General features: G+C 43.2%; 1 protein-coding gene across 1 annotated transcript; it reads right to left on the bottom strand.

Annotated features, from left to right (window-relative positions):
* Positions 1-39096: 39096 nt before the first annotated feature.
* Positions 39097-54468, bottom strand: BARHL2 (BarH like homeobox 2). Its single transcript, XM_060773902.2, has 3 exons — positions 53925-54468; positions 48983-49208; positions 39097-40206 (listed from the first exon to the last, which is right to left on the bottom strand). Exons 1-3 carry the CDS (start codon positions 54466-54468, stop codon positions 39894-39896), a joined length of 1083 nt encoding a protein of 360 aa, XP_060629885.2. The 3' UTR covers positions 39097-39893.
* Between the last annotated feature and the right edge of the window lie 17621 nt (positions 54469-72089).

The following is a 72089-nucleotide window of genomic DNA, read 5'->3' as shown; positions in this document are numbered from 1 at the left end:
ATCATGGACTCGCTATTTTGCATTTTTTTTAAGAAAAAAAAAGAATTTTGCCCTCCTTACCTTCTTCATCCTCCTCCTCTTCACTGCCTGAGGCCTCTTGCTGCCGCTTGGGCCTCATGCAGCGTTGCAGCAAGAGGCCCCAGGCAGCAAAGAGGAGGAGGAGGAGGAAGGTAAGGAGGATGAGAGGGAAAGAAGAGCTGCCCCCTCGTCCCCCTTACCTTCTTCTTCCTCCTCCTCTTTGCCACCTGGGGCCTCTTGTTGCTGCTTGGGCCCCATGCAGCATTGCAGCAAGAGGCCCAGGCAGTGAAGAGGAGGAGGATGAGGAAGGTAAGGAGGGCAAAGGGGGAAGGTGAGGGGGTGTCCCTACATCGTAGAATTTCACTTATCACGGGTGGTTCAGGAACATAACATCCACGATAAGTGAGGGACCACTGTAGTATGCTATGAATGATGAGGTGACAGAGCAATTATTTTGCTCAGATTTTCAGGTGTTTGTTATGTGTATATGTTAAATGGCAATCCAAAACATCAAATCAAATCCCATAAGGTGGTACTAATGTTGAGTAAATGAGGGCTACAAGCATTTGCGTCTACACAGCTATACTCAGAAGGCTATTTAGTTTTCCATGCATGCATTTCATCACTTCAGACTGCAAGTGACCTCAAGTATGTGTTTCTGAGAGTATACATGTTCCTGAATCTGAAAAAAAATTCAACTATAGTTCCTGAAATGCCTCAGCCAGCATGGCCATTCTACTAGGCAAAACTCAAAAGGTTGGCAAGGCGGTGATACTTAGCAAGGAAGAGTAGAGAATGCCTCACAAGGGGCAATATATTAATAGGGTTAGATAGTCTAAGTGACCTGAAGTGTCCTCCATGTATGTCTACCTATCCCAACCCCTCTGTGGTATAAACTGATACTCTTGGGGATGTTTCTCTACCTATTCCCCTTCCCATGAGTTCTCTCTCACCCTTCTAAGAAGTAGCTACTAGATAGCTTAGATAAATACTCAGTGTCCTTCTCCACACAGCTGAATAAAACCCCATATTTTCTGCTCTGAACTGGAATATATGGCAGCTTAGACTCAGATAACCCAGTTCAAAGCACATATTGTGGGATTTTCTGCCTTGATATTCTGGGTTATATGACTGTGTGGAAGGGCCATGAGTCACTATCCTATCTTGGAATTGAGTTCTTACAATAAAGCTAAGGGCCCTTCCACACAGCACTATATCCTATATCCCAGTGGGATTTCCTGCCTTGATATTCTGGGATATAGGGCTCTGTGGAAGGGCCCTGAGTTTCTTTCTCCAAGCCATTGGCATGTTTGCTCCTAACACAAAAAAATAACTTTTCAAAGCTTCAGACAATAAAAGAAGAATTGCTCTAGCTTATTCCTTATTATACTCATTGCTTGGTGTTTTTTTTTTTTAAAGAAAGATGTGGTAAGGAAGTCAGGACATAATTGCTTATGTCTCATTTGCAGTGTTGAATGTCCTCTTGCTTCCCAAAGTCAAAGAAAATAGCCAAGGGACTCCTTAGAATGAAAGCAGAATTCTGGAAAGCAGAACGGAATCAAGAGTGTAAGCTTCTTTGGGCTGAGTCAGGTCATTGGTCCATCTAGTTCAGTATTTCTGACACTGATTAACAACAGAGCTGCAAAGGTTTTTTTTTTTTCTCCAGCCGTACCTGGAGATACAAGGGATTGAAAATCCGTGTGTGGGGCACATGATCTTCCACTGAGCTATCAAGTAACTGTATGATATATACAACAATGTTTTAGATCTCACCACTGTGGTAACATCTAAAATAAGTTATTCTGCATCACATGTGTAGCTTTGAAGACTTCCGTCCTTTTTAGTAGTCATTCCAAGGCTGTGTGATTCCCTTTTTGCTCTCCTTCTACTTACAAACAAATAACCTTTTTATATAAACAGAATTTGATTTATTGCTGTAGACATTGGGTTTTTAAATGCAACATGCTGTACTTTTCATCTGTTCTACACCTATTGTATTTCAAACTCTGTTAAACTCTTTTTAAATTAAAGCTGTTTAAGATAAACTTTGTTGTTGTTGTAGGTTTTTTTGGGGCTGTATGGCCATGTTCTAGAAGCATTATCTCCTGACGTTTTGCCTGCATCTGTGGCAAGCATCCTCAGAGGTTGTGAGGTTGTTGTTGTTGTTGTTGTTGTTGTTTCTTACTGTTACTATTGATTTCTGCTGTGACTATGTGAATCTATGTTGTATGCCTTTCTCCCGTGGTGGGAGAAATTAAATAAATACTGTCTAGAACAAACATGGGCAGACTTCGGCCCCCACAATTTCAACTCCCACAATTTCTAACAATTTCTAACAGTTTCAACTCCCACAATTTCTAATAGTTTCTAGACCAGACATGAACTGGCTTGGATTTCTGGGAGCTGAAGTCCAAAACACCTGGAGGACCAAAGTTTGCTCATGTCTGGTCTAGAAACTATTGTTGGTTGCAAATGTTCTCTACATAACCTAGCATTCCTCTTTCCAGCCCTTATTTCTATTTACCAACCTGTTCTGGAATTCTAGGCTTTTCACCGAACCTAGAGTTTACTCTTCCTTGCCTCGGCTTCATCCTTTCTCACTCATTACACCATATGCTTGGAATTGTTTCCCTGAATTTTTGCAGACTATTCCTTCCCTCATTGTTTATTAATCTGAATTGAATTTTTCCTATGCTTTTGGATTTTGTTTGATGTTGTTTTGTAGTCTTATAAATTTTGATTACATACATTAATGAGTGTGCTTTGCATTTTATCTAGGTAATTGGTTTTGAAATGGTGTTGTACAATTCTGTTGCATTTCACCTTCCCTCTGTTTACATTTCCATGCCTTTGGCAAGGGCACTAATTTTTCTTATTTTGCAGTAAAGTACCATATATATTTGATGGCACTATATAAGTAAACAACAGTAACAACAGCAACAATAATAATTGTTAAGTGGTCCTTGGCAATATATCACAACAGACCTTAAATAGTGGCACCATGCTCCTGGTTCATTTCAAGGTGCAGTTCAAAGTGACAGTTTCATCTTTAAAAACCTGCCAGTTATCAGTTCACCTGATAATATGAACTTAGTATGTTGCACACTTTCAAACCCAAATTTAGATGTCCCTCAAATTCACGTTTATCTGAATTTTGCAGCTGAGTTCGCCAAATCAAAAATAAGTGGTAAAATGTAAAAATCATTGGAAAGAACACATAGGATTGTTCATATTGTGGAAGATAACATTTTAAATAGATTATATTATGAAAATTGCTGGCATAATTTTGTGTACATTAGCAAAACCACTTACAAAAATTGAGGGTTTTGGAGAAATGCACAGAAAACATTTTCGAAAATGTGGGAGAAAGCAATGCTATTTAATCTCCAGTTGTAATCTACAAGCAATTATTTTGCATAGATTCCCATGAAACCATTGAGGTTTGTTGAAAAACACACATGTGTTCCTGCACATTTCCTGTTCATTAGATTGGGGACAGAAAAAAATTGCTGACAGACTTAGCCTTGTGTTGTTGCACATCTCCTGCTCATTTCAAAAGCACTTCTGCTAAAGAACTACCTGGAGTTCTGGTAAACCTATCCTCTATAAAAACATCAGTGACTCACACTGTCCAGGATAATAATTCCATAGGCAGAACTACACTCAACTCCTGCCTCCTCAAACCTGCCATTTAGCCATTGCAGCCCCTTCCACAAAACTTGAGTATCTGTTGGAAGCAGACAGGATTGGAGAGACATCTGACTGTGTTCCTGTAGCTCAGTGGTTCCCATCCTGTGGTCCATGGACCACCAGTGGTCTGCAAGCACTAAAATATGGTCTGCTGTCTCACTCCTACTAAACCATTGCAACAAGAGTGATTGGTCCCATGAAACCCTCTTATAGTGCCAAGGCTTATTAAATATGGCTTTCTGTGGGCAAGCCGATGGCGACTACTGGATGGCATATGCTTAGTATCAGAAACTAGAGCTGATGTGGTCTATCCAATGCAGTTTTCTGAATCAGTGCCCCAAATAACCAAACCAAACCTAAAGTTGACAAAAAACTGATTTGTAACCCTTTTGGTACTAATGTTGGAGCGTGGTCCCTGGTCAAAAAAAGGTTGGGAACCACTGTTGTAGCTAGACACAATGTGATGAACATCTGCTTTCTATCAGATTCCCTTGGAGATCTCGGCAATGTAATAATTCTGTATCTTATGACAGGGACATTGCCAGATGCTTCTCTGATTCTTCTCCCCACTCTCTAGAAGCCACTGAATGATTGTGGAAGAGACACTGCAATGATGGAACAGTGAGGTGGAGAAACTGGTTATTGTAAAGGGTGTAAAGGGTGCCAACCTTGGCAACGACCCTACCCCCTCCAAAAAAAACCCAATATAAACAGGAGTAAAGTGGACTTACACTTGTATAGATCGCTAGCAGGATGCCAAGCTATGAAGCATTACAAACTGTGTGCTAACAAGCCATTTACTGAAGTTCCTACAGAGACCAAGGAGATTTGCTGCAAAGTTGGAGCTTCAATACTCCCTTCATAGGCTCATTTATTTAGCTGCCCTTCTTTTTTTTCCCCTGAAATTGATCTTCTTCCAGATATCACTCAAGCATAAATAAGATGTAAAGGGTCATTTGACAGATATTGTGTGTGATATTTGAATGCCACTCCTGATCAGGAAGAGATTTCTTTAATGCCTTTAAAGATTTACTCCTGTAGTAACTCTCCAATTAACTAGGTTTTAGAAAACAGACAGGATTTGTCTTTACGCAGGAAGAAATAGTGTTCTCATTATACTTTTATTCTCATGTTAGATTTATTACATCTTTCAATTATAATTTATTTTTGCGGCTGAGACTTATCTAATTCTTTATATTTACATCTCTCATCTAACAAAAATAATAATGCATAAATCATACCAGACAAATTTTAGCAGGGTTTTTTTCTATTTGTATGCTTTAGTTCTCCAAATGTCTTGGAGAGAAAGCTTGTTGAACTACAAAGGATATTTTCACGTGATCTCCACAACAACATGAGAAATTATAATTTTACTTTCTTTCTTACTGCCATCCTCGTTCCAGGTTTGCATCATAATAAAAGATGCAAAGGAATCGGCATCAAGCCAGAGATTATTTCCTTACAGCTGGCAAAGGAGCATTTGGGAGCTTTTCTCTCACAATTTTATTCCTGCACTGTGACACAGTCCTCAAAGTGAACATTCTGGCCATTGTGCTCTGGCACTGTATTTCACTGTGCCACTGTGCCCCTTGGCCAGAGATGCTGCAACTGCTCTCTCTTTCTCTCATTTTCTCTCTCTCTTTCCCTCCACCCCTCCACCCTCCCCCCACTCCCTCAGCTCCCTCTTGGGTGCTGTCAGTTCAGCAGATGATCAAGATTTATTGTGATCCATGGTTGGTATGCTCAAATATTCCATAGCCAGTGGTTGACAATCTCAGATCCACAAACCAATACCATTTCTCAAAGCAATCTCCCATTTTCAGCTAAAGCTATGCCCAGTGAAAGTGAAATTAGCTAAGTTCACATTACCAGGTACACTGAATTAATGTCTCTCTCATCCCTATGTGGAAGTAGTTAGTCCTTCAAGTCATCTGACTCCAAGCACCATTGTGGTTTAAAAGGTAAATAGTAACACTTGGAATCACACCTTGAGATGGGCTAAGAGTACACTGTTTTAAGTCTATCATAATAGGCTTCCAATACCCAGGCCCAGGTAAAAATCCATAATCTCAGTGGATAGTAGTTTCCACACCATGGTTGAGATCCATACACAGCCATAATATCATAGCTATGCTTTATCTTCCATCCAATCCTGAAACCCACCTTAAAGTCCAGTCGTCTGGCCTAAGAGATGAGGTTCTGTGGTGCTGTGGAGCACAAGAATGCCTCTTCCTTACAGTGAAGCAGGCTTCCTGTTCTTACCTTGAAAGCTGTTTGCTCAGGAGGCTAAGACTCTGGTCCCTGGTATTATCCACTTGACTCAAGATCTTATCGGGTGACGCAGTGGTTGGAGAGTGGCATTTTACCATGCCCTCTAATAAATTCCTCAGAGCTGCCCGACTGCTTCATCTGAGCATCTTTGGATGCTCACTATCTGGCTTGTAGCTACCTCATGGACTCTCTAATAAGAACCTAATCACATTGATGAGGTCCTCCAGATCAATTTGCCAACCTCCATGGCAAATTGGGGCGGGGGGGGGATGGAGCAATCCCGGCACCCCGTGCACCGCCTTACCGACAGCTGATGCTTCCCCATCACACATGGGGAAGCATCACCACATGCCCCCCCCCCCCCAGCCTTGTTCCTAACAGAAAATGGGTAGGCTCCGTTGTTGGCAGAGTCGTGTTGTTGGATGCCTCTGCCCAGCTGAGCCACGGAGTCTCACCAGAAATGAGGCTACATCGTGTGATGGGTGGCACGGGGCTCTGTGGCTCAACTGGGGCAGAAGCATCCTAGGATGCTGAAATTTCCTCATGTGATAAGGTCACAAACATGTTAACTGACTTTATTGAGTAATCCTGAATTTCTGAGGCATAGCTACTGGGATGAAATGCTTGCCACTGACATAAGATTAGGGATACTCTTGTTGGCTGACAGATCCTGAGATTTGTACTCCAAAGAGTTATCTTTCTATGCTCTTAGTAAGAATGCCCCCATAGCATTTAATGGGTTAGGATTGTATTGTGTCTGTGCCTTCCCTAAGGTTGCTCTGTTCAGTGTTAGGTAGGCAATGTACACCACAGCCTAAATACAAGAACTTAAAGCCAGTTCTGAGTCTTGCATGGGCCCCTGTCTGTCCCCATATAGCTGGAAAAATGTCTTCATTTTTCAGTTCCTTCTTACTTTTATGGAAACCAGTCCTGGGCCTAACATGGTCCGACAGAAGAAAAATGTTGGAAAATTGCTGTGTCTATTTGCTAGAGCATTTGGAAAGCATTTTAAATTTTAATTTAAAATTCAGAGAGTCGAAGTGCAGGGTGGATACTCCGTTCTCCAGAAGGCGAGCAGAAGTAATCTCCCCCAATCTCTGACAACTGTCCACCTGTATTTGATATGCAAGGCTTTCCAAGTTTTGCTAGCTGGAATACATCAGTAGCAAAACATTATGCTGGTAAGAGTTGAGAACTTGTAGGCAGGTGTGAGTGAGTGGAATAAGGAGGACATCATGGTAAATATGTTGGATAGAACAGGAAATAAAGACATCAATAAATGGTCATTCTTTCTGGACCAATAAAAAATCCTGAGACAGAAGAGATTCTGTCCTGGTTGCATCAAGACCAAGATGAATGAGAGACAGAAGGCTTGCAAGTGAATCCATCACTCAATGAGATGAGAGCTTCATTCTTCACATCCTAGCACAGAACTAGTAGTGGTTTCTAGAGCTATACAGTGTGAATAAATTGCAAAACAAAACAAAAGCAACTTGCTTCATTAAATAAGGATTGCCTCATCAGGATATGACCACAAACAATAAAGCATCTGCACTAAAACAAAATACCTTAAGAAAGCACAGACAGATTCCTTACTGTAATTTCAATTAACATTGGCACAATCTCTTGTCCCTGAACATCAAATATTGCAACCAGAGTACAATAGGAAATAAGAATATGTTTTGATATTCTGTACCAGTCTTTCCAATCTGATATCATATAAATATATTTGGACTACAATTCCTGGAAATCCCAACCAACATATCCTGGAGCTGTAATTCAACATAGCCTTTTTATTCTGAAGGCTGTTAAGAAAAGGGCAGATTTCCTGAAAGAAGAACCAGGAAAATGGGATTCTGACTATAAATAGAAGGTCGGCTGCTGTCTTCACCTTGTTGCCTTGTTTTTTACTCGTGTTCTATTTTGAAATGGTCATATGACGGATCAAATAAATAAATATTATATTATATATCTGGAAGGCACCAGTCTTGGGGAAGGTTGATTATATAACTGTTCTATAGCTTCTAGACATGGGCAAGTTCGTTTGTAAGTTACGGATATCAGAACTAATGTCGGAAGTTTCACACTTCCAAACTGGATTCCGAAGTGCACTTGAGAGTCGGAAGTCCCCTGTAATTTCAAATGGTTCAGAAGTCTGTTTGGAAGTATGAAAAGGCTTTTTTGATGAAAGTAAGCCTGCTGGGAGGTGCAGCCTAAGTGCTTGCCTCCCAGCCAATCTGGGCTTATGTTTTGTAAAAGGGAGGGGTTATCCAGCGTCCGGCAGCCATTTCTGCTTATAAACCCAAGCACAAGGCCAGAAGGCTCATTCCAGCCCGGGAAGGGACAAGATCTTTTTTGCTGCTGCTTGGTGGGTGGAAGGGCAGGCAGGCAAAGGCATTGGAGCCAAAGGAAGTTTGGAGAAGGAAGGAAAGGAGAAGGAAGAAAAGATTTTGGGAGAGGGAGGGAAGGAGAGAGGAGAAAGAGAGAGAGAAAGAAGAAAGAAGGAAAAGTTTGGGAGGAAGGGAGGACTGTGTGAAACCTGAGAGAAAGCCTTTCAGTGCTGGATTGTTTTTTGTTTTGTTTTTTGGGACACTTTTATCTCCAAAAACCCCTGTCCTGAACCTCAACTCTCAGGTGCCTTCTCTAAGTCAGGGGAAAGGACACGGTTAACCATTGTTATTTTTTCTTGGGGTTCAACTGCCTCCCTTCTGTTTCAGGTTGTATGTTCAACATTATAACACTATTGCACTATAATATTTCCTAAATCTCCTGGACCCCAACACCCAGGTGTCTTCCGTAAGTCAGGGGAAAGGCACCAAAATTATTCTGGGGGGGGGGGGGGTTCAACTGCCTCCTTTCTGTTTGAAGGAAGAGAGAAGTTTCCTCAGTGTTAGTACTGTTCCCCTATTGCGCATGTGCATCCGCCATTAACAAATAAATTCAGAAGTTTCGGAAGTTTCGGGAAGTTTCAAATTTTTTGGAAAAATTTGGAAGTGACTTAGAATCGAATCCCCAGTGACCCTACTTTTAAACACAGTTTAGAAACTTTTTTTTCTTGGATCACCCAATGTGTAATAGCTTCTGTTAGACATCCAATCAGGAATACTGCCTTAATTCATTCATTTGTCTGATTAGTCAATCTATCATCATGCCCTTACATTGTGCTCCTAGCAGAGAATGGAAAAATGTGTTGGACAACAACTCCTAGAATCCTGCAGTCAACATGGACAGGTTGGGAAAAATTACTGTATTGAACAAAATAGTTGCTAGAATCCTCTAGCCAGCATGGCCAGTAATCTTGTAATCCAAAAAAAGTAGCATTTCCAAGCTCTTGTCCTTAAGGTATTCCTTGAACAATATGAGCACTAAAGGTCAAGGGGCTTCTGCATGTTTTACCAGAATTAAGGGCTGGATGTTCCAAAGGGGAGTCCTATCTAATGGGCATTAAACCACTCACTAAGAAAGGATGCCCGCTCCAGCCCCTTATTTTACACTAACAGAGCCCTTTTTGTGTGTTCAGCCATACAGTGTACATCTAGAGCTGAGAGGTTTCAGAGGTCATCACCATTATTACACCTAGCAGGGGCTCAGCACAAAAGCAGGATCTGCTTCCACATTAGCAGGTGCAAGACCAGGCTTGGCTTTCACCCAAACAATCCTGCTGCTTTTTGTTTTGCTTTATGGGTTTTTCCCCCTTTTAAAAAAACAATTGTATGTTATATATCAGAACTAATTATTCCTGTTGGGCCAACCTCAGGAAATGTCAACAGTACATTGTAAGTGCTAATTGGGGTGCCCAGGCTCTTCAGCAAATTTGGGATCCAGCGCTCTCTGGATTGGTGAGGTTAGGCATGTTACAGGAGACAGCAGTATAATGAGCTTAGTCTCCATGGAAGAAGCAGAGATTTGCTGCTCACACTTTGCATTGCGTTCGCACCAGCGCTCTTGCCAGATACAAAGGAAGCTTCCCAAGTAGGCCAACAGCCCAAGGCAAAAGCAGGCAGGCAGGCGAGCTACAAGGAAATCCAAAGGCAAGAACTCTAGGCTACTGAGAAGAGAGGCAACGTACAAAGATATTTACATGGTGCTCATTTGTTTGTCTGAGTGAGGATAGTTTAGGCAAATATTATCATTGTTCTAAAAAGAACCTTTTGCTGAAATTTTGCAGAGGTTTCTAAAAGAGCTCTGGAGAGGAAAATGGGACATTAATATAAATACTTTGGAAAGACGTCTTCAGAAGACAAACCTGTTCAATATAGGATAAGTGTCCTTCCACCAAGAAACCCTCAAGGAAATAAAAATGGTACAATTTCAGTATCCTTTATATAGAAATCCAAAATACTTCACAATCCAAAATTGTCCACATGGGTGACACAGATAGTAATACATCTGCTTTCTGATAGGTCAACCTTGTTTCATGCACAAAATTATGAAAAATGTTTTGTATAACATTACCTTCGGGCTATGTGTATAAGATGTACATGAAACATAAATGAACTTGATGGTTAGATTTGGGTCTCATCTGCAAGAAACTGCAGTATGTCTAAGCAAAAATCTGAGGGGGAAAAAATTCCAAAATATGGATCACTTCTGGTCCCAAACATTTCAGAAAAAGGACACATAACCTGTAAAACTTAGCCTGAGAAATCATTCCTGGTCTATTGCCATCAACAAAGGAGGAGGATTATTCTTTGACACTACATTCTGAATCCATCACCAGATCTGTACTAGCTATTGCCCACTTATTTCAGAAATTCCCAGGAAAGGAACATGGAAACAAATGATTTGGGTGACTAGGGATCTCTTTACCATTGTCCCAAGGTTATGAGATGGACACTTTGGATTTGTTTTAAGGGAAATACTTATTTGGATTTTCCAATATAACTCCTAAGCATGTCTTAAGGCTGGAAATAGGCACATTTCCATCACTGAAGCCTTAGAAGAGTAATGATCTTCACTATGCATTTTAGACTGTGTGACAACTGCAACTATCATGAGTTCTCACATGTAGTGTTTTGGTATCATATATTAATGCTTCTGCCCCATAGCAAAAGGCTATCAACAGATACATACATCACTTGATAAACACAGTCACTTGTCTGGTTGCATGGATTAACCTTGATGCTGATGAGACGCCATTGATTGCAGTGTTGATCAGATCTTCCCAGCTGAGATTCCATGAATAAAGAACAACAGACTTTAGACATCACATGTAGACATTTTATTATATAGAATACAAAAAGGCATGTAGAGCTCTGCTAAAGTTAATGACTGTATCTATCTGGAAGTTTGATGTCTTAAGTGAAACCTGTGCAATTTGCAGATGTCCTGTAATCATAAGATTAAATGTGAAGTCTATGACATTGTTCTCTGTATCTATATGTATGAAAAAATACACTGAGTTTCCCTTTTGACAGGATTTTTAGTTTAGTGAGACACCAACGCTCTTTCGCAGAGAAGGCTAAAGACCTTATAAAACTAGAACTCCCGTGATTCCATAGCATTGAGCCGTGGCAGTTAAAGTGGTGTCATACTCCCTTAATTCTGCACTGTAAATGCATCCTCTGTTTCCAGTAAGGTGAGAGAAATATATTTTGTGGGGTCGACAATTTTTCCTGCAAAGGCCAAACGGATCTGCTCTTGGATACATTCCAAACTGCAGGCTCCACAAAAGCAAAGCACTATCAGCAGATATGTATGGCTACTCATTTATTCATACTTCATCGCTGTAGCGTTGTTGTGAACACAGGTCAACCACCCCTTTTGCAAACAAAGAGGTCTGTGCCTTTGGCATGCATGCCTAGTGTGTAGGCCCATTTATAATCATAGTCCCAAAGAGCCTAATCCAGCCAAAGGGAAGTCCTTTTAAGTCCCATTGATTCAATGTAAGAGATACAGACACAGGCCTCCCTTTCTCCCCCACTTGGAAATCAATGTGGCTTGAAAGTGTTTCCCTTTGACTGGATCATACCTGCAGCATAAAAAGCCATTACATTTGTTATTGGTGGCTGTTTATCCCCACAACCCTTCTCTCTGTACATGGGGGCAGGGGGTGAGCAGAGATGACTCCACATTTACATCCACAAGCACACAATTATTATCACTTGGATCTTTATTCACAGAAGGAATCCCAATCTAATCGTAACTGCTGGAAGATAGGAAATTATTTTTCACCAACCAACCTCCCCACACACAAAAATCTCCCTGCCATCTCCCATGTTTTTTCAAAAGATCTCCATGGTTTTTGGAGCTCAGCTTGGAAAGCAACCTTTGGGGATGGGGTACTGCAACTCCCAGATTCACTCAACCCGCATAGCCAATGTCCTTCAAAACTTCTTCACAGGAAAATGGCCAAAAATAATTTTAAAAACCTTTTCTCCCAGTTCCCCATTCAGTGGGAGCACCACAAGAGTGGAGTTTCTCTCAGTTAGTCCAAGGAAAAAAGGCACAAGCCAATCCTTCTCAATCCTGACTTCCTCTAAAAATACAGATGTTATCAATTTGAGAGTTTGTCTGCCCTGAATTAAAATGTCTGTGCTTCAATGGCTTAGGCAATCTCAATATCCATAATTTATTAAGCGTCTTGTATAATTTTAAATAAGGGACACCCTCCCATGAAAGACTCCCCCAAGTACCAAGGCAGGATACAGATTTGTCATACAGTTCTTAGCTGTCACATCCTGAGGTTGGTTAGCTGGGGAGTCTTCTTGCTCATGATAAGATCCTAAGGGACTCATTCAATTTCCTTTTCCCTTTTTGTACATATTCATAAAAATCACGGCAGGTTATCTGATTGAATCATAAATGGCGATAAGTAGTATTTCAACATGCCTGTGTGCAAAATAAGTGATAAATGAATGCTAAGCAGTCGATCTGTCCCATATTGTGTGTGTGTTGGGTGTAGAAATGAATGCACACAATGGCCAAAAGAAATTCTGTAGATCAAGATACAATTTGGCTTTTCACATTTACAGATTTAATTTTTGCAGCCTGCCAGAATCTGATTTCTTATCATCACCCAGGGGAGCTTTTCATCAGCTGCCCCAAGACTGTGGCATTATTATTATTATTATTATTATTATTATTATTATTCATGGGTTTAATTAATATGTTCTCTCTGGGAATCTCTAGGTTCTTGAGCACAACTATAGAGATGCTGGAGGATCTAGAGATTCTTATAGACAGCACTTATGTAGACATTTTGAGGTCCTTCAGTGCAATTCTATGGTCTACTTGTGTCAAAGTCAATGCCCATGGACTGAATCCAACCAGCCACATCATTTTATTGAGCCATGTGATGTATAGACACACTGATCCTGGGAAAATGTTAAGTATTTTTAAAAACCTGAATTTGAACTGTGCTTGCATTTTCATTTTGTTTGTTGTTATTTACAGAACATGATCAATGGATGAGTATGGTGTCTTGAGTTATTTAACAATATGTTAAGACATAGTTACATTTATACAGTCTTGCAATTATAAACAGCTTTTTGGAGTGATGTAGCCCTCGGTGAAAATTAATTTGACACCCCTGCCATAGAGTCATGCTAAAAATGGATATCTAGAAAGGTATTCTATCACATTTTTAAAGCATTTTTATCTGCACTTTTTCTACATTCATGGAATTCCTGTTCCTGAAATCCCAATGAATGTGACTACTCTTGAAATTCTATGGATGTATGAGTCCTCCTCAGGAAGATAGGGTGGGTTATAAATGAAGTTATTATTATTATTATTATTATTATTATTATTATTATATAAATATTATTTGTATTATAGTGAAGAATAGAGACATCACACTGGCAACGAAGATCCGCATAGTCAAAGCAATGGTATTCCCCATAGTCACCTATGGATGTGAGAGCTGGACCATAGGGAAGGATGAGCGAAGGAAGATAGATGCTTTTGAACTGTGGTGTTGGAGGAAATTTCTGAGTGTGCCTTGGACCACAAGAAGATCCAACTAGTCCATACTTCAGGAAATAAAGCCCGACTGCTCACTGGAGGGAAGGATATTAGAGGCAAAGATGAAGTACTTTGGCCACATCATAGGAAGGTAGGAAAGCTTGGAGAAGACAATGATGCTGAGGAAAATGGAAGGAAAAAGGAAGAGGGTCCTACCAACGGCAAGATGAATGGATGGGATCCTTGAAGTGACTGGCTTGACTTAGAAGGAATTGGGGATGGTGACGGCCAACAGGGAGCTCTGGCGTGAGCTGGTCAATGAGGTCATGAAGAGTTGGAAGCGACTGAATGAATAAACAACAACAACATTTATATTGCAAGTCACAAATAGGTGCAATAAATGAAAAGATTCCTACTATTTAGGAAGATATTGTGTGGCATTTTGCCCAAATCAGGACAGGTCAATATCAGGGACAGCCTTGTATAGAAGGTGATGGGGTTTATGGGGGATCTTAAAATCATAGAGTTGGAAAAGACTACATGGACCATCCAGTCCAACCCCTGCCATGCAGGAAAAGCACAATCAAAGCACCCCAACAGATGGCCATTAAGCCTCATTTAAAAGCCTTCAAAGAAGGAGCCTATGCAAGTAAGAAATCAGAATAGTTCAATATTGTTGGGGATGTCAAGGTACCCTAACAAAGAGATGAACTGAGGTTGCAGTGCTCCACACATACTTACATGTACAGAGCTGTACAGATCATTGAGAGACCTAACTTCTTAGTAGATGTTTGTTGGCTTGTGTGGTTAATAATCAAATCCTCAGTGACTCTTCTGACAAAGGAGGCAGCCTAGTGCATCTCTGCATGATTTGGTGCTCCAGTCTCACCTCCTTTGGTTCCCTCTCTGTGGGAGAGCAGGTCATCCTGATTCTCATACACTCCCAAAGTGCACCATTAGAGGTGTAAAAAAAAAAAGAAACAAAGTGTGACTCAATTTTTTATTCAAAAACAAGTGAGAAGGTGTGTTATCAAAAATTGGGGGAACATTATGCCAGACAGACAAAGGTAATAGACAGAGATGGATTCCTCTCCTCTTTTTGAGTTTTGAAATAGCCGTAAATTGCCATGGAAATGAAAGGCTAACCAAACATTTAATCTGCGGTTGCTCACCACTTTGTTTCCAGCATTCCCACTACTGATTTACCTGAAGTTCCTCTTCAATGACAGCCACCTTCATTAAAGAACAAAAGTAATAAGTCATTTCACACCCTGTCTGACCATTCTGCGATAATAGCAAGATTTCATGCAAAGGTACAACATTATGCCTATCTGCAATCACGGTCGCTTTGCAAAAATCTTAATTCACACTTCACATGCAGCTAACCTTGTTACCATCCCTTCGTAGATCCATCAGCGTTGCAGCTGCACGTCTTCACAGCCCAACATCTTAAAATTCATCACTTTGGCACCTTTGCATTACTACAGGTCGAAGGAAGGAAGCCGAGCACAAATAATTAAGGGTATCCAGATGTTTAGGTTTGCTCTGTTCGAATGTTTCTGGGATTTGATGTGGTCTTTCTCTCTTTTGTGTTTTTAAGTCTCCTTCTTCAGATTGGAAAGATATACACAATTAGATTAAGGGGGAGGTGAGACCAAAACCAAGTTTCAAACTGCTGTCCCTCCCACCCCTTTCTGGTTCCTCCCCCACCCCTTACAAGTATAGCTTTTTGTAACTGGAATTTGAACAAGAAGCGTGATAATGAGTAGGTTGAGGGAAAGAAAGGTGTTATCTCATTAAGGTAATTACTAAGACATCCCTACCATTATATCGGTTTGAAAATGTGGCAATTAAAGAGCCCTACATGGGCTCCTGGAGACAAGGGAACAAGACAATTCTCTTGGAACTCCTATGTTGCGGTTAATGTGTGTCATGTAAATGAAAAAGCAGAAGATTGCTTGCAAAATGCCTTTCTCTCTCTACCCGGTGCACTCACACATGCACACACCAGCAGAAGAGGAGGCCAGGCTTTGAAACTAAGCCGTCCTTGCATTCATGCATAAGTAGCAAGTGTCATCTCTGCCTTTGTGGAAATACTCCAACACTTTCTGTTTATGCCTCACCCCACCCCAAATGTCAAGCAAAAACCAAGGGACACTGCTAGCAGTTGCTGTGAAGTTTACACCACCAAAAACTGATCACAGAGCTTTGGATGCAGCTCTCCTACCAGCTTCCAGCTAAAAAGCTGTCTACGTGACATCAGAGTAGCTTAGCCAATAGCAACCCTAGGGGCTGTGACTTTTCCAATATATGGATATTCATTGTGATAATTGCATTAAGTGAGCATTAAGAGAAGTTTGAGAAGATTCTGGGAAACCTGATCAGGCCAAAATGATCAACGTATTCCAGTGACAGAGTCAACCGTCCATGCCCCATATTTCATGGAAGATTGGTTGAGTTGTGATGTGTTACCACGGAGATCATCTACCCTATGCATATGCTCTTGTATTATCCAAGGATAATGTGCTGATTACTTCATCATCAGTTGTGTGTAAAATTATGAACACTGTGTTTCTGGACCTCCCTTTTCATTGTCATCATGAACTTGGAAGCAAAATATCAAGCAAAACTCCCATCACATATAAAGCTGTTCCCTATCAATGGGACTAGTAGCTTCCCTGTCAGGGATGCAGTGAATACACTTTAACTTTTATTCTTGACTTTAAAGGAGTTCTTCTTTATGTGGAATCCTATCCTCCACATACATTTTGCACTTTGTCTAGCTCAGCGTTTCTCACCTTGGGGGTTGGGACCCCTGTGGGGGGTCACCACAGGGTTTCATAGGGATTGTCAAAGGCTGTCAGAAAGCATATATTTCTGATGGTCATAGGAACCCCTTTGGCAGAAAAGGCTGAATATCTCTCCACCTGTCCTTCTCTTCTTTTTGGAACCAGATGACAAATTCTCTCACCAAAAAGTCCTCCTCTGCTATGATTGGCCAGCCCCTCAGCTGGCCTCTCAGCCAAGGGGAAGGCTGTTTCTGAGACTCCAGGTGGGGAAGGGAGAGCAGACGTGCTTGGTGCATGGCAGCGTGGTGTGCATGTGTATGCAAGGGAGAGCATGTGAGGCTGGAAGGAGGCTCATGCCAGCAAGTCCCTTCAAGGCACGCGGGTTCTGTGTGGGAATTTTGGCCCAATCCTATCATTAGTGGGATTCAGAATACTCTTTGAACTATAAATCCCAACAACTACAACTACCAAATGTCAAGATCTATTTTCCCCAAACTCCACCAATGTTCACATTTGGGCATATCGAGTATTCATGCCAAGATTGATCCAGATTTATCATTGTTTGAGTTCACAGTGCTCTCTGGATGTAGGTGAACTACAACTCCAAAACTCAAGGTCAATGCCCATCAAGCCCTTTCAGTATTTTCTATTAGTCATGGGAATTATGTGTGCCAAGTTTGGTTCAATAACATCATCGGTGGAGTTCAGACTGCTCTTTGATTGTAAGTGAACTATACATCCCAGTAACTATAACTCCCAAATAACAAAATCAATCCCCCCAACCCCACCAGTATTCAAATTTGGGCCTATCGGGTACTTGTGCCAAATTTGGCCCAGTGAATGAAAATACATTTTGCATATCAGATATTTACATTAAAATTCATAACAGTAGCAAAATTACAGTTATGAAGTAGCAATGAAACAAGTTTTATGGTTGGGGGTCACCACAACATGAGGAACTGTATTAAGGGGTTGTAGCATTAGGAAGGTTGAGAAATACTATTCCAGATCACCACAACATGAGGAACTGTATTAAGGGGTTGCGACATTAGGAAGGTTGAAAAACACTGGTCTACCTGCACCTAGAGAAGATTCATCACACTCTTAGTGTGGAAACCACTCGCTACCACTATTCTCTACTGTGTTTATGAAAGAGCTTCTAAAAATTGGGTGCTCACTGAAGGAGTCTTAATCCCCCAAATTAAGATTTCCAAGCTGTTAATGACACTTGAGCTATGTATTCTCAGACCATGGTCTAATATACTGGCCACACTGCCAGGTCTGATAACGGTGTTAGTAAATGAGCATCTGGAAAAGTGTAAACAAGCTCCCTGAATTCTCAATCATATTTCCCAGCCAAAACACATATAAATTCCCTTTTGTAGACTTTCCACCCTTTGTATGAAAATCTAGGATAGAGCTAGGGGTGACAGCAATATGTTGGCGTGAGGATGGAATGAAGCCACATGCTCTACACACATATTCTCACAATGCATGAAGAATAACTTCAGAATATGGCTGTAGTCAGTTTTATGCCATCATAAGATACTTTTTCCAGCAGTCTTTTAGATTAATAAATCTACCATGTGGACATGTGGGTGAAGCCTGGCTTACAACATGAAACATTCCTGGAAATAAGAGCATATTTACCAAGGAAGCCATATATAATTCAAGAGAATTTTCAAGAAAATATTCCTGGTAAAAATGTTTTTGCTCAAAAATGTTCCACTCATCGGATTTAGCATTCTGAATCATACCTCCTGTTGGATTTCGAAGTGCATTTTTAAAAAGATGTTCATATACTGCATTCAGCAAGTTGGAGCTTAAGATCTTTGCTGTGAAAATATGAACATGCAATGTTTTCATTTTTATTAGTTTCTCTAAAAACTAAGCCGTGAAAGGAAACATTGAGGATATAAAAATGCAATACTCAGATTTTTAATGTTTGTTTCCATTAAAATTGTAAATGTTCACTTGTACCTGGTGGCAAAATGGGTTAAACCCTTTTGCCAGCAGGACGACTGACTGAAAGGTCGGTGAGCTCCCATCTGTCAGCTCAAGCTTCTCCTATGGGGACATGAGAAAAGCTTCCCATGGGATGGTAAAGCATCTGGGCAGCTTTACCATCCCATGGGATGGTAAAGCATCTTGCAGACAGCCAATTCTCTCACACCAGAAGTGACTTGCAGTTTCTCTAGTCACTCCTGACACATACACACACAAAAAAACTTAGAACTATTCATAATAGTTCCATCACATAGAACTGTTCATGTAAATCTGCCTTCTACCTTAATGAGGACCAATGTGCATATATATGAAATAACATCAAAACAAAAATGTTTCGTTCTGTCATTAAGATTTCCTGTGTTTGACAGAAAAAGTACCTGCTGATCACCCCTGTGTATTCCATTGTTAGAGAACATTTTGCGTGATCTTCCTCTGATAAAAGGTAGCATGTTTCTGGTTGTCATGTTGTTGGAGCATGCAAGGAATCAGACAGTGTGTGGGGGTAAACTGTAAAATAATATGCATGAAGCTGATTGGTCGGGCAATGCCCGGGGATCAGGCTGAACCTGGGACTTTTGGTTACTGTTACATTTTAGTTCAGGCTTGAGCTATGACATGCAGAGAGAGACAGTTTGAAAAGAAAAGCAGAGAGAGACAGAATTTGGAGTCTGCACTTGCTTCATGAGCTGTTGAAGGAGTTTATTCACATGGACAAAGAAAGATCATTTAAATCTCTCATAAAAGGACATTATATGAGTTGATACAGCTGATCACATTGTACATATATATGTTGTTCTGAATTAAGAAGAGGAAACTACTTGTTCTTTATTGTTCACCTGCGTGGCATATTTCCTTTCTCTGGCAAGGCAGTGTGTGGGCTGAACAAACATTAACTACATGCGGTTTATTTTACATTACGCCACACATGTGACTTCAAGTCACAGTGTTTCCTTGGCAAGATTTGCTGTTGCCTCCCTCTAAAGCTGAAGCTTTGGAGGGAGGCAACACTCTCTGGGCTTTCATGGCCAAGTGGGAATTTGAACCACTGAACTCCTGAGTAGTAGTCCAACACTCAAACCAGTATGTCATGCTTGATCTATAAGACCAAAATAAGTACTAGCCTTATTAGAGATTTATCACTTAAGCTTGTTTACAGTAAGACCCCATATCTGCTGTTTACAGACAGATCATGGTTTCGGGACACCATAGATAATTCAAAACAACATTAAAATAAACAAATTCCAGTCTCAGTGAATCATAGGGTTGCAATGAAGGTTCTAGAGGTTCCTAGAGAGGAATCCTCTTTAGGCAGTTGATAGGTCCTCTAGTGTGATTCTATGGTAATGTTTGGGGAAAGCATACCGTAAAATCATGCTGGAGGACCTAGTAAATAACTAAAAATACCATATTTCCCAAGGTGCAAGTAAGTGATGCTGTGGACATGAGTTCTGAAGTTACAGGAGTCTTACTGTTTTTCTGATTTAGATGTTTTCAGATGTCTTATAAGGAAATTATGATATCATCTCAGTCCCTCCCCCCTTCCATATGCATACATACATACGTACACACATACACAAACATATATCAAAGAGACGGGGGAAAGAGAGAATATATTTCCAATACAATTCATTATTTGCATTGTGGGCACAGGAAATCCAATCTAATGATTCAAATCTGGATTGACCATTTCCCTATTAACAAGTCAGAATTTTTAAAAATATCATTTGCAAATGTATCTTTGCCATACATTTACTTTAAGACTTATTTAACATGCCAAAGGTATGTTAAACATTGCTTATTATTAGCCACACATCTTTTATAGTGTGATGTAAATTATGTAAAACAAAAGAAAGCTATACAATATTCAGGTGTTATTCAGATTTGTAATTCCAAAGAAGGCACTTCTGAATACAAAAAGCCACTCAGTGAATATATAAATACATTTTCCAAATTTCAGTGTCTGTTTTAGGGGCAGAGCATTATATTTTAAAGGCATCTATCCCTTGTTCCATTCAAAACAAAAACAAAACACCCAATCTCATTAATCGTAAGTATGTATGTACAATCTCTGTTCACTGCAAATTTGATGTTCCTATTTTGAATTTATATTAACAAATAAATTAGGCCATCCCTTGTGACTGTCAGCCAAACCTCAGTTATTCCTAGAATCTTACTGATATTTGCTAACATTTCTACTCCACTTTTTTATGACATATGCTAAATTCACATAACTACGAATACAGAATTACTGTCTTTCTCGGATAAGTGTTTCTCAAGTGGGGGGCAGGACCCTTGGGGGGTTGCAAGGGATTTCAGAGGGGTCACCAATGACCATCAGAAAACATATATTTCTAATGGTCTTAGGAACACCTTTGGCAGAGAAGGCTGAAGGGCTATCTGCCCATCTGTATTTTCCTTTTTGGAAACAGATGGCGAATCCTCCCACCAAAAGCCCTCCTCCGCTGTGATTGGCCAGCCTCTCAGCTGGCCTGTCAGCCAACAAGAGGAATGTTTCTGAGACTCCAAGCAGGGAGGGGAGAGTGGGCATGATCGGCGCATGGCAGCGTGGTGCACATGTGCAGGTGAGGGAGAGGGCGCAAGGCTGGAAGGAGGCTTGCACCAGCGAGTCCCTTCAAGGCATGGGGGTTCTGTGTGGGAAGTTCAGACCAATCCAATGTTGGTGGGCTTCAGAATGCTTGTTGACTGTAGGTGAACTATAAATCCCATCAACTACAACTCCCAAATGTCAAGGTCTATTTTCCCCAAACTCCACCAGTGTTCACATTTGGGCATATCGAGTATTCATGCCAAGTTTGGTCCAGATTTATCATTGTTTGAGTCCAGTGCTCTCTGGATGTAGTTGAACTACAACTCCAAAACTCAAGGTCAATGCCCATCAAACCCTTTCAGTATTTTCTGTTAGTCATGGGAGTTCTGTGTGCCAAGTTTGGTTCAATTCGATCACTGATGGAGTTCAGAATGCTCTTTGATTGTAGGTGAACTATAATTCCCAGCAACTACAACTCCCAAATGACAAAATCAACCCCCCACCCCACCCCATCCATATTCAAATTTGGGCATATTGAGTATTTGTGCCAAATTTGGTCCAGTGAATGAAAATACATCCCGCATATCAGATATTTACATTACAATTCATAACAGTAGCATAATTACAGTTATTTATTTATTTCGAGGTTTTATTTCGTTATGAAGTAGCAATGAAAATAATTTTATGGTTGGGGGTCACCACAACATGAGGAACTGTATTAAGGGGTTGTGGCATTAGGAAGGTTGAGAAATACTATTCCAGATTATATAGGACTGCACATGCTATTATCCCATGCTTGCTAGGCATTCCAAGAACACATTGATGTTCCTCACCCTTGCCTTCAGTTAAATGTTCACCCATATTCCAGTTATCTATCTTTGGAATCCCCAAACAAATAGAAAAAGTCAATCCATACCAACAGGAACAGAGTAAAGCTTTGCTCCATGGTTACGTGCAAAAGGGCCTTCCAGTCCAACCTACTGTCGAGCAGAAATGAACAAAGGAAGCACCCCCAATAGATGGGCATCCCATGTCCTTTTAAAAAATACCCAGAGAAGGAAACTCCATCATACTTTGAGACAAGGTATTTCACTGGCGAACAGCTCTTACCATCAGGAAGTTTTTCCGAATGTTTAGGTGGGATCTCTTTTCCTGTAATTTGAATCCATTGCTCAATGTCTTAGTCTTTGGAGTACCAGAAAACAAGATTTCTCCCTCTTAACCTTTTCTTCTCCAGGCTAAACATACCTAGCTCCCTAAGTTGCTCCTCATAGGCTTCCAAACCTTTTACCATTTTGGTCACCTTTCTCTGAACACGTGCTGGATTATGTCAATGCATTCTGTTATTAACATAATAATTCTTTATCAAGTGCACTCAGTTAATAAGCTGATGCTGAACCTTAATTACTTTTCACATACAATTATATCTTTAGATCGAATATGGTTGCTCCTTTAACATAACAAGATGCCTCTGAGAGAATTGTGGAAATGTTTTTTGGTTTAAAAAAAAACGTCTGGAAATAGTTTGCATGCCCTCCTTTGACAAGGTAAAAAAAGCTCAGACTTAGAGGTCCCATGGTGAAGGAGAAGAAGACAAATCTCCAGTTGGGATTGATTTTAGTTTAAACTCAGCAGCTGGTCACTAATAGGGCTGCTCATAATCATCACTGTAATGTTAGGGGATGCAATTAGTATCTCAGCCACTTCTGTGTGTCTCTTTGAAATCACTCCTAATTTGGGGAGGATGTGCTGGAAAGTTTCCATTAACAGGCAGGCTTGTGGGAAAATGGGGCATATTAATTTGAAAATCAATGGGACTGGTTTGTGATAAAAGTTGCCAGCTGGTAATTGGAGCCAAGATAATACACCAGCCCAGGCTCGAACAAACCGATCAAACACCAGGCTGTCTTGTCAGAAAGCAGAATGCCTCCAAGAGAGGTTCAAAGTTCAGTAACCTCTTAAAAAGGATTGGTAATAGCACACCAGAAGACCGATGTTACCTTCATAGCACAGCTTAGGAATGTTTCTTCTCATCTGGACTGCAACTCCTGGAATCCTACAGCCAGCAAAGTCATTGTGATCACATTTGAAGAAATGAAGCCAAGATGAAGTCCAGAGTTGGATCCATTTTAAGCCACATATCTCAAGATCTGTCTCTGCTACCAACATAGTTTCTGGGATCCTATTTGAAAATATTTGTCAGGGGTGATTTGAATGCAATATTCCTGCTTCTTGGCAGGGGGTTGGACTGGATGGCCCATGAGGTCTCTTCCAACTCTTTGATTCTATGATTCTATGATTTGTTTGTTTGTTTGTTTATGGTATTTCTACCCAGTCACTTCTCTACCCTTGAAGGAAGACTCAGGATGGCTTAACAATAGAGCTTAACAAGTAGTACTCAGGCCCAATCTTTCATGCCCACTGTTGAACCAAAGATGAAAGAAGAGGAAGAAGGTCTGACAGGGTGGCCACTTTAGAGGAGAAACATGGAGTCTTTGGTCCATACATACATTTTTGTTTTTTATTCATTCAGTTTCTTCTTACTCTTTGTAACCTCATTGACCAGCGCACACCAGAAGTCCCTGTCCTTCAAGGGACCCCGGGCTCCTTCAAGATCAAGCCAGTCACTTGAAGGATAACATCCATCCATCTTGCCCTTGGTTGGCCCCTCTCTTCCTTTTTTCCTTCCATATACATACCCTCTTCTTAAAGGGAGCTCATTAAAAAGCAACAACTATGGCATGGTCCACCTCTTACTAAGGTGGAGAACTTACATCCACTCAAGGAAAGGGACAGGAAGGTAGAGTAGAAGTGGACAACTGAAGTCCACCAGAAGTTATCAACCTTCAGATCCTACCAGCAGTAGCCAGAATAGACACAAGATGGTGGATTACACCAAAATTGGAGGGGGGGGGTCTGTTCCTGGTTTGAAAGTGTTATTTTCTGTTTAAATGTGTAGTATTTACTTTGAAAGTAGTTGTTATGCTCCAGAAACTTCATTTTCGTAGCTGCCACAAACTATGTTGAATTCGTTGAGACTGGAGGAAATACTCATTAAAAAACAATAGCAAAATGTGCTAGAGGATGTCCCACAAAAACAAAGCTTTTGGAGTTTAATAAACTTTTTCCATGCTTTTTGACAGAACCAATTAGAAAAGAACATATATAACCCAGGAACAAAAATCATCTTACATAGTGTTATGAGAGCTGAATCCAATACAGTTTAGAGGGATCTGTTGTAAGGGCCCACCAGAAAACAAAGATCATAAAATAGAAATATTGACCTTTAAAAATCAATTTGTAATTTAAATTAAAGTTGGAAAACAGACACTATCTTAAACAGTACTGACTACACTATCTGGCAACATTTTCCCAGAGTTTTGGAAATAAAACATTCCCAGCCTTTTTCTGCCCAAGATTTCACCTAGGACCTGCTGCATACAAAACACATGTCCTGCCATAAAGTCATTTTGTCTACTTCCAAGGAAATTGACTTTGCTTTCCCCTGCATGCACCCAGCACCAGTTAGTTGAGCTGTTTTCACTATTCCCAGAAGACACCTTGGAGGGAAAGGACTGCAGTCCTTTTGTCTGAACACGCCAGAAGGTTTTCCCCAAAGATGAGAATGGAGAAGCTGGGCTGATCTAGCCTTGGTGGTAGTAAACATGTCACCCAGATCATTAACTCCTCGCTTATAGGTTCTTGCTTTCAGAAACCCATCATTAGTGCAAGGGAGGAAACCTACAAGACTATAGAAGGTGTACTGTACATGGGGAAAACAAGGGGAGAGAAAGGGACAGGAGAAACACATAATCTAATAATATAATATAATACCATATAAACACATAATAAAAGTGAAAATATGTATGTGTGTGTGTGTGGCTGGATGCCCACTTACACAAACAGGCTCCTGCCTTTACAAACAGCTATAGCTCTCACTACTCAGGAGACACCAATGGCCTTTCCTCCAATGACATTTCAGGTTACAGTGAGTGCCATGAACATGTACAAGAACCCTCCCAATGTCCTTCTATACAGGGATAATTTCATCCTAAATTTTCTGTGTTTCCTCCACCACAGACATCCCAGTGTTTCTTATTCGCTCCATTGGTGTGGAATTTGCATGACCCCACCCACTGTCTCTCGGTTAACCCTTTCCTATTATTTTCTATGGCACACAGCAAACAGAGGACTCGATCAGCAATTGAACATACTATAGAGGTTTGAGGAGAATTCACCATGATTTATAGGAGTTGTAGGTACTGGGATGTATAGTTCATTGGCAATCTAAGAACTGCAGTCTGAACTCCACCAATGATAGAACTGGAACTAACTTGGCACACAGAACCCTCATGACAAACAAAAAAATACTGGAGGTCTTTGGAGTGATTTATAGGAGTTGTAGTTCACCTACATCCAGAGCACACTATGAACCCAAATAAGGATGGATCTGGACCACACTTGACATGCATACCCAATATGTCCAAATTTGAATACTGGTGGGTTTTGAGGGGAATTGGCCTGGACATTTTGGAGTTGTAGGTAATGGGATTAATAGTTCACCTGCAATCAATGAGCACTCTAAACTCAACCAAAGATAGAATTGGACCAAACTTGGCACACAAAGCCTGCATGACCAGCAAAAAATATTTTCAGTCTTTGGGGAAAATTCACCTTAATTTGAGGAAGTTGTAGTTCATCTACATCCAGAGAGCACTGTGAACCCAAACACTGATGGCTCTGAACCAAACTTGGCACACATATCTGATATGCCGAAATTTGATTACTGGATTGGTTTGGGGGGAACTGACCTTCCTTTCTGGGAGTTGTAGTTCATCCACAACCAGAGAGCGGTCACCCATGATGGATCTGAACCAAACTTGGCACACAGAACCCTCATGACCAACTGAACCTACTGGAGGGATTTGAGGGGGTTGACTCACCATAGTGGGAGTTATAGTTTACCCTACAGCCAAAGAGCACACAGAACCCCACCGATGAGGCATCTACAGCATACTTGCCCAATATAACAAACTTAAAGTACTATTGGAGTTTCTCAGGGTTTATTTGCCTTATTTATTTACCTTATTTATACCCCACAAGGTGGCTTAGGCCATGTAAAACATACATATATAGTAGAATAAACATATATATTTCTCGGGGTTAACCTGGCATGATGTGAGTTGTAGTTCATCCATAACCTTATGCATTTTGTACAATTAAAAATGACTTTTTGTCAATAACCCGGGCTACAACGGGTCCACAAGGTAGTAAAGGTAAAGGTAAAGGTAGTCCCCTGACATTAAGTCCAGTCATGTCTGACTCTGGGGTGTGGTGCTCATCTCCATTTCTAAGCCGAAGAGCCAGCGTTGTCCGTAGACACCTCCAAGGTCATGTGGCCGGCATGACTGCATGGAGCGCCCTTACCTTCCCGCCGGAGCGGTACCTATTGATCTACTCACATTTGCATGTTTTCGAACTGCTAGGTTGGCAGAAGCTAGGGCTGACAGCGGAAGCTCACGCCGCTCCCCGGAATCGAACCTGCGACCTTTTGATCAACAAGCTCAGCAGCTCAGTGCTTTAACCCACTGCGCCACCGGGGGCTCCTCCACAAGGTAGTATATACATATAAATGATGTATTTGGACCAAAAACAAATGCACAAGAGTTACTGGGAATTTTCTTCGGACAATATAAGGCGATTCAAGGCAAAGCAGGAGGAAAGTGAGTGTGGAGTATTAGACAAATGATGCCAAGCTAGGATCGATCAAGATTGGATGCCCGGTTTCTTCTAGAGTTTACCTCTCTTCTGCTGCTTTCTACGGGCCTTAATCCGGAGTGACTCCCTCAGCGACAACGAAGATGAGTTTCGAGTCTCCACCTGCGCTGCTCAGCTTCTGCAATGTATGCCTTTTTAAGACATAAAAAGGTGTTAATCGAATTGTAGGCAAAACGTGCTTGAGATGGATACCATCAACCCAATCCTTTCCTAGGACCTCATCACACTAGAGAATGCATCCACTTCAAATCCGGTTTCTTTCTCCTGCAGAATTCTGGGGTTTGTAGTTTAGGGAGAAGCCTTTAACAGCCTCACTTAACTACGAACCCCAGAATTCTGCAGGAGTCAGAAACCGGATTTAAAGTGGATGCATTCTCTAGTGTGATGAAATAGCAAAACTGGAGAAATGTCCGAATCTAAATCCGATCTGACATGCGCTTTAATGCTCCGTACTAAGGATACGAATCCTGCTTCCAAAAAAGGAAAAAGCAGCATTTGGGACAACCTTCAGGACGTGAAGGTAATAATGGCTTCCCCCTGTTTGTACCAGTCTTCTGGTAAAAGGGGTATATACTCGCCCTAAAGGTGGGCGTTTCATTTCTGGTTCAACTGAGGCGGCTATTGGGGAAAAAGCAAAGATCAAAATGAAGTGGCTCTCCTTCTCATCTCCCTCTTTTGTGGGTGGCTTCTTGGAAGCCCGGATGCTTTAAAGACAATGAATAGCCTGGACTTTGGTGAGTTTTCGGGTGAGGAGCGAACTTGGCGTAGTGCCTTCAAGGTTGGACTATGACTTTGAGGATCCCTCTCAGCTATGGAAACCCAGTGGATGGTCTTCACCAAAAGTCGTGCTCTCTCAACCACAGAGGGAGGCAAAGGCAATCCCGCTCTGGACAAAACTTACCAAGAAAACCCTGTGATCGGGCCGCCATAACTTGCAAGGCACACAACAACAGTTCTTCTCTCTCGACGCCCCCAATCCGGGCCTCATCACACTTGAGAAAAACTCTACTTAAGATCCGGTTTCTGCCTCCTGCAGAATTCTGGGGGTTTGTAGTTTGGGGAGGAGCCTTTAACAGCCTCACTAAACTACAAATCCCAGAATTCTGCAGGAGGCAGAAACTGGAATTTAAGTGGATTTTTTCTCTAGTGTCCTTTTCGCATTGAACCGGTTTAGGACTCCGCCTCAACCGAGCAGCAAAGGAAACAACTCCGAAGAAGGAAGGAAGGAAGGAAGGAAGGAAGGAAGGAAGGAAGGAAGGAAGGAAGGGAAGGAAGGGAAGACGGACGGAAGGAGGAAGGAAGGAAGGAAGGAAGGAAGGAAGGAAGGAAGGAAGGAAGGAGGGAGGGAGGGAGGGAGGGAGGGAGGGAGGGAGGGAGGGAAGGAAGGAAGGAAGGAAGGAAGGAAGGAAGGAAGGAAGGAAAGACAGAAGGAGGGAGGGAAGGAAGGAAGGAAAGAAGGGCGGAAGGGCGGAAGGAGGGAAGAAAGGAAGGAGGGAAGGAAGGAAGAAAGGAAGCGGCGTGAGACAAAAAGGCAAAAAACCCGAAGCTACAGATAATAATATCTCCTTTCGAAATGAACGGGAATCCTTCCTTTGGGTCGCTCCTCTCCCCGGCTCCGGGAGCTGTCCAGGGTGCTGCAGAGAGAAAGGCATTTTCCTCAGACCTTCTGCTTTGTGAGAGGTCTTTGGCATGACAACTCACATACACACATACCTCTAAACCGACCAGACTCATATCCCGTGTTAACCGAGTCAAGGAAAGAAGAGATCAATGTTAACCAAGCTGTTGACCAATGCGTGTCTGGAATCTGGATGGATACCTGTAGAGGGGATCTCAGAAATACATTCTTCTCTGGGCTGGTATTGCTGATCGAATAAAGTTCCTAATGGAGGCGGTGGGGTATAGATACTGGTAGGGTGTGTTAAGCTAAAGTTGCGTTGTGCCAACCCATCCTACAGAAAGTCGGCTTGCAAAGTAGGGCCGTGCTTCACAGACATATAACCCAGAATAACAAGGCAGAAAATCCCACAATATCTGCTTTGAACTGGGTTATTTGAGTCCACGCTGCCATATATTCCAGTTCAAAGCAGAAAATGTGAGATTTTATTTTAGCTGTGTGGAAGGGGCCCGCAGTCTTCATGGGTCTTCATGCGGGATTCCCGCCCTCCAGAAAGGAATTGGGGTACAGAGGCAGTGAAGACAGTTCTGTTGAGGCATCTCCGAAGAGAGATGGTTGGTGGCTCTCAAAGAGAGTTTCTCATTCCAAACTCTGAAGGATATCTTAGGATATTGCCGCCCTATATTCAATATATGATACCCCAAAGTCGCCAGATCCTGCCTGGTCTTGAAACCGAAGCAGGGTCAATCCTGATTAAGATCTGAAAGTGAGGTTGTCAATGGTGCTGTGTGGGATATCATTCAGAGGAAGGCCCTGGTAAAGCCACTTCTGAGTCTTCCTTGGCTAAGAAGGCCCAATAACTGGGTGTTGTAGGTTTTTCCTTCGACAATACAAGGCCCAGTAATAATAATAATAATAATAATAATAATAATACTTTTTTGTAATCTGCCTTATCTCCCCCTGGGAAATCAGGGCGGTTTACAACACAACAGGTAAACATTCAGTGCCTATATAAAACTATTCATGAGATCCTTGGGGTCCCCCAGAAATCAACAGATACATATAGAGAAAAAGAGAGATTGAAAAATAGAGAAACACATACACAAGTTTACCTTGTGGGTATCTTGGCCATTTCCCTCTTTCCCTCAAAGCCCTTGGATGTTTGTGGTGACGATTTTCCTGACTTGCATTCTGTCTACCTATCCAAGGATCGGCATTTTGAAAGAACTGGAAGAGTCCTCAGGAGGTGAAAGCAAGCTGAATTTCTTTCTTGGGACCTCCAAGAGACAATGAGACATGGCTGGAAGAAGACCTGGTTGGCAGAGAAGAGTACTCCATAGTTAGGACTACCCCTGGTTGGCTCAGAAGACCACCCCATGGCCATGGCTAGTTGGGTGGGAAACGGAAAGGAGACCTGGCTGGAAGAAGACCTGGCTGGCACAGAAGACCACCCCATGGCCATGGCTAGTTAGGTAGGTAGGAAGCAGTAAGGAGACCTGGCTGGAAGAAGACCTGGTTGACACAGAAGACCACCCCATGGCCATGGCTAGTTGGGTAGGAAGCAGTAAGGAGACCTGGCTGGAAGAAGACCTGGCTGCCACAGAAGACCACCCCATGGCAACAGCTAGTTGGGTGAGAAGCAGAAAAGAGACCTGGCTGGAAGACCTGGTTGGTATAGCAGACCACCCCATGGCCATGGCTAGTTGGGTGAGAAGCAGAAAGGAGACATGGCTGGAAGAAGATCTGGTTGACACAGAAGACCACCCCATGGCCATGGCTAGTTGGGTAGGAAGCAGAAAGGAGACCTGGCTGGAAGAAGACCTGGTTAGTGCAGAAGAGCACCCTGTGGCCATGGCTAGTTGGGTGGGAAGCAGAAAGGAGACCTGGCTGGAAGAATGCCTGTTTGGCACAGAAGAGGACCCCATGGCCATGGCTAGTTGGGTGGGAAGCAGAAAGGACAGACGACTGGGGTGGTAAAAATGTGACGTTGTGGAGGCATTAAGAGAAGTTGTGAAGGGCAAAGAAGTATGAATGTGAAAGACAGGGTTTCCGAAGAAAACGATGACCAAGGAAGACCATAGGTAATGTCTTGGGGTGTTTTCCTTAAGAGTGAAAATAAAGAGAGATCCCTTCTGGTGGTGGGATTGTTCTGGGAAGCCCTTTGAGATAGAAGAGAAGGAGAGAATGAGAATAGATGGAGGTGTTTTGGGTCTTGCTGAAACTGCCTTAAATGTAGCTTTTGAAGCGTCGTCCTGGGCCCTTCCTTGGGAGAAAAGCCACTTCTAATTAGCTTTACATGCCGACAAAGGCTTCTAATGAAGTCGGCTTGTTTTGCTTGTTCATAATTTAAGTCTGAAGCTCTCTCCAAATTGTTGATCCGAGATGTGAAGAGTTCAGGTTTCACCTCGGGGCGCAGAAAAGCTAAAGGGAGGGAAGGAGGGAGGAAGGAAACCATGTGGGTTTGCCCAGAAAACTCTCCCCCCCCCCTTAAAAGACCCTGATTTTTGGTAAGGTGAGGTTGGGGAAAAATACATATTTAGCAAACAGCTCGTCTCACTAAAACTAATGCTAGGATGGGGGAGAGGGTGCAATCCTATGTCTGAAGTCTCATTTCAAATGGACCTCTGGGATCTTACTCTAATTTTTGAAATGCTCCTTCAAATGTAAATGTGCTTGGTCTGAAAGGAATAGGGTGTGGAAGAAAGTTCGGTATTCCCCCAAAACAATATGTTAAATTGGGACTGAAACGCCTCACATTTTGTGCCTCAAATATTAGCCCTGTTTCTGCTGATTCCAAACCTGCTGATTCCAAACCTGGCATTATTTTCCTCCATCAGTAACAAATGCCATCTACCAGTTGTAATCTCCTGGTCCATAGAAAATCATGGACACCATTCGAAAAAAACTAGAGCTGATGCAGTCTATCCAATGCACTTTTTCTAAACCAGCACCCAAGTAACCTCAGGAACAGGCCTAAAAATCAAGACACCAAGAAAAAATATTTTGGGGTGTGTGCTGGATTATCCATTTATAAAATGGATAATAATGTTCAGCCCTTAAATTGGAAAGGAGGGGAGAAAACAAACTCTAAGGGCCCTTACAGACAGGCCCTATATCCCAGGATCTGATCCCAAGGTTTCTGCTTTACACTGGATTGTGTGACGCACTGCCAGATGATCTGGGATAAACAGAAAGCCTTGGATGGGATTCTGGGATATAGGACCTGTCTGGAAAGGCCCTCGAGGAAAAGAAGAACTTTCCTAATACAGGTTGAGCATCCCTTACCTGGAAATTCTAAATACCACAAAAAAATCTGAAATTGTCTGAGAAACTGCAAGTCGCTTCTGGTGTGAGAGAATTGGCTGTCTGCAAGGATGTTCCCCAGGGGGACCCCCAGATGTCTTACCATGCTATGGGAGGCCTCTCTCATGCCTCTGCATGAGAAGCTGGAGCTGACATACAGGAGCTCACCCTGCTCCAATCACAGCACTTTAACTTTCTGATAGTTAGGTGTACACAAACTTGATCTCATGCACAAACTTGTTCAAAATATTGGTCCTATTAGCTTCCAGCTAGGTGTATAAAGTGCGACTGAAACATCAATGCATTTGTGTCTTTAGGCTTCAAGCCACCTCATTATGCACATAGATGCAAATAGGGCTATTCCAAAATTCCAAACATTTCTGGCCTCCAGGGGAATGCTCAACCTGTACTTTTGCATTTAATGTGCCAGTCCTTCCTTTCTCATTGAAATTGCAGCATCTTTAAAAAGAAAATTTAAACATTTCAGGATGGCTTCCAGACACAACCCAGCAGACTAAAAAGCTCACCCACGGGAAGAAATAAGGAGAGACTTCGATCTTCCTCCCCCATTGAAATCGGTGGGGATTGCAGAAGCCTGTCTCCTTTGGTCTAACCAGGGCAGTTTCTGGAGAGCTGCTGGGCCCATTTCCTTGCTTGATGGGAAGGCTTGGAAAAGTAAAACTATCTGCACCCAAGACTGGGGAGAGGGAGAGAAGGAGGGATGTGAGAAGGGGGCTGATCCAGAATAGTTTGTTATGTATTCTTAAGAGAGTGGGGGAGGGGGGGAGTGATTGAGGCTAGATCTACACTGCCATATAATCCACTTCAAAGCAGATAACACTTCCCAACAAAGGATCCCCCAGGCAGGAAGCAGCCAGGCTTTGAAGTTGCAAGGCCATTCAATGCTAATCAAGGTGGCCAATTGCAACATTCACACTCGCCTCAAACAGAAAAGAGGCCTTCCTCCCATCCTGGACATTCCACAGATATATAAACCCCACTTGCCTAGTTTCCAACAGACCTCAGAACCTCTGAGAATACCTGCCATAGATGTGGGTGAGAATTCTGGAACATGGCCCTACAGCCCAGAAAACTCACAGCAACCCAGATAATCTGGCTTTCATATGGCAGTATACATCCAGTCTGAGAGTCCTGAGGCTTCATGGAGATGTGAAACTCTCCAGACCCAGGACTGAAGGAGGCCAAGAGAAGAAATTCTGCTTAGTTAAAAAGGGGGTGTCCATAATACTTTACTGTTATTTATTATTAAACTCCAATTAACATGGAAAGTTCAAGTGTATGTGGATGAACTTCTTGAAAAGATGAAAAAAAGGAAGATGCATGACTGGCTAGGTCTGATTCAGAAGGGTTTGGTATTATTTATTCTATAAACCTGTTAAACTTTGAATATCATGGGGAGGGCCTTCTCTCTGTCCCACCAACCGCTCAAGTATCTTTGGTGGGAATAAGGGAAAAGGCCTTTTCAGTGGTTATTCCCAGACCTTGTGTTGGGTTTCATCCCTGGACTGCACAAGTCTCTTGTGTCATCAAGTTTCGAGTCCTCAATGAGTAGCTAGAGCAAAGCTGAGGGGCACCTTTCCACCACTTTCCCATGCAAGTTTCTGAAAAGGGCTTTGTCTCTCCTCCTGCTGCTAGCCACTATCTCCCACCCACCCATTGATGATACAGGAATGGAAATCTATGAGGGAACTTCCCCTTTAAGTTTCATTGCCCTGGGTTGACCAGGTGGTCTCCACTATTCTCTTCTGCCTTTCTTCCTTACAGTGAGGAAGCATTTTTCCTCTCTCTAGGCAAAATGTAGCTGCATGGACTTTTTACCCTTTAACATCTTTAGAAGATGAGTTTTAGAAAGCTAGTTCGCTCCAAGACCTTTTCTATCAAGAATATTTTTCTTTTGCTCAAATAAATATTTTTGAACCTACATTTCTGACTGCAATCCTGCGCTATCCTATGGTGTAAAAGCTTATCCTAGCTCACCACACATAAGTTTCTGCTGGTTATGAAGTTTACTTCTGGTACTCTGCTATATTTATGGTGGATTCACCCCAATTGAGACTAACAGCTCACTTTGGATCTCCCTCCCAAAGGAAACCAGCTTGGGCCCATCCCTGCTTGCCTTTCAAAAGCAAGTAAAGACATCTCTTTCCTATCAGGCATTGAGAGATGAAAAGCACTCTGCTGGGAAGGTTATGGATAGAATTTAGGGGTAGGGGTGAGATTTTTTAATGTAATTTTAATTATGTTTCTTATATTTCTAACCTCTATCCCCACAGTAATGTTTAATTATATTTTTAATTACATTTATTTTCTTTTAATTTTTGATTAGATGGTGTGGTCTGTTAGCCGCCTTGAGTCCCAACAGGGAGAAAAACAACAACAATAATAAATAATATTAATGATTAATCGTATTAATAATTATTAATATTAATAATAATAAATATTAGTAGTAATTATTATTAATAATAATCTTAAGAAAGCTAGCTAGCTCCAATACCTTTTCTATCAAGAATGTATTTCTGTTACTTCAATAAATATTTTTGAACCTAAATTTCTGACTCTGCAATCCTGCACTATCCTATGGTGTAAAAACTTATCCTAGCTCACCACGCATAAGTTTCTGCTGGTTATGAAGTTTACTTCTAGTACTCTGCTATATTTATGGTGGAATCACCCCAATTGAGCCTAACAGCTCACTTTGGAACGCCCTCCCAAAGGAAACCAGCTTGGGCCCATCCCTGCTTGCCTTTCAAAAGCAAGTAAAGACATCTCTTTACCATCAGGCATTGAGAGAAGATGGAAAGCACTCTGCTGGGAAAGTTATGGATAGAATTTAGGGGGCAGGGGTGAGATTTTTTAAATGTAATTTTAATTGGGGTTTTTTTTGGTATTTCTAATATCTATTCCTGCAGTAATGTTTAATTATAACTGTTTTTGTTAATTACATTTATTTTCTTTTAATTTTTGATTAGATGGTGTGGCCAGTTAGCCGCCTTGAGTCCCAACAGGGAGAATAATAATAATAATAATAATAAATATTAATTATTAATAGTATTAATAATTATTCATATTAATAATAATAAATATTAATAGTAATAATTATTAATAATAATCTTAAACTTCAAACTCAGTTAATACTATAATAAAATAGTAATGATAATAACGATGATGATAATAATAATAATAACTTTATTTCTAGACCTCCCTCTCTACATTTCAAAAGGTGGAAATGTATGTGGGTTGGGGAGACTGGGGTGGAGGAGAGAGATGGAAGGATGCAAGTGGGAAGGAATTAACCCAGAATGGTGTGTTATTATTTATTCCTGAACCCCAATTAATACGAAAGGGGGAAAGAGAGAGAGAGGAGGGGAGGAGGGAGGGTGGGAGGGAGGCCAGGCTTCTCTCGCTCTCTCTCTCTCCCTCTCTCTCTCTCCCTCTGGAGACCCTCTTGGCCCACAGCTCGGTGGCGGCAAGAGCCGAAAATGAGGTGGGCGTTTCCGGACCCTTTTGTGCCCAGGCGGCCAAGGTCAAGATGGTTTTTAACGCGCATTTATTAGCGAAAGGGTGGGGAAAGGAGGCAAGGCGAGAAGCAGCAAAGCAGTCTCTAATTAGCAAAGCCCCAATAAAAGGTGCCCGCAGGCTTTCTGAGCTTCCCCCTCCTCCTCTTTCTCAATCTCTCTCTCTCTTTTTCTCCCCCTCCTCAACTATCACCCCTCACATTCGCCCTCCTCCAGCGTCAAAAAAACCCCCAACAACAACAAGCCCAGCGAGCCAAACCACAAACCTCAAGAGGAAGGGATAATGTGGGACTGGCGTGATGAATGTTTTATAGGTAATTGCTGTATATCTTTCTAATTTTAAAAGGAGAGGAGAAGAGAAAAGAAAAGGGGGGAGGCAATAAGAAAAGGAGAAGAGGAGGCTGAGACGTTGGAGGGAAGGGGGAGAGAATGGGATTAGGGGTTTTCTTCTTCTTCTTCTCCTTCCAATGTTTAGGGTTTTGGGCTGAGTTTTCGACTGGCTGGGCAGGCTGATCCGGATTGGCAGAAGAGGATGGGGGTGGGCAGCCCTCCAAGCCAGAGGGAGAGGGGGAAAGAGAGCTTGGAGGAGGGAGAAAGGAGGGAATGAATAAGAGAATGAGAGGGCTGCCTACTTGCCTCCTTTTCACCCAAATGCAGACACACTCGAGCTCCATCTTAAAGTCCTCTACAACATGCCCCCCCCCCAAAAAAAGACTAGACATGGAGGCTTTATTTCTCTCCCCTTCTTCTGAACTCAGAAGCCTGCCCCAATTTAAAAAAAAACTAAACTAAATGAGAGTTCAATAAAGAATAAAATGAAATAAAACAAATATTATATTATATTATATATTTATTTAATTATATATAATATCTAAATGTCTATATTATATAGAATATTATATTATATATTTTAGATTATATTATAAACAACAAATATAATTTTATTTTATTCTGTATAATACTATAATAAATTTTAATAATCCATTTAAATGATATATTATATTTTAGATGGCTTATTACATAGAATATATAACAAATATAATTTAATTTTATTCTATATAATAGTATAATATATTGTAGTTTAATAATCTATCTAAATAATATAATATATTTTAGATGGATTATTATATAATAATATAATATACATTATATACAACAAATATCATTTTATTTTATTCTATATAATAATATAATCGAATATAATATATTTTAATAATCCATCTAAATAATATAATATATTATATTTTAGATGAATTATTACATAATAATATAATATATAACAAATATGATTTTATTCTGTTCTATATAATAATATATTATATTATAGTTTAATAATCCATCTATATAATATAATATATTATAACATAATAATCCATCTAAATATATTATACTTATTTAGATGGATTATTAAACTATAATATATTATTATATAGAACAGAATAAAATAATATATATTATATATATTATATACAAAATATAATTTTATTTTATTCTATATAATAATATAATCGAATATAATATATTTAATAATCTATCTAAATAATATAATATATTCTATTTTAGATGGATTATTACATAATAATATAATATACAACAAATATAATTTTATTTTATTCTATATAAATATTATATTATATTATATTATACTATATTATACTATATTATCACTGGCACAAGAAGCAGGGTCTTGGGGCGGGAAGAGACCTAAGGGGAGAAGAGAGGGGTAGGAAAGATCAAAGATTTCCCAAGTCCCCCCCCCCCGCCCCCCAATATCCCCGAGGGTCTGGATTTGGTCCTGCCCCGCCGGGGGTTTCTCTTCCTAATTGCCCCCCCCCCCCTCCAGCGCCTCCCGCTCCCAGGCTGTCCGCCCCGGCTTTTCTCTCCTCGCCCTCCCTCCTTCCCTCCCTCTTTCCCCGGTTGGCTTCTGTGGCCTCGGAACAGCTGCCAGGCTGGGCGACCACATTTCGGTTTCCCAGACGTCCGGCCACCTTGAGCCAAGTATCCGCCGCCCGCCTCTCCCCACCCCTTTGCCGAGCTGCTCCTCTGACGCCCAGCAGCAAAGGAAGGAGGAGAGAGAGAGAGAGAGAAAGGAGGAGAGAAAGAGGCCCAACGGATGGCCAAATGGAAAGGGGGAGAGGAAAGGAAGGAAAGGGAGAAGGAAAGAAGAGCAAAAGGAGGAAAAGGGAGGGGCGGGGAAAGAAAACATAAGGAGGACACGAGGTGTAAGGAAAAGAAGAGCAAAGCAAAGGGGGAAAGGAAAGGAAAGGAAAGGAAAGGGAAAAGGAAAAGGAAAGGAAGGGAGGGGAAGGGAAGGGAAGGGAAAGGAAAGGAAGGGAAAGGAAGGGAAGGAGGGGAGGGGAAGGGAAGGGAAGCGAAAAGGAGGGGAGGGAGGGAAGGGAAGGGGAGGGAAGAGAGGGGAGGTAAGAAAAGGGAAGGAGAAAGAGAAACAGAAAAGGGAAAAGGGAAAAGAAAGGGAAGGGAAGGGAAGGAGAAAGAGAAACAGAAAAGGGGAAAGGGAAAGGGAAGGGAAGGAGAAAGAGAAACAGAAAAGGGAAAGGGAAGGAAGGGAAGAGAAGTGGAAAGGGAAAGTGGAAAAAGGAAGGGAAAGGAAAGGGAAAGGAAGGGGGGAAAGGGAAAGAAAAGGAGAGCAAAGCAAACCAGGAAAGAAGTGGACTAGAAAAGAAACCTATTTGGGGGAGATTCCTTATGTCTATCTAAAAATTCTATTGGACAATATATTTTTAGTGGTCAAAAATCCAGGAAAAGGAAATGAGAGAGGAGGGAAAGAAGGGAAGAGGAAAGAAAATAAAGGAGGAAAGGGAAAGAGGAAAGGAGTGGAAAGAAGGAAAGGTATGGGAAGAAGGGAAGAAGAAGTGAGGGAGGAGGAGAAACAAGGGAAGGAATGGTGAGCAAAGCCAAGGAGGAGAGAAGAGGAGAAGTAAGAAGGGAAGGGAGGGAATGGGAAGAAGTGAGGGAGGGGGACTGGGAAAGGAAGGGGGAAAGGAGAGCAAACCAAAGGAGGAAAGAGAAAGGAGAGCAAAGCAAAAGGGGAAAGGAGAGGAAAGAAGGGAAGGGAGAAAGGAAAGGAGGAAAAAGAGGAAAGGAAAAGGGGGAAAGAGCAGAGTAGAGCAGAGCAAAGTAGAAAAGGAGATGAGAAGAGGAAAGGGCTGGGAGAAAAGAAAGAAAGGAAAGGGGGAAAGGAAGTGAAGAAGAAACGGAAAGAAAACAGGGCAAGACAGCAAAGCAAAGCAGAGCATCCTTCTTTTTCTCCATTCTTTCCTTCCACACGCTGAACAAAGGCACCAATACATTGAGAACAGAAAACCAACCCACCCAACTCATTCTCAGGTGTATTTCTTCTTCTTCTGAATGTTTAACTTGCAAAAGTGAAGGTCTTTCCTCAACTTCCAGAAAGGCCGAAGGGGCCTAAAGGTGAAAGTCCGCCCCCCCTTTGCCGCTGCAAAACACACACCCAGCTCCCGACTAGTTGGCATTATGTCAGCTCCAAAACACCCACCAACACACACACACACACACACACACACGTTTTCTCCCTTTCCACACACCCCCCCCCCGCCCCGCCCCCAAGTGCAGGCAACTCGGGGGGGAAATTACTTTGCTTCTCTCCGCGCGTTTGTTTACAAAAAGATAAAAGTTTATTTATTTTTTTCACTTCGTTTTGCCATTTTCAGCCATCAAAAAAATCTATATATATATAATTATTCATAATTTTTTTCGCTGCCACCTAAGCCTTTACTGAAATCCCCAAAAAAAAGAGCATGAAAAAAGGAGAGGGGAGGGGGGAAAGAGATCTTTTTGTGTGTCTTTCTTTCTTTTTTTTGCCTTTGCTGCAGTGTCTTTCTGTTGTCCTTCGAACTAAAGCGTATCAGTGATTCGGGGTTGTTTTACCCCCTTTTTCTGTTTTCGGACGACATAGAATAAATAAGATATATCACTTCGCACACCAGCCTGTTCAAAATGTACATATCCATATATATATATTTATACTTCTATATAGATATAGATATATATCTATTTATAGAACACGGAGCAGAGCATGCCACTTTTTCGGGAGGTAAAGAAAAAGCGGGAGGAGGGAGTCGTGAGAAATCAGTGCAAACTTCTCCGTCATCTTCTTCGGGGGAGAGAAAGGAAGACAGAAAGAAAGGGGGCACCTCTTCTCTCTTTGTGTCACTCAAGAGTCTTTGGCTCTTTCTCTCCTCCTCTTCCACCCCACGTCGCTTTTTCTGGGACACTTTTGAACCCCCAAAAGTATCATTTTTCAAGAAGAAGGAGAGTCGGGCGGGGGGGGGGGGCGTTTTTGAGTTCCCAAAGTTGGCTCCTCGCTTTCTCGGGAGGTTTTTCAAGGGAGGGAAGTGGACTTGGAGAGGGTAAACAGTGGGTGCGTGGGGGTGTTTCCCGCGTTGGCCTCACCGCGGGTGCGGGGTCCCCGGGAGGGGGTTGGCCAAGGGGTTGAGGGCGGGCTGCCCGCCGGGCCCCAGGCCGTGGATGAGGACGCGGGGCACCAAGGGGCGCTGGAGCTGCGGGTGAGGCGCTGGCGGAGTCCGGTACATGCTGCTGTACATGGCCGCCGCCGCCGCGGCCGCCGTGGTGCTGTCCATGCTGCCCAACAGGCTCGGGTGGTAGAAGTAGGGCGACGGGAACATCCGCTGCAGGGCCGAGTAGTTGCCCGCTTCGGCCAGCAGCTCCAGGCCCACGGCCGTCTGCCGCTTCCACTTGGTCCTGCAACGAGAGGCAAAGCACACGCCGGTAGGACCCCAAACACCGGCCTCGGCTTGGTTGCTTTTTTTGGGGGGGGGGGGCGGAGGGAGAGAATGAGACCTGCCCTACTCTTATCCAAGGTGGGTAGGTCCACAGGCGTGGGGCATATCCACACTGACTACCACTAAACCAGTTCTGACGTGCAGACAAAAGATATGCCCAATAATGCCCAATGCGTCCACACTGGCTGTATAACGCAATTCAAATAGCATTCTTTGGTAGCCCAAGACATCCCATCCTATCATTCGCAGACTGAGGACACTTCTACACAGTCCTATAACTCAGACTATTAAAGCGGAAAATCCTACAGTACCTACTTTGAACTGGGTTATTTTAGGACCCTTCCACACAGCCCTATAACCCAGAATATCAAGACAGAAAATCTTACAGTATCTACTTTGAACTGGGTTATCTTAGGGCCCTTGCACACAGCCATATAACCCAGAATATCAAGGCAGAAAATCCCACATTATCTGCTTTGAACTGGTTTATCTTAGGGCCCTTCTACGCAGCCATATAACCCAGAATATTAAGGCAGAATATCCCACAATATTTGCTTTGAACGGGGTTATTTTAGGGCCCTTGCACACAGCCCTATAACCCAGAATATCAAGACAGAAAATCCCACAATATCTGTTTTGAACTGGGTTATCTTAGGGCCCTTGCACACAGCCCTATAACCCAGAATATCAAGACAGAAAATCTTACAGTATCTACTTTGAACTGGGTTATCTTAGGGCCCTTGCACACAGCCATATAACCCAGAATATCAAGGCAGAAAATCCCACATTATCTGCTTTGAACTGGTTTATCTTAGGGCCCTTCTACGCAGCCATATAACCCAGAATATTAAGGCAGAATATCCCACAATATTTGCTTTGAACGGGGTTATTTTAGGGCCCTTGCACACAGCCCTATAACCCAGAATATCAAGACAGAAAATCCCACAATATCTGTTTTGAACTGGGTTATCTTAGGGCCCTTGCACACAGCCCTATAACCCAGAATATCAAGACAGAAAATCCCACAATATCTGTTTTGAACTGGGTTATCTTAGGGCCCTTGCACACAGCCCTATAACCCAGAATAGCAAGGCAGAAAATCCCACAATATCTGTTTTGAACTGGGTTATCTTAGGGCCCTTGCACACAGCCCTATAACCCAGAATAGCAAGGCAGAAAATCCCACAATATCTGTTTTGAACTGGGTTATTTTAGGGCCCTTGCACACAGCCATATAACCCAGAATATCAAGGCAGAAAATCCCACATTATCTGCTTTGAACTGGTTTACCTTAGGGCCCTTCCACACAACCCTATAACCCAGAATATTAAGGCAGAAAATCCCACAGTATCTGTTTTGAACTGGGATATCTTGGGGCCCTTGCACACAGCCCTATAACCCACAATATCAAGACAGAAAATCCTGCGATATCTTACAACAGCAAAACAACAGAGAGGAAACAATCAAGGACATCTAATCACCTCTCAACAAAAGATTGCCCCAGGCACTGCCAGGCCATCAAATCCTAATCAAGGTGGTCAGTTGAAACATTCACATCTAGCTCTAACAGACAAGAGTTCTTTCTCTCACCCTAGTCATTCCACAGATACATAAACCCTTTTTCCTAGTTCCAACAGACCTCACTACCTCTGAGGATGCTTGCCATAGATGGAGGCGAAACGTCAGGTGAGAATGCCTCTAGAACATGGCCATATAGCCCGAAAAAACCTACAACAATCCTACAATATCTGCTTTGAACTGGGTTATCTGAGTCCACACTGCCAAATATTTCATTTCAAAGCAGATAGTGGGATTTTTATTCAGCTGTGTAGAAAGGGCCTGAGTGGCGTATAAGCAATTCATGCGGTATTATATGCCAGTGTGTACATCCAGCCCAGAACTGCTTCCTCCTCAGACTGAACGGCGTTCTATCTTGGAGAGGGTCGGTCCAAACCATATAATGCATTATATGGCATTGTACATCCAGCCCAAGACTTCCCATCCCATCATCCGCAGACTGAGCTGCATTATATGGGTCTATATACCCTAACCATATAATACATGTCAAGCTGCATTACTGGGCACTATACATCCAACCCAAGACTTACCATTTTACCATCCGCAATCTGAACTGCATTACATGGCTCTACACTGACCATATACTAATGCGGATCAAACGGCGCGATTTGGCAATGTATATCCAGCCCAAGACTTCCAATCTCATCATCCTCAGACTGAACTGCATTATATGGGTCTATACTAACCATAGAATGCATTTTAGGTAGTGTACATCCAGCCCAAGTCTTCCTGTCTCACCATCCGCAGACTGAACTGCATCCTATGACCATCTAACACAATTCAAATGGCCTGATATGGCAATGTTCATCCAACCCAAGACTTCCTATCTGCTTATCCGAGTTGGATAATATGGCTCTACATTGACCATATAATGCAGATCAAACGGAATGATATGCCAACGTAGATCCAACCAAAGACTTCCCATCTCACCATCCGCAGACTGAACTACATTCTATGGGTCTACACTGACGATATAACACAATTCAAATGGCATTATATGGCAGTGTACTTCCAGGATGGTGATTATAAACAAGCAGAGGCTGGCTCCCAACCAGTTCCTGTTACCAGCATGTACAGGATGGGCCCAAAGTCACAAAGGGTGTTCAATATTAATAATTAATAAGAATAAAATAAGAATAAAAATAAAATAAGAAGAATTAAATAATAAAATAATAAAATAAAATAATAATGATGAAAAAGAAAAGTGGGATATTATTATTAATAATAATATTAATATTATTAATAATAATAATAACATCCCACTTTTTCTCTCCCAAAGGAGAGAGATATTTAAGAACTAATTTACAATACCATATCATCATATGCCGTATATGTAGAAAATAAATTTACATTACTAGTGAAAAATCAGCTCTCGACAATGGCGTCCAAGACCATAGCAATGCATCCTAGGCAGTGTCTATATAGGACCCCTTTGTGACTTTTGGCCCACTCTGTAGTATCCGGGACTTACATCCAGTCCCTTTAAGGGGGTTTACACCTTAGGGCATTCTGGTGCGCAAGGACAACTCTATAGCTAACAAACTCCCAGGAAACCTCAAGGAAACTCTTAATGTGTATCCGCACTCTGTGGTTTGTGTAGTCACAGTCAGTCACCATCTGGGCCTCAAACTGCTTCTAGGATTCAGTTCTTGTGGGTTTTTTCGGGCTATATGGCCATGTTCTAGAGGCATTTCTCCTGACGTTTCGCCTGCATCTATGGCAAGCATCCTCAGAGGTGACCTCTGAGGATGCTTGCCATAGATGCAGGCGAAACGTCAGGAGAAATGCCTCTAGAACATGGCCATATAGCCCGAAAAAACCCACAAGAACTGAGTGATTCCGGCCATGAAAGCCTTCGACAATACATTGCTTCTAGGATTTTCTATCTGCACAGCGGAAACCAAGTGGTCGATGTAGATGTGCCCTTAGGCACGCTGATGCGCATTAAGGGCTCTGTTTCGGAGTATGCCTCAGCTTTGGTCATCCGCATAGGCTCACTGCGCGGCATCTAAACACTGACTGTCAAGCTGCCTTCAAACTGCATTAAGTGGTTAGTGTAGACGTGCTCAGAGCCCAGAGTAAGGATCTGCAATTGGCGAGAAGGGATCCTTGCGCTTTCAAAGCACACCAAGCATCTGCTCTAAAGCAAACCATGCCTCGAAATATCCCATCCGTTGGGTTGTTGTAGGTTTTTCGGGCTATATGGCCATGTTTTAGAAGCATTCTCTCCTGACGTTTCGCCTGCATCTATGGCCTCCCAACCTCTGAGGATGCTTGCCATAGATGCATAGATGCAGAAGAAACACCAGGAGAGAATGCTTCTAAACATAGTCCGAAAAACCTACAACCCAGTGATTCCAGCCACGAAAGCCTTCGACAATGCATCCCTTCTTTTGCACGCCGAGCTGCCTTCAACCCACGTTCAATGCTTAGTCTAGAGAGATATATCCCTCAAACCTCTTGCCTTCTGTCGCTTTCACGTTCTCTTTCTGGGGAAGCTTTCCCAAACAATACGAAAGCTTAGTAAACATCCCGCCTTAGTCTCACTCCAAACGCAGGACTAAAAAACCAGCAACCAATCGCCTCATTGGATCCCTATTTCTTCCCTTTTCCACCTTCGGGATTGTCTCTCTTCCTTTGCTTTGACCTCTTTCTCTTGGTCTAATTTCAATCTTTTTAGAAGGCAAAGCCAAACTTCAGCAAATATAAACCTGAACCCAGTCCGAAACGCACAAAGAGAACAAGAAAAGGCTCCCGATCGACCCTCGTGGCCGAGGACGAGGGAGAAAGGGGGAAACTCCCAAAATGACCCTTTTCCCCACCAGCTTCCAGATTCATTCCCTTTATTTACAAAGCTCCATCTCGCCCCCAAAACAGCCACAAACGTGAGGCTTTGTTTAGACTTCCTTATCAAAACTAGGAAAGTTCCACTCAGGCTGGTTCATAGTGTATCCTCCAGTTGGGAAGATCGAGTCTATATACTGAGGAAAGGGCGACTTTTGGGGGTATGTTTACTCCGAAGGGTAAATGGAGAAGAAGGAGATTAATTTGGGCGGAATCCAAGTTTATCCACAACCAAAACAAACCCTTGTAAACCAGGAAAACCCACTGAAGTACCCCCAAAACAATTCCGTTCAATGGGACCTCTATAGCAATGGCTAGAGCCCCTTTCTTCGGCCTAAAAAGGCAAGAAAACTCACAAAGTGGGGAGAAATATTGCCATGTATATCCTTCTCAGCCATACATGCAGTACAATCAACTGAACATACACAACAAGTCAATGTCCCGAGTGTGTTTTTCTATGGAGAGACCCTCTGATATGTTGGGCCATCTATTAGAGATATCACTCACAAAATCATATTATTAATTATTCAAATAATAATAATAATAATAATAATAATAATAATACTTTATTTATATTCCGCTCTATCTCCCCGAAAGGACTCATAATAATAATAATTACTATTATTAATAATAATAATTAATTAATAATAATAGTAATAAATTAATACTCTTTTCTCTCTTACAGGAGACTCCAAACACACAGATCTCACGCACACAAACATATTATTATTAATGAGTATTAATTAATTAATAATATTAATAGTAATGAATACCCCACTTTCTTCTCTTATAAGGGACTCCACACACATAGAGATCTCACGCACACAAACATATTATTATTATTTATTATTATTATTTATTAATAATAGTAATAGTAATAAATTAATACCCCGCTTTCCTGCCTTACAGGAGACTCCAAACACACAGACACACATAGAGATCTCAGGCTCACAAACATATTATTATTAATTATGATTAATAATTAATTAATTCTAGTAATAGTAATAAATTAATACCACGCTTTCCTCTCTTAAAAGAAACAAACACACACATAGAGATCTCGCGCACACAAGCATATTACTAATTATGATTAATAATTAATTAATTCTAGTAATGGTAATAAATTAATACCACGCTTTCCTCTCTTAAAGGAGACTTCAAACACACACACACACACACACACAGAGATCTCATGCACAGAAACATATCATTATTATTATTATTATTAATTGTTGTTAATTAATAATAGTAATAGGAACACATTAATACCCAGCTTCCCTCTCTTACAGGAGACTCCAAACACACGCGCGCGCGCGCACACACACACACACAGAGCCACGCTCGCCCAGAGCCACGATCACGGCCCCAGCAATTGCAGCCCAATTAATAAACATGGCGCTGGCCTTGAGATTGGCGGGAAATGACACTAATGTTTTCCGACAGAATTAGGGTGGCTGCAACCGTATGTAATGAGACAGAAAATTATGGCAAGGATGACAACTGGACGCGGCTTTGCAACCCGGCTGCGAGAAAATCCGCCATCGCTTTCCCCTCGCGCGGCGCCCAGGTCCCCCCACCCCCACCCCACCCCCGCTTTGTTGACGACGCTTTCTCTTCTTTTTAAATGATCCGAATCATAAGAATATATTTTTCGCCTCGGTTCCCCTCCTTTGCACCAGGCGGGAGCCCCCAAATGCCCAGATGGGGAGGGGAAGGCTGAAGGGAAAAGAAGCAGACCCCAATTCCAAGCCGTCGGAGGATCCCTCTTAACCCTGACCCTAACCCCGGACCCAGAAAGTGACCCCAGCCAGCGGCAAAGGTGTCCCATCATCTTAACAGTGGGACCCGTTTCTTGGCCATGCGCGCTTTCTTTTGTCGCGGCCTTTTGTCCCAGCGTTTTTGCCCTTTGGCCCCTTTCGCCAGGGGCTGCCTTTCCTCGCCCTTCCTTTTCCCAGGAAGCCATTGCGATGATTGACAGGTGAACTCTCTGCCCTTTTTGCGGGGAGAAGGGGGGGCGGGCACAAACTCACTACCTGGCCTGTTTGGGGTCCCTTCCTCCCTTCCTCCTCGGATTCTTCCCCTTTCTCGTGAGAAGGGGCAAACCAGGGTCTCCCTTTAAATTGAGGTCCAGGAGAAGAGATCTAGACCCAGACACAGGCAAGCCTTTCTTCCAGGTTCACCTTCTGCCCTTCCTTGAAAGTAGAAAACATTCCTGGATGGAGAGCTGTGTCTCTTTTACTTTTACTTCTCATTTCTGTCTGGGAGAATAAAGACTTCCTAGACTGAGGTCCATCTATGTTTATTTTCCTTCTCTTTCTTTGGGGGGAATAAAAATCTCCTCTACTGAGGGCCATCTATTTTATTCTTCTTCCTCCTGGGGCATAAAAGGGTTCCTAGACAGAGAGGTGTGTTTTTGTTTTCCTTCTCTTCTCTAGCTGGAGAAATGAAAAGTTATTCTATTATGTTATTTGTCCTTCTCGAATAGTTCTGGAAAGATAGTTTCTAGGCTGAGGCCCACCTACATTCAATGCTAAACAAGGTGGCCAATTGCAACATTCACACTTGCCTCAAACAGACAAGAATTCTTTCTTCCGCCCTGGACTTATATAAACCTTGCTTGCTTGTTTTCCATTTTGATTAGCATTGAATGGCCTTGCAGCTTCAAAGCTTGGGTGGTTGCTGCCTGGGGATCCTTTGTTGGGAGGTGTTAGCAAATAAGAGTTCTTTCTCTCCCCCCCCCCCCCGACATACCAGAGATATATAAACCCAAGTTTCCAACAGACCTCACAACCTTTGAGGATGCCTGCCATAGATGTGGGTGAAACGTCAGGAGAGAATGCTTCTGGTACATGGCCACACAGCCCGGAAAACTCACAGCAACCTATATTTTCCTTCTCCGTTTTAATTAACTTTGGCCGGAGGAAAGAAAAGGTGTCCCTAGGTTGAGGTCTGTCTCTTTTACATCCCCTTTCCTCTCCTAGCTGGAAGGATCAAGGGTTCCTAGACTGGGGACCATCTATTTTACTTTTCCTTCTTCCTTAAATGGGGGAATCAAATAAAACCTGTTTGATTAAAGGCATAATCCAGAAAGGTTCTGGTTTCAGGAAGCCAACAGGGTTGACTTCAAGGTAGACAGACAAGCTTGCTATTTCTCACTACCCACCCGATGGGAATAAAGTCTCCTCTACTAAGGACCATCTATTTTACTTTTCCTCCACTTGGAGCATAAAAGGGTTCCTAGACAGAGGGATGTGCGACTTCGGAGTAGATATCCTAAAGGTACCAAATCCTGTCAGATCTTGGAAGCTAAGTAGGGTCAGTTCTAGTTAGTGTTTGAATGGGAAATTACTACTAAATATATCGTTGAAGTCTTTCATGGCCGGAATCACTGGGTTGTTGTGAGTTTTCTAAGCTGTATGGCCATGTTTCAGAAGCATTCTCTCCTGACGTTTCGCCTGCATTTATGGCAGGCATAATGGCAGCATTCTCTCCTGACGCTTTGCCCACATCTATGGCATTTATGGCAGTATTCTGTCCTGATGCTTTGCTCACTTCTATGGCAGGCATCCTCAGAGGTTGTCAGGTTTGTTGAAAACTAGGAAAATTGGGTTTATATATCTGTAGAATGTCCAGAGTAGGAGAAATAACTGTCTGTTTGAGGTAGGAGTGAACGTTTCAATTGGCTACTTTGATTAGAATTTAATAATAAATACATGCTAGGTGATGTAATACTAGAGTTGCTTCAGCTTTCCTCACTATTGAACCCTTTTTTGACAGAGAAATTTTTATGTGACCTTATGTATACAGGTATATGAAATAGGTATAAAAATCAAGCATTTACTGATAGTCAATCAGCATTTGCCAGTTGCTAAACAGGTTGTTTTTCCCTTTTGTGGAGTACAGCCGGAGCATTTTCTGCAGAGTCCACTGCAATGTTGTTGGCTAACAGCTTTCTGTAAATGGGAGGTGTTTTAGAAGCTTTCTGTAAATGGGAGGTGTTTAGAAACCTTTTCCTGTTGCCATTTTTATTTTCGTGGCCTCAATGACCCCAACATTGAGCTAAGAGGACCCCAGTTTAAGAAGCAGTTCTGTGGACTGTGTCTTTGAAGGGAGTACTTGGCAGAACCACCTCTGAATCTTCCTGGCCTAAGAAAACCCTATGGAAATGCATGGGAGGGGGCTTGGGCCCGGGCTTGTTGTGGGGTTAGATAGGGGTTAGATATAAGAATCGGGTGGGTGATTGGGTTGGTGGATAGGTGTCCTCCTTTTCTCTCCCGCTCGCCCAAACCCCGGAGATGTCTGAGAAGGCCTACCTGCGGTTCTGGTACCAGGTTTTGACCTGGGTGTCGGTGAGGTTGAGGGCGGCGGCCAGGTCCATGCGGTCTTGGACGCTCAGGTACTTCTGCCGCTCGAAGCTCCTCTCCAGCTGGTTGAGCTGGTGGTCGGAGAAGGCGGTGCGGGCTTTGCGGGGCTTCTTGGCTCTCACTGGGGGGCTGTCCCGGCTGCTGGAAATCTCCCGGTCGCCTTCTTCTTTCGCCCCTAAACACAAGGCACAAACTCGGGTTCAGAGAGGAACAAGGGACAGAGGGGGACAGGTGATCCCTTGGGCCAAAATGAGCCAGCCATAGATCAACGAATGGGCCTTTCCTCCAGCAGGTTTCAAATAGCTCACCCCGGAATCCACTGAGGTTGGATTCCAAAGAGCCCCACCACGGAGACATAGCGGTTGCCTGCTTGTATTTCCCTTCCTTCAGACTAGGAAAACCAACCCAACTCTTGTGAATTCAGCATTCAAGGGAACTGTAGTGAAGTTCCCTCAAACATGGGTTCCCCGAGAAGGAATGGTTTCTCATTCGCACACCCAACTTCACTTCCAAATGTATTTTCTCTCTTCCTTTCTCTTCTTTTCCCTTTCTTTTATTCTTTCTAATTTCCTCCCTCGCTTCCTCGTTCCTTGTCCTAATCTACAATTCATTTTCTCCTTTCTTTCCCTCCTTTCTTCCTTCGTTTCTCCCCTTCTCTTCCTTTTCTCTAATCTACACTCTCCTTTCCTTTCTTCCCCTCTCTTTCTTCCTCCCTCCCCCTCTTCCGAGTCCCTTCCGAGTCCTCCCTCCCTCTCTTTCGAGTCCCTAATCTTCCTTCTTCCCTTCCTTCCTATCTCTCTCCCTTCCTTCCTTTCTCCCTCCCTCTCTCTTCCTTGTCCCTTGCCCTAATCTACATTCTCTTTCCTTCCTTACTCCCTTCCTTCCTCTCTCCTTTCTTTTCTTTCTTCCTTCCTTCCTCTCTTTCTTTCTCCCTCTTTCTTCCTCGTCCCTTGCCTCATTCTACTCTCCTTCCTCTCTTCCTTCCTTCCTAACTTCCTTCCTCTTTTCTTTCTTTCTTTCTTTCTTTCTTTCCTTCTTTCTTCCTCTCTCTTTCTCGTCCCTTGCCTCATTCTACTCTCCTTCCTTCCTCCCTTCCTCCCTTCCTCTCTTCCTCTCTCTGTTCCTCGTCCCTTACCCTAATCCTTCCTTCCTCCTTTCCTTCCTCTCTCCTTTCCTCCCTTCCTCCCTCCCTCCCTCCCTCTTTCTTTCTTCTTCTCTCTTCCTCATCTCTTACCTCATTCTACTTTCCTTCCTTCCTCTCTTCCTTGTCCCTTGCTACATTCTCCTTCCTTCCTCCTTTCCTTCCTCTCTCCTTTCCTTCCTCCCTCCCTTCCTCTTCCTTATTCTACTCTCCTTCCCCTCTCCCCCTCTTTCTTTCTTTCTTTCTTTCTTCCTCTCTCTCTTCCTCCTCCCTTGTTCTAATCCACACTCTCTTTTCCAATTGCACTTGGAAAATTTTGCTTGCCCTACAAGGCGCCATTCAGGTCCTTTCTCAAAACACAAACAGTCTCTTGGCACAGTAGAGGCGACCACAAACAGAAGCCAAAGATCCGGAGCCTGTTTCAGATTTTGGGGGTTTGTTGCAGGGGAAGAAGGGGCTTCGCGTTGGAAATGTTAGGAAATCGATACGTCAAATCCATCTGCGTTTGCAGGAGAGAGTCCTCCCCCCTTTCCTTTCCTTTCCCTTCTCTCTCTCTCTCTTTCTCGGCGTCCCTTGATCTTCGCTGCAGGAAGAACAATAATCTCTCTAATTGACCCACTGGGGAGGTTGGTGCACCAAGGAACCAAAAAAAAATTGCTAGACGAGGCTGTACATCTGTTTTTCTGGACCACTCTTATGCTAATGCGGGAAATGGCAAAATGAAGAGCAGACCGGAGCGCCCCTTCTATTAGCCGCTGCTAAATATCTGAAGGCTGCAAAATGAGCCCAATGTGTCCGCTCTTACCTCCGCCATTTCAAAGGCAATTTTCCAATTCGGGGCCATTCCCTTGCCATTAGGGATTGAGGGTCTTGGGTGCGCCCCCCCCCCCTTTATTTCTTTCTTCCTTCCAGCGATCGGCAGAATGTGACTCACACACCCTCCTGATCGTGTTTACATTGACAAACCCGCAAATTGATTGCACGCTCCTTAAGATAACATAGCTATCAGCAGTGTCAAGTCAACCGTTTCCTGGTACCAATTCACAAAAGGTGGACTCTTAAAAGAAGGTCCTCGTCTAACCAACCATTTTCCCCCAAAACTTTTAATATATATATATATAGAGAGAGAGATGGGTGGGCAAAATATTCGGGGTGTGTGTGTTTGTGTGTGTATATATACACACACATATACATACACCTGTATTTTATTAGTCAATTATGTGTGTGTGTATACATAATATATAATATAATGCACACACACACATATAATTGAGTAATAAAATATTCAGTGTATGTATATGTGTGTGTATATATATACATATGTGTATATATACATACATACACACATATATGTGTGTATATATATATATGCATATATATGCTTGACTAATAAAATATTCGGTGTATGTGTGTGTATGTGTATGTGTATGCATGTATATATATAGTTTTAGAAAAAATGGTTGGTTGGATGAGGACTTTTTAACGTGTAATACATGCACACCAAATATTTTATTACTACACATGATTGCTAACTCTCCCCGAAAACATAGTTTAAAATTCTCCAAACCTGTGTCCCGTCTAACATTTCAAAAATCTCATAAAATTTAAGGGACATTTTGGTTTCCTTGAAGAAGACACCTCTAAATTCATTATTGCCCTGCCGTCCACGTTCTTTTGTTTTCTTTTTGAAATTGTCCTCTTCTCTATATATAAATGACATATTTATATATTAATTTTTTGCCTCTCTATATATATGTGTGGGGGGGGGGGGAGGCAATACATTTAAATATTTCTCAAAACGTATGGCTTTTATTTTAGTTTTTTTTTTCATTTAAAGAAAAGTTTCGGGATGCCCAACCAACAGAAATATACATTTAGGTTTTGGATTTTTGGTGTTACCTTAGGCCCCTTCCACACAGCCATATAACCCAGAATATCAAGGCAGGAAATCCCACAAGATCTGCTTTGAACTGGGTTATCAGGGTCCACACTGCCATACAATCCAGGTCAAAGCAGACAATGTGGGATTTTATTCAGCTGTGTGGAAGGAGGCCTTCTGATGAGATTTCCCCTAGGTTCTGAAATGGCACATGGTGTATGGATTTTAATGTGATATTTTAAAAATCCTATAACTTTTGTTTTGTTTTGTAGGGTGCTCAACAGGCAAAAGACATTGAGATTTCGGTGTTGATTTGGATGAGTTTTTTTCCTCTGGGGTTAGGAAAAGACTCCTTGTTGATTTTTGCCTCCCAAGGCCTTTCCACACAGCCATATAACCCAGAATATCAGGGCAGAAAACCCCACAATATCTGCTTTGAACTGGAATATCTAATTCACACTGACATATTCAAGTGCAAAGCAGATAATGTGAGATTTTATTCAGCTGTGTGAAAGGGGTCTCAGAGGGTCTTTCCACACAGCCCTATAACCCAGAATATCAAGGCAGAAAACCCCACAATAACTGCTTTGAACTGGAATATAGGACAGTGTGGACTAAGGGCCCTTCCACACAGCCCTATATCCCAAAATATCAAGGCAGAAAATCTCACAATATCTGCTTTGAACTGGGTTATCTGAGTACACACTGCCATATATTCCAGTTTAAAGCGGATATTCTGGGATTTTCTGCCTTGATATTCTGGCATATAGGGCTGTGTGGAAGGACCCTCAGATAACCCACTTCAAAGCAGATAATGTAGAATTTCCTGCTTTGATATTCTGGGTGATATGGCTGTGTGGAAAGGCCCTTAGAATGCCTTTTCTTGGGGCCCTTCCACACAGCCCTATATCCCAGAATATCAAAGCAGAAAATCCTACATGATCTGAGTGTTCTCAGATAACCCAGTTCAAAGAAGATATTGTGGGATTTTCTGCCTTGATATTCTGGGCTGTGTGGAAGGGCCTTGGGTTATCTGAGTCCACACGGCCATATATTTCAATACAAAGCAGAAAATGTGGGGATTTTATTCAGATGTGGAAGAGGCCTCAGAGCCCTTCCGCACAGCCTTATATCCCAGAATATCAAGGCAGAAAATCCCACATGATCTGAGTGCGGACTCAGATAACGTAATTCAAAGCATTTATTGTGGGATTTCCTGCCTTGATATTCTGGCATATAGGGCTGTGTGGAAAGGAACTCACACAACCCACTTCAAAGCAGATCTTGTGATATTCTGGGTGATATGGCTGCGTGGAAGGGCCCTTAGAATGCGTTTTCTAGGAGCACTTGCACACAGCCCTATATCCGAAAATATCAAGGCAGAAAATCCCACATGATCTGAGTGTGGACTCAGATAATTTAATTCAAAGCAGATATTGTGGGATTTCATGCATTGATATTCTGGGATACAGGGTTGTGCGGAAGAGTTCAATATATGCTTTGAACTGGAATATATGGCAGTGTGGACTCAAACAATCCAGTTCAAAGCAGATATTGTGGGATTTTCTTCCTTGATATTCTGAGATACAGGGCTGTGTGGAAGGGTTCAATATATGCTTTGAACAGGAATATATGGCAGTGTGGACTCAGATAACCTAATTCAAAGCAGATATTGTGGGATTTTCTGCCTTGATATTCTGGGACATAGGGCTGTGTGGAAGGGCCCTTAAACTCCAAGCGAAACCTTGGAGGAGGCGTTTGACTGGCGGCGGAAACGGATGGAACGTTCGGGAGGTAAACAATGGCGCGTCGAGGGCGTTCGGGGGCCTGATCTCCACGTTTCGGGGGCCGGCGTGGGGAGGGAGACTCACCGTGGCACTTGAGCTCGCTCTGGGCCTCGTCCCGCTTGTCCAGCTTGCCGCCCTTGCCGTCGTCCTGCTCGAGCTTGGGCCGGAATCCCTCTCCGGCCGCGTGGCCCTCGGCTTTGGGGGTGTGGTGCGGGGACGGGACGCTGGTGGTGTAAGGCGCGCAGGCCGCCAAGGGCTTGCTGTCTCCCAGAATGTCTTTGATGAGGAAGGAAGAGGTGGAAGTCCTGGGCGCCGAGCCCCCGCCCGGCCCTAAGGGCTGCTGCTGCTGTTGAGGCGAGGGCTGCGGGAGGTGGAGCGGGTGCTGGGGCGTCGGGAGGGCGTCGGGCTGCGGTTGCTGCGGCTCGGGAGGCTCCGCCGTCACCGAGATGGGCGAGGAAGGCGCCGTGCCCACTGTGTCTATTTCCGAACAAGGCGAGGAAGGGAAATCTCCGCCGAGGGCGCCTCTAAAGTCGCCGCCGCCACCGTTGTTCATCCCTCCGGGGCTGCCGGACCTGGGGTTGGACAAGATCGTGTCGATCCCGAAGCTGGAGCCGCTAGATCCTTCCATGTCGGGCCGTTCAAAGAGGCGCCTTCATCCCCTGAAGCCTCGCTCCAGTCCACGGAGCCGAGGGCAGTCTCCGAGGTCGAGGGGTTTCGAAGCAAACCTTCTCCCCTTTCCCCCCAAAATATCCCCGATGGAGGAAGAAAGAAGGACAGAAGGAAGGAAGGAAGGAAGGAAGGAAGGAAGGAAGGAAAAGGAAGCGGGGAGGAAGCAAGCCAAGGGAGAAGGAAGGGAGGAAAGGGACACGAAACAAAACACTCCAGAGAAATCAGGGAGGGGGAAAGGCAAGCTAGGCAACCGCGAAAGGGGTTTCCTTTTCTCTCTACATGCACACGTTCGGCACAGACACGTGTCGGGGGTCTTGTTCAAGGGACGGCATCGTCGCTGGAGGAAAAAAGAGGATTCAAAAGCAAGGGAAGGAGGAAGAGGAGGAAGAAGCAGAGGATGCGCAGCTGGAGGCGATGCGCTGGAAGGAGAAGAAGAACTCACAGCGACAGTTTTGTCTTCCTTCTTTCTTTCTTTCTCTCTCTCTGCCTGGTTCCCTCTCTCTCTCTCTTTCTCTCTTCCGCCCGGAGTTGGGGAACTTTCTTGGAAAGTTGAGGCGTGGCGGAGAAAGAGGAGGAGGAGGAGGAAAGGAGGAAGAGGAGGCGACGCCAAGGCTGCCCCTGCTGCCTGATGCCGCTTTGCCTCCCGACCGCCGGATCCGCTCCCTCTCGGGCGCTCCGGAGCGACTCCCCCCGTGACGTCACCCACACCCCCCTCCCTCCTCGACAGCCGCCGCCACAACCGCCGCCTGGCTCCGAAGGGGGCTCCTCCGCGCTTTTCTGTATTGATTTCCTGGTTCCGCCGCCGGAGCCCCCTCCATTGGCGCCCCCCTCGATGCCGAACCTGACGCAGCCAATGGGAGGCCGCGGAGGGGCGAGGGGGCGGGGCGAGGTGGAGGAGGGAGAGTGAGCGACTCCTAGACCCTGGTGGGACTGTTCATTTTGGGGGAGTTGGGGGGGGGGGCTAGGATCCATCCCATCCTCGCCTTGTTTGGTCTCCCAAAATAACAGGGCTGGCTGTTGGAACCACAGAAGCCTCCATAGGACCCATTGAGAGTGGCAGAATTTGGAAGAAAGGAAGGAAGAGGAAGAAGGGAAAGGAAAAGAGAGACAGGAGGGAAGGAAGGATGAAGGCAAAAGGAAGGAAAGGGAAAGAAAAAAGAAAAGAAGGAAGGAAAAGAGAACGAGGGAAGGAAGGAAAAGGAAAGGAAAGGAAAGAAAGAAAGAAAGAAAGAAGGAAGGAAGGAAGGAAGGAAGAAATAAGGAAAAGATGAGGAATAGGGAAAGGAAATGAAAGGGAAAGAAAGAGGAAGAAAAGAAGGAAAGAAAGAAAAAGAAAAGAAGACGAGGGATGGAGGGGAAATGAAAGGGATGGGAAGGGAAATAAAGAATGAAGGAAAGAAAGAAAAGAAAAGAAAAAAGAGGGAAGGAAAGAAAGGGAAAGAGAAGGAAAAGAAGAAGGAAGGAAGGAAGGAAGGAAGGAAGGAAGGAAGGAAGGAAGGAGAGAAAGAGAAAAGACGAGGAAGCAGGAAGGAAAGAAAGAAAGAAAAGAAAAGACGACGAGGGAAGGAAGGAAAGAAAGAAGAAAGAAAGAAAGAAAGGGAAGAAGAAGGAAAGAAGGAACGAACAAACGTGTGAATCAATGAAAGAAATAAAAGGATACGGTGGGCCCTGGATATCAGTTCTAGGATTCCTTTGGACACCAAAATCAGTAGACAGAATGGCCAAAATAACAACGTGCTTTTCGGATGATGGGACCCACCAATGCAGAGGGCGGACATCATAATCATCTTTATTATTATTATTATTATTATTATTATTATTATTATTATTATTACCATGAACCCGCTTTCCTTGCTCTCCTTCCTTATCTTTAGAGGGGGGGGGGGGGTCCAGGGCATCCCGGGTGTGATGCCCAAAAGGGGATAGATTTCTAGCCAAAGGGGGGTCCGGCCTGAAACCCACTTTCCAGGGCTCGTTCCGCCTCCCCACTTTCCCCCAAACTCCAGCACAGGCTCGTTGTCTTCCTTTGGGGCGGAAGGAGGTGAGTTGTAGGCCACATTCCTGGAGAGTAGAAGCCGCGCTCCGGTCTCTTTGCCTTCCCTTCCTCGACGCCTCAACGGGGCGGGGGGGGGGGGGTTCGGTTCGGAGCCAAGTGCTTTCGCGGGAGAGAGAGAGAGAGAGAAAAGGAAGCGCTGCTGGCTCGGAGCATCCAAAGGGCAAGAGATGGAAAGGGAAGAGATCCCCGGTCCACGCCGCCTGGATCTTAACCTGGAGGGAGACCGAGAGCGGGCCCTTCGTAGGCAGGAAGCGCAGGCTTGTGCCGCGTTGCTTCGCGGGTCTCTTTCTGTTTCTGGTGGAGCCTCCCTTCCCCTTCTTCCTCTGGGTTCCTTCTTATCCTCTGCTTTTCCAGCTTGGAATCGAGAAGGACGAGACTCGAACCTGCTTCTTGTTGAACGTTAGAGTAAATGGGAACTGCCAGCGACAAGGCAACGCGTTGCTCCTGTCGCCTCGGCTTCATTAGCGGCGTGATTATCAGGTGCTAATGAAAGGTTCCACGTTGGGAGGGTTCTAGTTCCCCCTTGGAATTAGGAAGGAGGAAGGGAGGAGGAAGGAAGGGGGAGGAAAATGAAGAAAAGGGAGGGAGGAAGTAAGAAAGAAGGAAAGGAAGGAGAGAAGGAAAGGAGGAAGAAAGGAAGGAAAGAAGGAAGGAAGAAAAGGGATGAAGGAAGGAAGGAGAGAAGGAAAGGAGGAGGAAGAAAAGTGAGGGAGGGAGGGAGGAAAGAGAAAAGGAAGGAAAGTAGGAGAGAAAGCGAGAAGGAAAGAAGGAGGAAGACAGGAAGGAAAGAAGGAAGGGAGAAAAGGAAGGAAAGGAAGGAGAGAAGGAAAGAAGGAGGAAGAAAGGAAGGAGAGAAGGAAGGAGAGAAGGAGAGAAGGAAAGAAGGGGGGAGGAAGGAAGGAAGGAAGGAAGGAAGGAAAGAAGGAAGGAAGGAAGGAAGGAAGGAAGAAAATGGAGGGAGGGAGGGAAGGAAGGAGGGAAGAAGAAAAGGAAGGAAAGTAGGAGAGAAGGCGAGAAGGAATGAAAGATAGAAAGAAGGAAGGAAGGAAGGAAAAATAAAAGAAAGAAGGCGAGAAGGAGGAAGAAAGGAAGGAAAGAAGAAAAGGGAGGAAGAAAAGAAGGAAGGAGGAAAAGGGAGGAAGTAAGGGAAAGAAAGAAGGAGGAAGAAAGAAAGAGTTGGTAGAAGAGCCCAAGAAAACGATGGGAAAGAAGACCTGCCCTACATCTCTATTATTAACTCCACATGTCACAGAAATGAGAAAAAAGCTCCGTAAATCGCTAGTTCTTCTAACCTTTCAGAAGGAAGGACAATAATCATTCCCATATCAATAAGGAGAGGGGGATGATAATATTATCCATGATTCCCCCTTCTCTCTATATATATAATATTTGGAGAGGATATATGTCCAGAACTGGGAGTCTCTCCGGAAATGGGACTCCAAAGAGGGCCAGGAAATATATAGCGATATATTGAGATATCTTTGGAGGGGGAGGGATTATAGCAAGCGATCGATCCTTATCCGGGCACCGCGGGCCAGTTTCAACAGCCGGGGGGCTCAAAGCCAAGGAGCCAAGTGGAAATAATGAGAGGTTTGAAGCCAAAAGGGAAAACCCAAGGAAGAATTCAAAATACCTGCCGTAGGAGGTCGGGACAGGTGTCGGCAGAGAAGGTGGCCAAGGACAGATGGCAAGAGGAAAACCGGGGGGGGGGAGAGAGAGAATACCCCACTTTCATGTTATTGGGGAACCCCCATCCCTTCAAAAAAAAACAACCCTTTCCCCCCTCATTCCCAGGTCAAGCTCGGAGCCATCCTTCTCGATGGAGGCAGAAAATCAGCCTCGGAGACCGGGCGCTCGCGTTCAGTTCCTTTGCATCTAGATTTCTTCCTTCCCGCCGCATCTTTTTCTTGTTTCTTCTTCTTCTGTGTGTGAATGAAATGGCCGTGTCTGTATGTGGATAGGAAAAAGGGAGAAGAGGCGAGGGAGAGAAGAAGTGACTGCTCCAAACCCAAAGCGAGAGCAGCATGAAATTGAGAAAGGCTGGAATAGACGCTCCTCTAGCATACACTTTGAACTCCACTATATGGTCGGCGTGGACCCATATTATTGTAGACTTCCAACTGTACTATATGGGTCTACACTCAGGGCCCTTCCACACAGCCATATAACCCAGAATATCAAAGCAGAAATCTCACAAGATCTGCTTTGAACTGGGTTATCTGAGTCCACACTGCCATCTATCCCAGTTCAAAGCAGAAAAGGTGGGATTTTATTCAGCTGTGTGGAAGGGGCCGGGGTCCCGAAATCACTTCCCCCGGTTTTACCGCACTATAAAAAGTTTGGGGGTCCCTTATGAACACCAGGTGGAGGGGAACCTCTCGCGCCCTCTTTTTGAGGGGAAATGAAGAAAATACCCCCCAAAGAGGTTGTTTCTCCTTTTTCGACTTCTCTCCCTCGCGAATTAATTCATGATTTGAGTCGTAATCTGGATTGATAACGAGATATGTGGTTTGAAGGGGAGGGCTTCAAAAGGGAGGCTTGAATCTCGGAAGGGGAAAAAGTAGAGTCACTCAGAGCCTCGGTCTTTCTCAAAAGCGGAGGGAGAGAAGAAAAGTTTGGAAATTTGAAGGAGAAATTGGTCTGGTTGGTTATCAGCGGCAACAATTGGGGAATGAAATGTAGCATATTTGAGAGGAAGGAGTCCTTTCAGAAAGGTATCGTGAAGCGCCGAACTGGAGAGTTGGAACCGCTTTCCAAAGCCTTGGGAATGGAGCTAAAAGCATAAACACGAATTAGTTATATCCACATTTTTTTTTCCTCGGAAGTAGGAGCTGCCTGGAGATAAGTAAAGTGGGGAGAAGAAGGCGAAAATGCCACGAGTTTCATTCCCAGATTATGGAAATTGAATTTTGTGTTTAAACAGGAGCGGATTGCCCCTTCCTTCCCTCCTTGCTTTCTTCCTTTCCTTCCTTCCTTCCTTCCTTCCTTCCTTCTTTTCTTCTTTCTTCCCTTCTTCCTTTCCTTCCTTCTCTCCTTCTTTCCTTCTTTCCTTCTTTGCTTCCTTCCTTCCTTCTTTCTTTCCTTCCTTCCTTCCTTCCTTCTTTCCTTCTGTCCTTCCTTCCTCCTTTCTTCCCTCCCTTCCTTCTTTTCTTTCTTCTTTCTTCCCTTCCTTCCTTCCTTTCCTTCCTTCTCTCCTTCTTTCCTTCTTTCCTTCTTGCTTCCTTCCTTCTTTCTTTCCTTCCTTCTTTCCCTTCATTCTTTCTTTCCTCCTTCCTTTCCTTCCTTCCTTTTCTGTCCTTCCTTCCTTCTTTCTTCCCTCCTCCCTTCATTTCCTTCCCTCCCTCCCTTCTTTCCTTCCTTCTTTCTTTCCTCCCTCCTTCCATTCTTTCCTTCCTTCTTTCCTTTTCCTTCCTTCCCCCTTACTTCTTTACTTCTTTTTTCCCTTCCTTCTTCCCTCCCTCCATCCCTCCTTCATTTCCTTTCCTTTTTCTATTTCTTTTGTTTCTTTTCTCTTTGGCTTGCCATTTCCCCTGCCCTTTATTCCTTGTAGTTATTTTTCACAACAATCGTTTCTGAAGGAGATTTTCAGCCTTGGAAGGAGGAACATAGTCACTTTCCTCGTGAGATATAGCTGGCAAAGCCACCCTCCTTCCCCAAAACAAGTGAATTGGACGCTAGAACCATTCTATAAGAAGAAAATCAGGTTTTATTTCTGCTACATTTGCGTCTTTCCCAGAGCCCAAGAGTGACGATTTCATAGAATCATAGAATCCATTAATTGGAAGAGACCTCGTGGGCCATCCAATCCAAACCCCTGCCAAGAAGCAGGAAATTGCATTCAAAGCACTACCGACAGATGGCCATCAGCCTCTCTTTAAAAGCCTCCAAAGAAGGAGCCTCCAACATATGCCTCCACCTTGGTAGCAAGCTATATCATCCATATTTATTTATCCTACTTAAAGATTCCTTTCTGCTCTTTTCCAAGCTCTTTTTAAAAAATAAAATGCGTTGAAAAGATACTTGTAAGGAATATGTACCTTCTTTTTATCTCTCCCTTTCCATGTGTTCACTGACTTTCTCGACAATCCTTCTCCATGAACTTCTAAATGTAGGCGACAGTGCCTTATGGGTGTGAAAGGTTCTCTGAAGCGATGATTTCTTAACAGTTAGCAAACAAAGATTTAAAATTTCGGGGCAAGATGGTGAAAGGAGATGTGGAAATTCAAGGTCTTTCCTAGGACACGGTCCTCAGTCTGGATCACCTTGTTTTGAAACAAAGTTTTGAAAAAGTCCCTGTCCAAATCCTGGAGAGCTGCGATACTCGAGCTGGCCACTAGGCGGCGACAAGAGAGGCCTCTATTGTTTCCCCGGAACTCTCGGTTTTGACTATTAGGTTCGGGGGGGGGGGGGGGGGGGGGGGGGGGGGGGGTGGGGGGGGGAGGCGATGGAAAAGGGAACTTTGTGATGCTCTTTTGGTAATGTTTGGCGGCAAAGACACAAGGGCCATTCTATACAGCCATATAACACAGAATATCAAGGCAGAAAAATCCACAATATCTGCTTTGAACTGGGTTATCTGAGTCTACACTGCCATATATTCCAGTTCAATCAGATAATGTGGGATTTTATTCAGCTATATGGAAGGGGCCACAGTATAACTTTTAATCGGTCTTTCCCAGACCTTTTGACTTCTGGGGAAAAATGAGTAAGAAAGCAGAGCCAAAACGATGCACCTATTTGAGGGTGCATCTACACTATAGAATTAATGCCACTTCAATGCTATGGAGTCTTCGGAGTTGTTGTTTAGTGAGACACCTGCAGAGAAGGAAAAATTCCTTATAAAAGGACAGTTTTCATGATTCCATACCATTGAGCCCTGGCAGTTAAAGGGATGTCAAACTGCATTAAGTCTGCAGTGCAAGGCCAATGGACAGCCATGCAGTGGACCAGTCACTGTGCAAAAGCATCTTCCGAATGGTCTCCGTGGGTGTGACTGACACAAGTGGAATTCTTAATCCGATTTATGGCCCTTCCAGACAGGGACCTAATCCCAGTTTTTCTGTTTATCCCGGATATATGAAAGTGTGGACTCATATAATCCGGGTTAAAGCAGAAAATCTGGGATCAGATTCTGGGATATAAGAGCTGCCTGGAAGTGTCCTTGGGAAAAACAGTGAAATTTTGAGATAATACAAATCAGACATTTGTAATTGCTATCATGTCACTACTACTATTATTTTAAAGAGCCAGTATATGGAACATGTTTTAATATTTACATTGGAAAGTGCTTATTTGTACTTTTAAAGGTTGTATATTTTATGTCATTGCCTATGGCTAGTACAATAAACAATTCTATTCTATTTAGTTCATCTTGCAAACTCGTTTCCATCACTTCCTTGCTGATGTGTCTGTTTTCAAGAAAGTGAAAGGTAATTGAATATTTACACCTTCCTTCCTCCTTCCTCACACAGCCCACCAATGAGGCTTTTGACCAGACCCACAGGCACAGGAAGCATCCTCCCCTACTCAAACTTCTCTACAGTTACTGAAGAGCCTTCTCTCCAGTTGCCCATTCTGGACAGTTCCCATGTCGAAATAATGCGGTTTGATACGACTTTAACCCACCATAGCTCAATGCTATGGGATCCTGGGAGGTGTAGTTTGGTGAGGCATCAGCACTCTTTGACGGAGAAGGTTTAGAACTGAGCCATGGCAGAGGAAATGGTGTCAAGATGCACTAATTCTACAGTGTAGGTCAGGCATGGGCAAACTTGGGCCTTTCAGGTGCTTTGGACTTCAACTCCCACCATTCCTAACAGCCTCAGGCCCATTCTTTTCCCCCTCAGCGCTTTAGGCTGTTAGGAATGGTGGGAGTTGAAGTCCAAAGCACCTGGAGAGCCCGAGTTTGCCCATGCCTGGTCTAAACACATACACACATGATAATTTGTCTCCCTAACCTCGACTAAGAGAACTATTTCTTGGTTCAGATTCCAGATTTAGAATGTAGGCCATGAACCGCGAATGCTAATCGGTAGGAGATTACATACAAACTTCTCTAACGCTTTTCTCTTTGTTCTTGGCTGGCAGATTTAGGAACAAAAGGAAGCCGGCGCCCCCCTCCTCCCCACCTCGCTTTGCTTCAGGTCCCCGGTCGTTTTCCTCACCGACATGAAGCAAATTACGGTTGGTATCCTACTACTGAGCGCATCTCGGATTTCCCTGGGCTCCTGATATTAACCGTGTTTGATTTGTGTTTAGCTCCCCCCCCCCCCGTTTTCAAAACCTCCTCCTCCTTTTCTAATAGCCAAGCTCCACCTCCGAGGAATGAGAGAAGCCACCTCTCTTCCTAGTTTTAGAGATTTCCACCCAGAAGAAGCTTCCAACTTCTCTCCAGAAAAGGGGAAAGAAAAGCCTTAGGAGGAAAAAGGGGGCATGTAGTGTGCAACTATTTGTGCCACACATGGCAACAGAAAGGATACAAAAGACAAGGAAGTAAAATTGACACAGTCACGAGTGGAGTGTCGAAGGGAGGTTTCCTGGGGCCCTTCCAGAAAGGCCCTGCACCCTAGGACGTAACACCAGGTTTTCTGTTTATTCCAGATCATCTGTTAGTGTGGACTCATATAATCCAGTTTAAAGCAGTAAACCTGGGATTAGACCCTGGAATATAGGGCCTGTCTGGAAAGGCCCGTGGGACAACATGGATTATATCAAAAAGATAGGGAAATAAATGGTAGAGTAGCCCAAAAGATAAGTGAATGGGTTCTAGGACTATCTAAGACAGTGGTCCTCAACCTGTGGGTACACAGATATTTTGGCCTTCAACTCCCAGAAATCCTAACAGTTGGATTTCTGTGAGTTGTAAGCCGAAACACCTGGAGACCCACAGGTTGAGAACCACTGCTCTATGAGATGAATCAATTGACTCTAAGTCTGCCAAAATGAATGGGTTCTAGAACTGTCAAAATAATGGATGGGTGGGTTCTAGATGAATAAAAAGACAGGTGTGTGGGTTCAAATAGCTTTCCAAAGTGGGTGGGTGGGTTCTAGATCTGTCAAAATATAAGTGTGGATTCTAAAGGCTGCCAAAAGACAGGTGAATGTGTTCTGGGATTGCCAAAAAGAGTAACCAATGGACTTGAGAACTACCAAAACTAATGGATTCTAGGACTATCAAAAGAGTTACAAATGGGTTCTAGGGAGGGATGCCAAAAAGAGAAACCAATGGACTCTAGGTCTGCCAAAAACTAATGGATTCTAGGACTATCAAATAAGTAACAGGGCTGTCAAAAAGGCAGGTGAATGGATTCTAAATGCTGTCAAATGTATATGAATGAGCTCTAAAGTTGTAAAGAAGACAAATGAATGGATTCTAGGATTGGCAAAAAGACAGATTGGTTCTAAGACTGTTCAAAACACAATGAATGGCTTCTGGCACTATCATAAAAACAGATGAAAATGTTCTGCCAAAACACGTGTGAGTGGGTTCTAGAGTGTCAACCCTGGACCTCTCCCTAGAAGAGAAAATGAATGCATGAGAATGTCCTCCTTTGGACATATCAGGTGATGACATGCACTTATTTATGTTTGTGTGGCCAAATGGCCAGCCCACTTAAGGCAACTCATCCAATTCAGAGCATTTGCTTAGGCCAGGAATACCCAGAAAGGGTTTTGTCAAGTCTTTTCTCTGAAATATAGGCTATAGCAGATACGATTGGCTGGAAAGGGGGAACAGAGGAAGGAACTAAGGAAAATGGAAGGCCAGAAAGATGTCTACAACTCTGAGCTTGCTAGACTTTTGCGGGACTATTGATAACAGAGTGCCCTGCAGGCATGTAGCCAGGGGGGGGGGGGGGCTCGGGGGGCTTCAGCCCCCCCCGAAATTCTCATGGTGGTTCGCGAAAAGGCCTTACTGGTGCATTATTTAAACTGTTATGTTTATTCATATCATGATCTGATCACCATACTCAATATATCCCATATGCATGGGGGTATTGGGGTAATGATACAAAAGGTTTGCTAGGCTAGACCCTCTTTCACTCAGACTCAGCCCCCCCCCCGCCGAAACTCAGCCCCCCCCGAAACCCCCCCTGAAAATTTTTTTAGCCCCCCCCCCCCCGAAACGAAATCCTGGCTACGGGCCTGGTGCCCTGGGTTTCTCTCATATGTAAGGTCACCATAGTAGTCTTGGAAGAAGAAAGGGTTCACATTTCAGTGTGTTTGTTTATTTTGGGCTTGCGTGAGGGCGTGAACAGGGAGTGGATTCCCACCCTCCGTTTTGCCTGGAACTCCCACCTTGTGAGGGATGAGGGTTGAAAGGGGGAAGAGAAATCCGAGCCATCTGTAGAGAGAGTTGGGAGGGGGGATAAGAGGAGGAGGAGGCGGCGAAGGGAGGAAAGGGAGGGAGGCTTCTCCTTACCCCCAATGTTAATTAACAAGCAGCTAATTAAAACGGCACTTTGAGCGCTAATCAATCGCTTTATTAAGCGGGCGTAGTAACTGGAACAAATTGAATGCTACCAGTTAGAGTATCATGCTATCGAGCTGCCAGGGTCGATGGAGGGGCGAAGGGAGTGGAGAGTGAGGCGGTCGATCCTGGCCCGATTGGGGCGTTGACCGGGGTCAGGCAGAGAGACAGAGGCGGAAGGGGGGGGGCTCCTTCTCCCCTGCCCTCTTTCTCCACTTCCGGCTTCCTGTTGGGTCGCCCCAAGGACAGGAAGGCAACCAAGAATTTGGGGTCTTCTGGAAACTCCACATCTATTCCTCCAAAGGGGTTCTTAAACTGTAGATCTTTGGAAAATGGGTGAAACTATTCCCAACAGAGAGGGTTTTCAGATCTCTGGAGGAACAGGAGAGAAACTTTGCATTGGTGGGTCAAACTTGCAGTAGTAGGGTGTCCTAGGCTTGTAGCTGTTACTATTTTTGGGAAATGGCATTCACAACCATTTGGGGAAACCAGAATCTTTTGGAAAGGCGTGACCTATGCCAATAAATATACATAGCAAAGTTTCAGAAGTGTTATTTCAGCTGCCCAAAATCATTTGCTCTCCCATAAAACATCTAGGTTTAAATCATGCTTTCAAGAGACCAAAAATAAACAGACATCTTTAAAATAACATAGTTGGTTTACTCACAAACTTTATGTATTCAGCATACAGGTATATGGAATAGCAATCCAGTTACAGATAGGACTTGAAGTAATTTCTCTGTGCAGATAACACAGGGCATCATTCTTAGAATTTACAATCCAAAATCCAGTCTGAGAGTCAAATAGAGTCTCTAAAGCAGTAGTTCTTAACCTGTGGGCCATGGTCCATCAGTGGGCCTCGAGGAAAAAAAATCTGGTCTGCAAGCTGCCTACCTCTTTTTATATTTTATTTTATTATTTTATTATTATTTTATTTTATTTTATTTATTTTAATTTAATTTAATTTTTAATCTGCTCCTTCTGAGTCACCTACCACTCCTTCCCTGTCCTGACCAGCCTGGACTCCTTGGACAGACCACATTAGCTCTAGATAATTAAATATGGTTTTCTGTGAGTGAGCAGATGGCAACTAGTGGATGGCATATGCTCTGTATCAGAAACTAGAGCTGAAGTGGTCTATCCTCAATGCAATTTACTGAATCAGCACCCTAAAGAACCAAACCAAATCTAAAGTTGACAAAAACTAATTCGTTGGATAGTGGTCCCTGGTCAAAAAAAGATTGGGAACCATTGCCCTTAAGCATTCTGTTTCTACTGAGTTCTAAAAGCGTACTGTTTCTATTGGAGTCTCTACATTCTAAAAATGGAGTCTGAGTCTGAAAAGTCCCAGATCAGATCACATGGTCTGTAGCTCCTCCCACAATATAGAGTGAAGGAAAACTGCATACCAATACACACATATACAGTACAGTAAGCAATCTGAATTATATACATAACAAATAACTAGTATAGGAGGCTTGAAGAAGGTTGCTATTTCCAACACACTATAACTCCCAGGATTCCATAGCACTGAACCATGGCAGTTAAATTGTTGTCAAACTGCACTAATTCTCAGCACACAGGGCAGCTTTTTTAAAAATCAAGGCATCAGAGCCCACCTGATCTCAGAAGCTAAGCAGGGTCCGATCTGGTTAATACTTGGGTGGGAGACCCCCAATGAAGAAGACAGTTGGATAAGTTAAAGCGACTTTAAAAAAAACACCAAGGAAAAGAGAAAATTGAAAAGTCAGGCTACTGGCAAGTCTAATGCAACCAGAATAAAGCTCTATTACTGTCTGTATCTGCCAACTGCCATCTTGTCCTTTTTGAAGGGGATTATATTTTGAGATCTGGAAGGAATTTGCTTTGCAAACACCCAATAGGTCTTTCTAATCACCTACATTAAGCATCAGAGTCTTGACTGGCTCTTTTAATTCCAGAATCAGGCCTTGTAAATTATCTTTCCATGTGCTTTCACAAGGGGTTCTCTGCTTCGCCTTCTGTGATTGGAAGAGGAAGAAGTCTTAACCTCCCTCAGCTCCTGGAAGAGCCAATAGCAGCATTCTGAACCACCTCCCAACCAATCAGAGCTTTGATGATAAGCAGACTGGCATAATAAACTCTGCTTCAAGGCTGGAAGTATGGGGAAAACAAGAGAATAATTAGGGCCCTCCCAAGCATCTAGAGCAGGTCTCCACAACCCATGGCCTTCCAGGTGTTTTGGACTTCAGCTCCCAGAATTCCCGACTGTTGGCCAAATTGATTGGAGCTTCTGGGAGTTGGAACCCAAAGCAGATGGAGGATCAAAGGTGGGGATCCACTGATTTAGAGGAAAGTAGGGCAAAAGGTCATAGAGACTCTGTTGGACTTTAGCTCTCAGCTGTTGGACTTCCCAATTGCCCCAACCTTCTAGAAGTAGAAACCTAAGGGGCATTTGATGCCCTTCCCCCTCTTGAGAACCCCTCTTCTAGAAGAGAAGAGAATGGTAAAGGAGAAGGATCCATCAAGGTTTCACCAATTACATTCTGCACCTTCTGGTCCCCTTTTTTCATTCAGAATTCACAATCATAATCAGGATTAGTATTGTCTCCTCACTACAGATCTAAACATCTATTAGGGTTAGTGGCCCTCCAAATAACTGCTTTTTCCCATAGTGAAATACAGATACTTCCCTTCTTTAGAGTTTAGCTTTTTCCTTAGAGTTTAGCTTCTTCCAAGAGTTTAGCTCATAGGTGACTCAGTGTTTATACAGTTCATATCTATCCTTTAACAAAATAGATTTCAGGGAAGTAAATGGACAAATAACTCAATGAGGCACACTTGATTGAGTCACCAAGTTGTACCTATGCTTGTATCATCAAATCTCATCCTCTGGGGTCTCTGATAACTCAAACAAGCAAACAGTACATTTTGTTGGGTTTCATCCCTGACTGCACAAGTCTCCAGCTCTCAATGATAGTTAACCTAGATAGACTGAGGGATTCATCCCCAATTTCCTTTAGCTAGTTGATTTTAAGAAGGGGTTAAGAAGGGGGGTTGTCTTACTCATCTTTGCATGGCACTATCTCCTCCCCTTGAATACCAAGGAATGTGATCTCTTTAGGAATGGCAACTTCCTCTTTTAAAGGTATTTTTATTGCCTTGGGCTGGCCATGTGGCCTTTCTCCATTTTCTGGTCTCTTCTCCTTTTGTCTTCTCTAGAGTGAGGAAGCATCTTGCCATTGTCTAAGGCAAGATGTAGTAGATATAGTTAAGTTTATAATTTTTCCTTTTTCCTTTTCCTTAGAAGATAGCTCAGTGAAGCTAGTTAGATCCAAGAACCTTTCCTATATAGAATGGATTTCTTTTATCTTTAATAAACATATTATTTTTGATCCTATGAGTTGTGGATATGCAATCCTGTTCCATCCTGTTGAATGGAAGCCAATCCTTTCTCACAAGTAAGTTAACTGCTGCTTATGAACTGTGCATCCTGCACTCTGCTATATTCTTTGGTGGAATTACCCCCAGAGAGGGTTATTTTTGAGCCTAATAGCTCCTGATTCCCAACACATTTCAAAATAATGGTTGGTATTTCAGTATAAGAGAGACTAGTTATAATGTCTGTTGCTAAACTTTCTCCTCTTGTTCCTCCTCCTCCTGCAGATCTTAAAAGGTTTCAGACAGCCTTGTTAGCCACACTAAGTTTCTGCTGGTTATGAAGTTTTCTTCTGGTACTCTGCTATATTTATGGTGGAATCACCCCAACTGGGGATTATTTTGAACCTAACAGGTCAGATTCCCCAGCAGGCTCTCCATATTCATTCTTAGTATTTCCACTTTTCCAGCTGTCTTTAATAATGTGCCAGTGTTCCTTCCTCCACCCATTTTGGTACAAACTGAGTTCAAATGCAATAGTTCCTTAGTTAGTATGATAGGATATGAAAGAGAGGGCATGAGGGGAAATGTTGTCCTTCCCAGTAAGCTCAGACAAAAGTAAACTGCTGCATCTCTTAGTTTCTTCTTTCATTAATAACTTTTTGTTATCTTTGGCATATTCTGATGTTGCTTGGCCACATGTGTCCTGGTTTTTCTGTCTGTGAAATATTGGAGGATATGGACATGACAACATGCCACTTACACTAGTGGTATTAATGTTTAGTATGTTGCTGGAAGAGGGCTGGTCCTGAATTTTCACTCAGCCTGAGTGCTAGAAGCCTTGCTGCTTTGTGGCTAAGAAGAGGTGCTATCAAATCCATACACTCCTTCCTGAAATATGTATCAAGACCAATTGCTGCTCCAATCTGGATTTGTTGTTGTTGTTGTTTATTTGTTTACTAGGTGACCTCATGGACCAGCCCACTCCAGAGCTCCTTGCTGTGGCCACCCCCAGTTCCTTCAAAGTCAAACCAGTCACTTCAGGGATACCATCCATCCATCTTGACCTTGGTCTATCCCTCTTCCTATTTCTTCCATTTCCTCCAGCATCATTGTCTTCTCCAAGCTTTCCTGTCTTCTCATTATGTAGACAAGGTACTTCATCTTTGCCTCTAATACCCTTCCTTCCAGTGAGCAGGTTTAACACTTGCTAAAGTAAAAGACGGAAAAAAAGGAATCAGAAGTAAGAGGGGGCCCTTGAGGTGGATGACATCTTTCCTTTGAAGTCAAGAGTTAAACCCAATTGCTAGGCCCTGGCATTGCAACCAGTGGGTCCCTCCTTATGTAGTAACTATCTTCAGTTCAAGGAGTAGAATTCAAAGACAGGTACCATTCCTCTGAAATATCAGCATTCAAAGGGATCTTGTAATACCTTAGAGATTAACTGATAGAAAAAGTGAATAGCATAACTTTTTAAAAGACTGGGATGCATATACACTGTAAAATTAATGCAGCTTGACACCACTTTAACTGCCATAATGGACTCCTAGGATCTGTTGTTTTTAAAAGTCTTTGTCCTTCTCTGCCAAAGAGGGCCTGAGTAAACTACAACTCCCAGGATCCCACAGCATTGAGCCATGGCAGTTAAAGTGGGCATCAAACTGCAGTAATACTATAGTGTAGGTACATCTCTAGTCTACTTCCTGAGATGTATTTCCATCGCTGCCAAATTGTTCCACTTCTCTGGCAGGACTCCCTTCAGGAATGTATTGTATTCAGTGAATCTGTACCTCAGCTATGTTCTTTATTTCAGCCATATTGTATTGTTGTTGTTTATAATTGTGATTGTTTTTATATCTTTATATCTCATGTTTTTAATCTGTTGTATTTTATTTGTAATTTTTAGGCTTGTCCTTTGTAAGCCTTGGAGAGATGGTTGGCGGGTATAAAATAAAGATGATGGTGGTGATGATGATGATGATGATGATGATGATGGTGGTGGTGGTGATTATTATTATTATTATTATTATTATTATTATTATTATTATGCATGGAGTGAAGTGCCCTAGGAGCAGACCTTTATAGGCAGACTGTGGCCCCTTCCACACAGCTTCCCACATTATCTGCTTTGAACTGGAATATATGGTAGTGTGGACTCAGATAGTTCAAAGGAAATACTGTGGGATTTCCTGCTTTGTTATTCTGGGTTATATGGTTGTGTGGAAGGGCCCTGTGAACGTGATATTGCCTAAAGCCTAGAGGAGTAGATAACCAAATGGATGGTGGAGACTAGAGAGCTAGGGATGTGATGATCTGGCCAGGAAGCCCTTCCTGAAATTGGGGTTATAATATGTTCTAATACAGTATGTTACAGTGTTATAACATGTGTCGTTTCAATGGGGCCCCCTTCACTATCTGAATGGGACAAGAGGAAGGTGGCTGGTTGCTTCCACATCCAGGGAAGCAGATGAGAGAGGAAGGATGGCGTTGGCATCCAAGGAGAGAAACGCTCTGAACGGACCTCTCTTTATGAAAAGCTGCCGCTTGACATTTACCCGGTGCCAAGCCGCCTCTCGCCGGTAATCCGGCCAAAACTGGGCTGGAAAGGTGCAGCCGCCTTGCTGCGTTTCCAAGAGGAGAGGCAGAACTGTTGCTAATACGAGGTGGAAGGAAACAGAAATCACGAAAAGGAGGGACAGGGGAGGGGAAGACAACCAAGTGAGATGTCAAGGAGGAAGGGTCCCCGAGCAAGGAGGCGGAGTTGAACCTCCCCACTCCCTTCCCCATTCACCCTCTTGCCTTCCTTACTGGATCATATATACTTCGTATGGAATATATAGGTTGGAAAGGGGGGCCTCTATGGAATGAAGATATATATCTATGGAACATATATATTCAATTCCATCTATGGAATATATATTTTCCAGTTCATTTATATACACGTGGACTGAATATACATACATGTATACATATACACATATGCATGTACATATACACATATGTATACACATCTACACATATGTATACATAAATACATATATGTATATATGTATACATGTATGTATATACATATATATATATATATATATATATATATACACACACATATATATACATACATATATGCATATATACATATATATGTATAGGGTCTGTGGTTCGAATCCGGGGAGCGGTGTGAGCTCCCGTCTGTCAGATCTAGCTTCCCATGCGGGGGCATGAGAAAAGCCTCCCCCAGGGTGGTAAAATATCAGGGCGTCCCCTGGGCAACGTTCTTGCAGCCGGCCAGTTCTCTCACGCCAGAAGCTACTTGCAGTTTTTCAAGTCACACACAAAAAAGTCATATGCATATATATACAGACACACACACACACATACATATGGAATGTCATATATGACTATGTATGTTAGTATATATTTTATAGCCCCCCTTCTTTTCCCCTCTCTTTCGCCACACCCTAAATCCATCTAGGAGTGTATCTACATCGCAGAATGAATGCAGTTTCACCCCACTTCCAACTGCCACGGCTCCATGCGACGGAACTCCTGGCGGTTGTACTGTCTCAAGGTCTTTTCTCAAGTGCCAGTGCCTCACCAAACTACAACTCCCAGGGTTCCACAGCACTGGCAGTTCGAGTGGTGTCAAACCGCATCCATTCCCCAGTGTAGAGGCACCCAACCATATTATGGACCTAATAAT

This window comes from Anolis sagrei, chromosome 4 (assembly GCF_037176765.1).
Source record: "Anolis sagrei isolate rAnoSag1 chromosome 4, rAnoSag1.mat, whole genome shotgun sequence".
NCBI lineage: Eukaryota > Metazoa > Chordata > Lepidosauria > Squamata > Dactyloidae > Anolis > Anolis sagrei.
The sequence above is the reverse complement of the archived record's forward strand: the minus strand, read 5'-3'. Positions and strand labels throughout refer to the sequence as shown.

Excerpts from the sequence above, each read along its gene's own strand:
- BARHL2 (XM_060773902.2), bottom strand. The coding sequence starts at position 54,468 with ATGGAAGGATCTAGCGGCTCCAGCTTCGGGATCGACACGATCTTGTCC. Across the intron at positions 49,209-53,924 it reads GAGCGAGCTCAAGTGCCACG|GGGCGAAAGAAGAAGGCGAC; the intron begins GTGAGTCTCCCT and ends CCTTGTGTTTAG. Across the intron at positions 40,207-48,982 it reads ACCTGGTACCAGAACCGCAG|GACCAAGTGGAAGCGGCAGA; the intron begins GTAGGCCTTCTC and ends CTCTCGTTGCAG.